This window comes from Bubalus kerabau, chromosome 6 (assembly GCF_029407905.1).
Source record: "Bubalus kerabau isolate K-KA32 ecotype Philippines breed swamp buffalo chromosome 6, PCC_UOA_SB_1v2, whole genome shotgun sequence".
NCBI classification, from domain to species: Eukaryota; Metazoa; Chordata; class Mammalia; order Artiodactyla; family Bovidae; genus Bubalus; species Bubalus kerabau.
In genome coordinates this window covers 13,551,347-13,623,435 of record NC_073629.1, presented here as the reverse complement: position 1 = coordinate 13,623,435, position 72,089 = coordinate 13,551,347, and the positions used below count along the sequence as shown (strand labels likewise).

Sequence of the window (72,089 nt, the reverse complement as noted above, 5' to 3'; positions counted from 1 at the left end):
GCTCCTCTGTCCATGGAATCCTCTAGTCAAGAATACTGGAGTGGGTAGCCATTCCCTTCTTTTGGGTACTTTCCTGACCCAGGGAGAGAAACTGGGTTTCCTTCATGGCAGGCAGATTCTTTACCCTCTGAACCACCATGGAAGCCAGAGAGTTGGGAAGGAAGACGCTTTGAGGGATGTTTGAATGTTGGTTGCAACTGGTTCTGGTGGGTCGTGAAGTCATTCCCTTTTCTCTCCAAGACTTACTGCTTGGTCTTCTGAGAAGACTATTTCAAAATCCCATAGACTGGATGGCGTAAACTACAGAAATTACTTTTCTTATAGACCTGGAGGCTATGAATTCCAAAATCAAGCTGCTGTTTGATGCATTTTTTGGCAAGGGCCCTCTTCCAGGATTGCTGTCTTCTTGCTGTATCCTTACATGAGGGGCAGGGAAAACTCTGCTCTCCCCTCCTCTTCTAATGAGGGAACTAATCTCATCCTTGGGGCTATACCCTCATGACTTGATCATAAAGCAACCACCTTCCAAAGGGCCACCTCCTAAAACCACCACATTGTGGGTTATGGCTTCACCATATGAATTGTGTGGGGATACAAATATTCAGCCTTTAACACTGCCTTCAGGGGCTTATGAGATCATGGCATCCAGTCCCACCACTTCATGGGAAATAGATGGGGAAACAGTGGAAACAGTGGCAGACTATTTTTCTGGGCTCCAAAATCACTGCAGATGGTGACTGCAGCCATGAAATTAAAAGACGCTTGCTCCTTGGAAGGAAAGTTATGACCAACCTAGATAGTGTATTCAAAAGCAGAGACATTACTTTGCCAACAAAGATTCGTCTAGTCAAGGCTATGGTTTTTCCTCTGGTCATGTATGGATGTGAGAGTTGGACTGTGAAGAAGGCTGAGCACCAAAGAATTGATGCTTTTGAACTGTGGTGTTGGAGAAGACTCTTGAGAGTCCTTTGGACTGCAAGGAGATCCAACCAGTCCATTCTGAAGGAGATCAGCCCTGGGATTTCTTTGGAAGGACTGATGCTAAAGCTGAAACTCCAGTACTTTGGCCACCTCATGAGAAGAGTTGACTCACTGGAAAAGACTCTGATGCTGGGAGGGATTGGGGGCAGGAGGAGAAGGGGACAACAGAGGATGAGATGGCTGGTTGGCATCACTGACTCGATGGACATGAGTCTGAGTGAACTCCGGAAGTTGGTGATGGACAGGGAGGCCTGGTGTGCTGCGATTCATGGGGTTGCAAAGAGTCGGACACGATGAGTGACTGATCTGATCTGATCTGATCTGATCAGGGGCTTATGAGAAGGCAATGGCACCCCACTCCAGTACTCTTGCCTGGAAAATCCCATGGACAGAGGAGCCTGGTAGGCTGCAGTCCATGGGGTCGCTAAGAGTTGGACACGACTGAGGGACTTCACTTTGACTTTTCACTTTCATGCACTGGAGAAGGAAATGGCAACCCACTCCAGTATTCTTGCCTAGAGAATCCCAGGGATGGGGGAGACTTGTGGGCTGCCATCTATGTGGTGGCACAGAGTCGGACACGACTGAAGCGACTTAGCAGCAGCAGCAGCAGTCAGGGGCTTATAGGTGTGGTTAGAACTAGATGTGTGGGGGATGGGGAGGTGGATTGAAGGTGAAGCATTAATTCAGATGTAAAGACGCAGCCTGGATTCAGGCATTAGGGGTCAGGTCCCTGGGCAATATGAGCCTAGGTGAGAAGTCATAGTGGGATAACCTACATGGAGGGTTCACATTCATGATTATGGTGGTGAGAATTGTTAATACTTTGTGGTGGGATTTAGATTCATGTGGGAGATAGTACAGCTTGGGAATATGGTGGGTATCACTGGGTATGGCAGACTCTTGAGAATCCTATGTCTCAGATCTGAGCTCTTGATCCAGATAAGAGACCTCTGAGGCGGAGCTGCCACAGAGAGGAGGGTGGGGAGACTGGCTTTCCCAACTATATCTCTGTCTCCCTGTAAATCCTCAGTTCATTTCTTCTGTGAGCAGTTTTAGTTTTGTTTTACTTGCCCTGTTTTTCTATAGAAGGTGGACAGGCTCATTCCTGCCTCTCAGGTCAGTTTGGAGACAGCCTGGGCTGATGGATGCACAGCACTCTGGAACTTGTAGGGTACTTCCTGCCTTGTTCTCATCCTGAGTGCTCACAATTGGGCTCCTGCCTTCCCTGTTGTGTGACCCCGAACTTGTGATTTCTCATGAGCCCAATGAGGATCTTAACAGGACAGGGGTCATTAATTATTGTAATGATTAAATAAAATAAGGTATGACTCAGTGGTAAAATTAATATTCATCAAATAGTACCTATTTGAAAGCAATCCAACATTTATTAGGTTAATTTTTTTAATATACATTTATTTATTTTAATTGGAGGCAATTTCTTTATAATATTGTATTGGTTTTGCCATATATCAACATGAATCCACCATGGGTGTGCACATGTTCCCCATCCTGAACCCCCCTCCCACCTCCCTCCCTGTACCATCCCTCTGGGTCATCTCAGTGCACCAGCCCCAAGCATTGTGTATCATGCATCAAACCTGGACTGGCGATTCATTTCATGTATGATATTATACATGTTTCAATGCCATTCTCCCAAAGCATCCCCCCTCTCCCTCTCCCACAGAGTTCAAAAGACTGTTCTGTATATCTGTGTCTCTTTTGCTGTCTCGCATACAGGGTTACCATTACCATCTTTCTAAATTCTGTATATATGCATTAGTATACTGTATTCGCATTTTTCTTTCTGGCTTACTTCACTCTGTACAGTAGGCTCCAGTTTCATCCACCTCATTAGAACTGATTCAAATGTATTCTTTTTAATGGCTGAGTAATACTCCATTGTGTATATGTACCACAGCTTTCTTATCCATTTATCAGCTGATGGACATCTAGCTTGCTTCCATGTCCTGTCTATTATAAACAGTGCTGAAATGCACATTGGGGTACACGTGTCTCTTTCAATTCTGGTTTCCTTGGTGTGTATGCCCAGCAGTGGGATTGCTGGGTCATAAGGCAGTTCTATTTCCAGTTTTTTAAGGAATCTCCACACTGTTCTCCATAGAGGCTGTACTAGTTTGCATTCCCACCAACAGTGTAAGAGGGTTCCCTTTTCTCCACACCCTCTCCAGTTTTTATTGCTTGTAGACTTTTGGATAGCAGCCATTCTGACTGGCGTGAAATGGTACCTCATTGTGGTTTTGATTCGCATTTCTCTGAAAATTAGTGATGTTGAGCATCTTTTCACGTATTTGTTAGCCCTCTGTATGTCTTCTTTGGAGAACTGTCTATTTAGGTCTTTGGCTCATTTTTCTATTGAGTCACTTATTTTTCTGGAATTGAGCTGCAGGTGTTGCTTGTATATTTTTGAGATTAGTTGTTTGTCAGTTGCTTCATTTGCTATTATTTTCCCCCATTCTGAAGGCTGTCTTTTCACCTTGCTTATAGTTTCCTTTGTTGTGCAGAAGCTTTTAATTTTAATTAGGTCCCATTTGCTTATTTTTGCTTTTATTTCCAATATTCTGGAAGGCGGGTCATAGAGGATCCTGCTGTGATGTATGTCAGAGAGTGTTTTGTCTATGTTCTCCTCTAGGAGTTTTATAGTTTCTGGTCTTACATTTAGATCTTTAATCCATTTTGAGTTTATTTTTGTGTATGATGTTAGAAAGTGTTCTAGTTTCATTCTTTTACAAGTGGTTGGCCAGTTTTCCCAGCACCACTTGTGAAAGAGATTGTCTTTTCTCCATTGTATATTCTTGCCTCCTTTGTCAAAGATAAGTTGTCCATAGGTGCATGGATTTATCTCTGGGCTTTCTATTTTGTTCCATTGATCTATATTTCTGTCTTTGTGCCAGTACCATACTGTCTGATGACTATGGCTTTGTAGTAGAGCCTGAAGTCAGGCAGGTTGATTCCTCCAATTCCATTCTTCTCTCTCAAGATTGCTTTGGCTATTCGAGGTTTTTGTATTTCCATACAAACTGTGAAATTATTTGTTCTAGCTCTGTGAAGAATACTGTTGGTAGCTTGATAGGGATTGCATTGAATCTATAGATTGCTTTGGGTAGTATACTGATTTTCACTATATTGATTCTTCTGATCCATGAACATGGTGTATTTCTCCATCTATTAGTGTCCTCTTTGACTTCTTTAACCAGTGTTTTATAGTTTTCTATATATAGGTCTTTGGTTTCTTTAGGTAGATATATGCCTAAGTATTTTATTCTTTTCGTTGCAATGGTGAATGGAATTGTTTCCTTAATTTCTCTATTTTCTCATTATTAGTGTATAGGAATGCAAGGGATTTCTGTGTGTTGATTTTATATCCTGCAAGTTTACTATAATCATTGATTAGCTCTAGTAATTTTCTGGTGGGGTCTTTAGGGTTTTCTATGTAGAGGATCATGTCATCTGCAAACAGTGAGAGTTTTACTTCTTCTTTTCCAATTTGGATTCTTTTTATTTATTTTTCTGCTCTGATTGCTGTGGCCAAAACTTCCAAAACTATGTTGAATAGTAGTGGTGAAAGTGGGCACCCTTGTCTTGTTCCTGACTTTAGGGGAAATGCTTTCAATGTTTCACCATTGAAGGTAATGTTTGCTGTGGGTTTGTCATATATAGCTTTTATTATGTTGAGGAATGTTCCTTCTATTCCTGCTTTCTGGAGGGTTTTTTTTTTGTTTTTTTTTGTTTTTTTTTATCATAAATGGATGTTGAATTTTGTCAAAGGCTTTCTCTGCATCTATTGAGATGATCATAGGGCTTTTATTTTTCAATTTATTAATGTGGTGTGTTACATTGATTGATTTGCAGATATTGAAGAATCCTTGCATCCCTGGGATAAAGTCCACTTGGTCATGGTGTATGATCTTTTTAATGTGTTGTTGGATTCTGATTGCTAGAATTTTGTTTAGGATTTTTGTATCTATGTTCATCAGTAATATTGGCCTGTAGTTTTCTTTTTTGGTGTCATCTTTGTCCGATTTTGGTATTAGGGTGATTGTGGCTTCATAGAATGAGTTTGGAAGTTTACTATCCTCTGCAATTTTCTGGAAGAGTTTGAGTAGGATAGGTGTTAGCTCTTCTTAAATTTTTAGTAGAATTCAGCTATGAAGCTGTCTGGGCCTGGGCTTTTGTTTGCTGGAAGATTTCTGATTACAGTTTCAATTCTGTGCTTGTGACGGGTCTGTTAAGATTTTCTATTTCTTCCTGGCTCAGTTTTGGAAAGTTGTACTTTTCTAAGAATTTGTCCATTTCTTCCAAGTTGTCCATTTTATTGGCATATAATTGCTGATAGTAGTCTCATGATCCTTTGTATTTCTGTGTTGTCTGTTGTGATCTCTCCATTTTCATTTCTAATTTTATTGATTTGATTTTTCTCCCTTTGTTTCTTGATGAGTCTGGCTAATGGTTTGTCAATTTTATTTATCCTCTCAAAGAACCAGCTTTTGGCTTTGTTGATTTTTGCTATGGTCTCTTTTGTTTCTTTTGCATTTATTTCTGCCCTAATTTTTAAGATTTCTTTCCTTCTACTTACCTTGGGGTTCTTCATTTCTCCCTTTCATAGTTGCTTTAGGTGTAGAGTTAGGTTATTTAGTTGACTTTTTTCTTGTTTCTTGAGGTATGCATGTATTGCTATGAACCTTCTCCTTAGTACTGCTTTTACAGTGTCCTACAGGTTTTGGGTTGTTGTGTTTTAATTTTCATTAGTCTATACATTTTTTATTTCTATTTTTTTTCTTCTGTGATTTGTTGGTTATTCAGCAGCGTGTTGTTCAGCCTCAATATGTTGGGATTTTTAATAGGTTTTATCCTGTAATTGAGATCTAATCTTATTGCATTGTGGTCAGAAAAGATACTTGGAATGATTTCAATTTTTTTTTTTTAATTTACCAAGGATAGATTTATGGCCCAGGATGTGATCTATCCTGGAGAAGGTTCCGTGTGCACTTGAGAAAAAGGTGAAATTATCAATTAGGTCTAACTGGTCTATTGTATCATTTAAAGTTTGTGTTTCCTTGTTAATTTTCTGTTTAGTTGATCTATCCATATGTGTGAGTGGGGTATTAAAGTCTCCCAATATTATTGTGTCATTGTTAATTTCCCCTTTCATACTTGTTAGCATTTGTCTTACATATTGCGGTGCTCCTATATTGGGTGCATATATATTTATAATTGTTATATCTTCTTCTTGGATTGATCCTTTGATCATTATGTAGTGTCCTTCTTTGTCTCTTTTCACAGCCTTTGTTTTAAAGTCTATTTTATCTGATATGAGTATTGCTACTCCTGCTTTCTTTTGGTCTCTATTTCCATGGAATATCTTTTTCCAGCCCTTCACTTTCTCTGTATGTGTCCCCTGTTTTGAGGTGGGTCTCTTGTAGACAACATATATAGGGTCTTGTTTTTGTATCCATTAAGCCAGTCTTTGTCTTTTGGTTGGGGCATTCAACTCATTTATGTTTAAAGTAACAATTGATAAGTATGATCCCATTGCCATTTACTTTATTGTTTTGGGTTCAAGCTTATACACCCTTTTTGTGTTTTCTGTCTAGAGAAAATCCTTTAGCATTTGTTGGAGAGCTGGTTTGGTGGTGCTGTATTTTCTCAGCTTTTGCTTGTCTGTAAAGGTTTTCATTTTTCCTTCACATTTGATTGAGATCCTTGCTGGGTACAGTAATCTGGGCTGTAGGCTATTTTCTTTCATCACTTTAAGTATTTCCTGCCATTCCCTCCTGGCCTGAAGAGTTTCTATTGAAAGATCAGCTGTTATCCTTATGGGAATCCCCTTGTGGGTTATTTGTTGTTTTTCTCTTGCTGCTTTTAATATTTGTTCTTTGCGTTTGACCTTTGTTAATTTGATTAATATGTGTCTTGGGGTGTTTCTCCTTGGGTTTATCCTGTTTGGGACTCTCTGGATTTCTTGGACTTGGGTGATTATTTCTTTCCCCATTTTAGGGAAGTTTTCAAGTATAATGTCCTCAAGTATTTTCTCATGGTCTTTCTTTTTGTCTTCTTCTGGGGCTCCTATGGTTCGAATGTTGGGTGTTTAATATTGTCCTGGAGGTCTCTGAGATTGTCCTCATTTCTTTTAATTCATTTTTCTTTTTTTCTCTCTGATTCATTTATTTCTACCATTCTATCTTCTACTTCACGAATCCTATCTTCTTGCCTCCGTTATTCTACTATTTGTTCCCTCCAGAGTGTTTTTTTTAATCTCATTTATTGCATTATTCATTATATATTGACTCTTTTTTATTTCTTATAGGTCCTTGTTAAACCTTTCTTGCATCTTCTCTATCCTTGTCTCAAGGCTATTTATCTGTGATTCCGTTTTGATTTCAAGATTTTGGATCATTTTCACTATCATTATACGGAATTCTTTATCAGGCAGATTCCCTATTTCTTCCTCTTTTGTTTGGTTTGGTGGGCATTTATCCTGTTCCTTTACCTGCTTGGTATTCCTCTGTCTCTTCTTGTTTATATTAGTGTTTGGGTGGCCTTTCTGTATTCTGGCAGTTTGTGGGGTTCTCTTTATTGTGGAGTTTCCTCGCTGTGGGTGGGGATGTACAGGTGGCATGTCAAGGTTTCCTGGTTAGGGAAGCTTGTGTTGGTGTTCTGGTGGGTGGAGCTGTATTTGTTCTCTCTGGAGTGCAATGAAGTATCCAGTAATGAGTTATGAGATGTCAGTGGGTTTGGAGTGACTTTGGGCAGCTTGTATATTGAAGCTCAGGCCTGTGTTCCTGTGTTGCTGGAGAATTTGTGTGGTATGTCTTGCTCTGGAACTTGTTGGCCTTTGGGTGGTGCTTGGTTTCAGTGTAGGTATGGAGGCGTTTGATGAGCTCCTGTCGATTATTGTTCCCTGGATTCAGGAGTTCTCTGGTGTTCTCAGGATTTGGACTTAAGCCTCCTTCTTCTGGTTTTCAGTCTTATTTTTACAGTAGCCTCAAGACTTCTCCATCTATACAGCACCATTGATAAAACATCTAGGTTAAAGATGAAAAGTTTCTCCACAGTGAGAGACACCCAAAGAGGTTCACAGAGTTACATGGAGAAAAGAAGAGGGAGGAGGGAGTTAGAGGTGACCCGAATGAGATGAGGTGGAATCAAAAGAGGAGAGAGCAAGCTAGCCAGTAACCATTTCCTTATGTGTGCTCCACAGTCTGGACCGCTCAGAGATGTTCACGGAGTTATACAGAGAAAAGAAGAGGGAGGAAGGAGACAGAGGTGACCAGGAGGATAAAGGGGGGAATCAAAAGGAGAGAGACAGATCCAACCAGTAATCAGTTCTCTAAGTGTTCTACACCGTCTGGAACACACAAAGAGATTCACAGAGCTGGGTGGAGAAGAGAAGGGGGAGGGAGGAGATAGAGGTGACCTGGTGGAGAAAAAAGAGAGTCCAAAGAGGGAGAGAGCAGTCAAGCCAGTAATCTCTCTCCTAAGTAAAAATGGGTACTGAAGGTTGGGTTCTTAAAGGTACAAAATTGATAACAAATACCAAAAAGCAAAGATTAGAAATCTGGAGTAGAGGTTGGATTTTCAAAAATACAATATTAAAGAAAAGAAAGAAAAAAAAACAAAGTCACAAAATTATTTAAAAACACATATATATATATATATATATATATATATATGAAGTTTGCTTTAAAAAATAGGGTCTCTTTTTTTGCACAATAATAATAGGTTATAAAAATGAAAATTACAGGAGTAATAGAGGACTTAAAATTTAAAAAAAATAAAAAAAAGAATGATAGTAAAAATAGTAAAAATATATCTAGGACTTTCTCTGGTGTTGTTGTGGGCAATGTGGGTCAGTTCATTTTTGGATAGTTTCTTGGTCTGGCTTGTATTTCTCAAGATCTATAGGCCCCTTCCTATGTAGTAGGTACTAACTACAGGGCTTTAATCTATTGCACCTGTCACTTCCAAGGCAGTTCCCTCTGTTTTAGTTTCTTCTGTTTGCTGGTCTCTTCAGTGTCTGATTTTTGCTCTGACACAAAGGGGTGGTGGTGGACACTTTTTTTGGCTCACTTGTTCAATTGCGCTGTGGGGAGGGAGGGACACTGCAAACAAATAACACTGGCATGTGCTTGCAGTGTCTCAGCCACACTAGGGCTTCCCCTGCTCACAGCGCGTGTGCCCTCCTTGTCCACACTGCTCAGGCTCTAGGTTGCTCCACGGGGAACCGTCCAAGGCTGGCCCCGGGCCATATGCACCTCCCAGGTCTAAGCCACTCAAGTTCAGGCATTTGGGTAGTCCTCAGAGGCACAAACTCTGTTGGACCTGCATTTTGTGGCCTTCCCAGGTCCGAGCAGCTCAGGTAACCAGGTGTTTGGCGAGTGTGGTTGCTGTGACTTATTGCCTCCTCCATCCCTGCCGCTTGGTTTTCTGGGTGTACAACTGGTGCACCTTCTCAGGCAGATGTTGACCATCCAGAACACCAAGAAGTATTAGTTAGCAAAGAAGCCTGCTAGCAGTTTGGTAGATAATGCCTCTCTGGGGCTGTGATTGTCCCCTGGGGCTGTGATTGTCCCCTTCCGGTTCTGGCTGCCCGTCACCAGAGGGGGATGGTCTGCAGTTGGCTAGCTCTGTTCAGCCCTTTGTTCTGTGAGCAGGCCTGGCGGTGTCTTAGGTTAGGGCTTTTCGTGTGGTAGCTATCCCACAGTCTGGTTTGCTATCCCAAGTTAGTTCCCTCAGATTGTCCTCAGGGCATTCAGGCCCAGTTCTTACTCTAAGCAATGCAACGGGCCTCCCTGCCCAGCCCCCAAGTTGCTAGTGGCGGGTGCAGGCATCTGCGCTGCTTCTCCGCTGGCAGAGTTACCATTGGGCATGTGATCTGTGGGTTTTAATTATTTATTTTTCCTCCCAGTTATGTTGCCCTTTGTAGTTACAAAGCTTGCCACAGACTCAGCAGTGAGAGTGTTTCCTGGTGTTTGGAAACTTCTCTCTTTTTAAGACTCCCTTCCTGAGATGGATCTCTGTCCCTACTGCTTTTGTCTCTCTTTTTGTCTTTTATATTTTTTCCTACCTCCTTTCGAAGACACTGGGCTGCTTTTCTGGGTGCCTGATGTCCTCTGCTGGCATTCAAAGTTGTTTTGTGGAATTTACTCAGCGTTTAAATGTTCTTTTGATGAATTTGTTGGGGAGAAAGTGGTCTCCCCATCCTATTCCTCGCCATCTTAGGACTGCCTCTCACCTGTCTTCTTAGTGGTGGTTTTGTAGGACAGGAAGAAAGAGGACTGTATCTTCCAGTTCTGAGAGCTCCTCATCCTAGACACTTTTGCAGAGCTTTTACAGTGGGGCCCCAACAAGGGTCCTCCTGCCTGGGGTCCTTGGAGCTAATAGAAGGAATGTGTTCACTTCAAAAGCAAAGGAAGGTTTTCTTCTTTGATTAAACAAGATGTAGGAGCACCCACTCCAGAGCGCACTGCTCCCAACACGCTGCTTTATGGAGATCTCATCAGTGGGGAGGGAAGCGGGCAGAGTTCTCGCAGGGCTCTGGTTTACTTTTTAAGACAATAGGGACACAAAGAGAACAATTTATTATGTTCTCTGTGGAAGAGACCCTTGATGGCAAAGATCTCATACATATTTAAAAATTAAAGTAAATATTTAAAGAAAAAGACAATATCCTTTCCAACTTTGTTTTCCACAGCCACTTTCTTCAAGGGTAACCTCTCTTGTTTTCTTACAATTAATAGTAATAGTTTCAAATCTAAATTTGTTGGATGTTTAGAAACATCAATATTTTTTGAGCCACTAAGTAATATTGACTCAAAAGATGTGTGCCAGATTCAACAGTGTTACATGTGAAAAACATGGGTGCAAGGATTTGACACACAAAATACCATCACTCCTCTCCCCTGAACCCCGCACAGCAGCAGACTTGACTACAGCCTCCTTTGTAGTCTTATCCCTGCATCTTAGTTCAAGCTGCTTCCTCCCCCTGGAGTGGCCTTTCCTCCCACTCCTAAGTCAGCTGAGTGAAATCCTGGCCCTGGGCTGAGGTGTAGCTCAAGGCATCACTTTTCCTTGAGGTTTTACAGACTGTTTCCTTGACCACCAGTGCTTTTGTGTTTAATAGTGTTGGCCCCCACTGAAGTGTGCTCTGTCCCCATGTCCTCCCTGCTGGAAGATAACATTCCTACAGGAAGGCTTGCATGTCCCTCACCTGTTACCACCATGAGGCCTCAGTCAGTGTTCAGTAAATATTTTTTTTTAATTTTAATGCCACCATATTTAATTACATATTTTGAAATGGAATAAAACTGAGGAAGGGATATCTTGAGTGTTAAGAATGCAGACATAGCTATGCTCTAATAAACCCATGAGCTCACAATATTCCCAACAATTTCACAAGGTGTATCTTTAATGATACAGTTGTGCATTTTCCTAATTTAATGGAATTACCTAAAAAGGAAAGGAGAATCATTTTTTACAGACTTATCACAGATTTGATAGACTTACAATTGAGTCAAAGTTGTAGGACACAAGCAGAGCATTTGGTCCACATTTAATTAAAGGTGTGTGTGTGTGTGTGTGTGTGTGTGTGTGTGTGTGTGCATAAAAGCAAATACTTACTTCAAGTGCATTTTATGTCATATGTCACCCATGAGCATCCTGCACCCTAAAACTGAAAGAAGGCATTGAAGAAACCTTGGAAGAGTTATGTCTTGGGACTCACAATTAACCTGAGGACTTAGAACCTTAACTAGGTTGGAAAGCGTTTCCCAAAGTTTTGGCATAGATTTTCTCCCTTGTTCTGTAGGCATTTAAAAACATACCATACAATTAAGAGATTATTGTCATGTTAAGACACACCTATTTTTTTTCAATTTTATTTTATTTTTTAAACTTTACATAATTGTATTAGTTTTGCCAAATATCAAAATGAATCCGCCACAGGTATACATGTGTTCCCCATCCTGCACTCTCCTCCCTCCTCCCTCCCCATACCATCCCTCTGGGTCATCCCAGTGCACTAGTCCCAAGCATACAGTATCGTGCATTGAACCTGGACTGGCAACTTGTTTCATACATGATATTTTACATGTTTCAATGCCATTCTCCCGAATCATCTCACCCTCTCCCTCTCCCACAAAGTCCATAAGACTATTCTATACATCAGTGTCTCTTTTGCTGTCTTGTACACAGGGTTATTGTTACCATCTTTCTAAATTCCATATATATGCATTAGTATACTGTATTGGTGTTTTTCTTTCTGGCTTACTTCACTCTGTATAATAGGTTCCAGTTTCATCCACCTCATTAGAACTGATTCAAATGTATTCTTTTTAATGGCTGAGTAATACTCCATTGTGTATATGTACCATAGCTTTCTTATCCATTCATCTGCTGATGGATATCTAGGTTGCTTCCATGTCCTGACTATTATAAACAGTGCTGCGATGAACATTGGGGTACACGTGTCTCTTTCCCTTCTGGTTTCCTCAGTGTGTATGCCCAGCAGTGGGATTGCTGTGTCATAAGGCAGTTCTATTTCCAGTTTTTTAAGGAATCTCCACACTGTTCTCCATAGAGGCTGTACTAGTTTGCATTCCCACCAACAGTGTAAGAGGGTTCCCTTTTCTCCACACCCTCTCCAGCATTTATTATTTGTAGACTTTTGGATCGCAGCCATTCTGACTGGTGTGAAATGGTACCTCATAGTGGTTTTGATTTTCATTTCTCTGATAATGAGTGATGTTGAACATCTTTTCATGTGTTTGTTAGCCATCTGTATGTCTTCTTTGGAGAAATGTCTATTTAGTTCTTTGGCCCATTTTTTGATTGGGTCATTTATTTTTCTGGAGTTGAGCTGTAGGAGTTGCTTGTATATTTTTGAGATTAGTTGTTTGTCAGTTGCTTCATTTGCTATTATTTTCTCCCATTCTGAAGGCTGTCTTTTCACCTTGCTAATAGTTTCCTTTGATGTGCAGAAGCTTTTAAGGTTAATTAGGTCCCATTTGTTTATTTTTGCTTTTATTTCCAATATTCTTGGAGGTGGGTCATAGAGGATCCTGCTGTGATGTATGTCAGAGAGTGTTTTGCCTATGTTCTCCTCAAGGAGTTTTATAGTTTCTGGTCTTACATTTAGATCTTTAATCCATTTTGAGTTTATTTTTGTGTATGGTGTTAGAAAGTGTTCTAGTTTCATTCTTTAACAAGTGGTTAACCAGATTTCCCAGCACCACTTGTTAAAGAGATTGTCTTTAATCCATTGTATATTCTTGCCTCCTTTGTCAAAGATAAGGAAGACACACATATTTTAAAACTTTAATTTTGAACCCTTAATACACAAATTGACCTGTGCAAAATTACTTTCTAGTGATTTAACTTTCATCATTCTGGATGCATAACGTCTCCAAAGGGAGACCTCTGCCATGTATCTCATAGCTCTTACCTGCATATTTGACTATTTCTGACAACACTGAAGACTTCTGTCACAGAGAGAACAGCATACTAAAGCCAGCATCTGCCCCTGGGTAAATTAAAATTCTGACTGTCAATGAGCATGTTCAAAGTCATGATGTACAAAAGCAGGGAATGGCTATACAGAAGTAGCAAGCTGCTATGCATTCTGTGCACAACCCCTTTGTTCTGGAGAAACCTAAATTATTTGCCTCAGATTTCTAGAGAAAAATGACATAATGCTACAGGAGAGAAACCAGGACATAAAATAAAGGAGAAACTAGAATAGAGTTAAAGCCAATTTTTTCCTCTTCATTGAAATTTTGTTGAATTACAACATTATGTGAGTTTCAAAACTACAGCATGATGAGTTGATAGTTTTATAGATTACACTCCATGGTTATTATAGATACTGACCATATTTGCTGTGCTGTACATCTCATCCTTGTAGCTTATAAAATAATATGCCTAGTAGTTTGTGCCTTTAATCCTCTTCCCCATTTTGTTCTTATCTTACCTGCTTCCCTCTCATAATTACTAGTCTGTTCTCTGTATCTGTGAGTCAGCTTCCGTTTTGTCATATTTGATTTAAGACTGAGCAGATGGCATTGCAGATAGCCACACTGTTCCAGATGTATCAATTTCCTTAAAAATCTAATCAATATATGTTCATATGCTGTGCTGGTAGGAAGACACACTGAAATGGCCGAAACCCAAAGGCTAATATTCTTTTGGCCAGAATAATGGAATTATTATTGTCCTAGCTATCAAAGAAGCAAACAGAGCCATCTGTCAGGCAAAGCAAACACACACCTAAATTACAGAAAGTTCAGTTGCCATGAGAGAATTTGGATTGAACTACTAACTAGGACTGTGAAATATGGTGTGATCTTGTATATAATGGATGCTTCTGAGGCATTCCCTAATTAGCATTAATCTTCTTAAACTATATACTCACATTTCTTCTTCAGTAGCTCATTAAGCTACATTCTGCACAAACCAGATGAATGTGGGCACTGGGGAAGAACAGTGTTTTTTCCAATTTGATACAGTATTGACATGGTGACACATCAGTTTCAAAAATGGATATTCTTGATACTAGGCCCCAAACATCTCAAAACTAAGCTTAAACTCTATTAAGGGCTATTATAAAATCAGAAATTTAAACAAGATACAAGAATACTAGTATTGAGGTGACAATAGCCTAGTTTCTATCATTTGATTAGCTAAAGTGCACATGAAATAGAATTACTCTATATACTACAGATAAAAGCTTTCATGTTCTTCTAAGAGGAGTTAGTGGAAGCTTATTCGGATTCTCTAGAGTAAATAGTCATATTGGTCAATGTTTCTTCTCTTCTTGCAACCTTCCCAAATGCAAAATATCTACTATTTACCAACTCTTTTCTTCATTTAACTATTAACCAGCAAATTCGCTAACAGGCAAAAAATTCAAACTGCTGTGGATAAACCTTTCAGTTCAGTTCAGTCGCTCAGTTGTGTCTGACACTTTGTGACTCCATGGACTATAGCATGCCAAACTTCCCTGTCCATCACCAATTCCCAGAGCTTGCTCAAACTCATGTCCATCAAGTTGGTGATGCCTTCCAATCATCTCATCCTCAGTCGTCCCCTTCTCCTTCTGCCTTCAATTTTTCCCAACATCAGGGTCTCTTCCAATGAGTCAGTTCTTTGTATCAGGAGGCCAAAGTTTTGGAGTTTCAGCTTCAGCATCAGTCCTTCCAATGAATATTCAGGACTGATTTCCTTTAGGATGGACTGGTTGGATTTCCTTGCTGTCCAAGGGACTCTCAAGCGTCTTCCCCAACACCACAGTTCAAAAATTCTTTGGCTTTTGAAGACTTCAGCTTTCCTGAAGTCTTTCTGAAATCAAAACTCAGCTTTTTTTATAGTCGAATTCTCACATGCATTCATGACTACTGAAAAAAACCATAGCTTTGACTAGACGGACCTTTGTTGGCAAAGTAATGTCTCTGCTTTTAATAAGCTGTCTAGATTGGGCATAGCTTTTCTTCTAAGAAGCAAGCGTCTTTTAATTTCATGGCTGCAGTCACCATCTGCAGTGATTTTGGAGCCCAGAAAAGTAAACTCTCTTATTGTTTCCCCATCTATTCGCCATGAAGTTGAAAGGTTGTTGTTGAATCACGCGAATACACCGGGATTCTTGGCCCCCAGAGGAGAAGAATTCAATCCGGAGCCAGAGACGAGGCTTGATCACTCAGAGCTTTTGTGAAATAAAGTTTTATTAAAGTATAAAGGAGATAGAAAAAGCTTCTGACATAGGCATCAGAAGGGGGTAGAAAGAGTACCCACTTGCTAGTGTTAACAATGAGGTTATATAATCCAAAGAATGTCTGGAGGTTGCAAAGACCTCATCAGACCTACTCCCATAATTTACATTTTAAGATAACAGAATTAGCCAGAAGGTTTAATCCAAAGACTGTCCTCAGGCAGGATGCATTATTGTTATATAATCCTAAGGAATGTAGAGAAAGACAAAAAAGTTTGTCCTTTCTTCCTCCTTGAGAATTCCAGACCCCTCTCTCCTTGGGGACCCCTAGACTCCCTATCAACTTGCCTAGGAACTGACTCTCTCAAAGTGATGGGATTGGATGCCATGATCTTAGTTAGTTTTTTGAATGTTGAGTTTTAAGCCAGCTGTTTTACTCTCCTCTTTCACTTTCATCAAGAGGCTCTTTAGTTTTTCTTTGCTTTCTGCCATAAGGGTGGTGTCATCTGCATATCTGAGGCTATTGATATTTCTCTCAGAAAACTTGACTCCAGCTTGTGGTTCATCCAGCCCAGAATTTCACATGATATACTCTGCATATAAGTTAAATAAGCAGGGTGACAATATACAGCCTTGACATACTCCTTTCTCAATTAGGAACCAGTCTGTTGTTTCATGTCCAGTTATAACTGTTGTTTCTTAACCTGCACACAGATTTCTCAGGAGGCAGGTCAGGTGGTCTGGTATTCCAGTCTCTTTGAGAATTTTGTACTGTTTGTTCTGATCCACACAGTCAAAAGCTTTGGCATAGTCTATATAGCAAAAGTAGATGTTTTTCTGGAACTCTTTTGCCTTTTTGATGACCTAACGGATATTGGCAGCCTCTGGTTCCTCTGCCTTTTCTAAATCCAGCTTGAACATCTGGAAGTTCATGGTTCATGTGCTGTTGAAGCCTGGCTTGGAGAATTTTGAGCATTACTTTGCTAGTGTGTGAGATGTGTGCAATTGTGTGGTAATTTGAACATTCTTTGGCATTGCTTTTCTTTGGGATTGGAATAAAAATTGACCTTTTCCAATCCTGTGGCCACTGCTGAGTTTTTCAAATTTACTGGCATATTGAGTGCAGCACTTTCACAGCAACATCTTTTATGATTTGAAATAGCTCAACTGGTGTTGCCTGGAGAATCCCAGGGACAGGGGAGCCTCGTGGGCTGCCGTCTATGGGGTCTCACAGAGTCAGACATGACCGAAGTGACTTAGCAGCAACAGCAGCAACTGGAATTCCATCACTTCTACTGGTTTTGTTTGTAGTGATGGTTCCTAAGGCCCACTTGACTTCATATTTCAGGATGTCTGGCTCTAGGTGGATGATCACACCATCATGGTTATCTGGGTTATGAAGATATTTTTTGTATAGTTCTTCTGTGTATCCTTGCCACCTCTTCTTAATGTCTTCTGCTTCTGTTAGGTCCATACCATTTCTGTCTTTTATTGTGCCCATTTTTGCCTGAAATGTACCCTTAGTATCTCTAATTTTGTTGAAGAGATCTCTAGTTTTTCTCATTCTGTTGTTTCCCTCTATATCTTTGCGTTGATCACTGAGGAAGTCTTTCTTTTCTCTCCTTGCTATTCTTTGGAACTCTGCATTCAAAAGGGTATATCTTTCCTTTTCTCCTTTGCCTTTCATTTCTCTGCTTTTCTCAGCTATTTGTAAGGCCTCCTCAGACAACCTTTTGCCTTTTTGCATTTCTTTTTCTTGGGGATTGTCTTGATCACTGCCTCCCGTACAATGTCACCAACCTCCATCCATAGTTCTTCAGGCACTCTGCCTATCAGATCCAATGAGCCTGTTAAGTTAACTGTGTGAGAGTGGTGGTAGAGAAGCCTACTGGTAGGTTGTATGTGACCATCAGTCTAGTAGAAGTGGCCCTCAATAGCAGTAGAGAGGCACAGAGGGCATCTTGCTGATATTTCTCTGAAATGATGGTGTTACTTCAAAGCTGAGGTTAGAGACAAGTGCTGGGTAAGTCACAGGTTAACCATACCTTTGTAAATAGGGTGGCATTGTCAGGGATTAAGAAGAGTTGGTGGTAAAATATATTATATATTATATACATATTTTATATATTTTATATGTATACATATAACATATTTTATATATTTATATGTATGCTTACATATTTTATATGTGTGTATAAAACAATATGTATATATATGTATAAAATGCATATTTTTTACATATATATATATATATAGAGAGAGAGATGTCAACACTTTTCTGTTTGCACTTAATGTTATAGTCTACACATCTTTTCAATCAGTATCTATAGTGCTTTCTGATATCTTCCTGATATTCTTACAGGCGTGCAGTATCCAACCATGGGAACATTTTATAGTACAATTAAAGTGTCCCTACTGATAAATCTTTTTTTTTTTTTTTTTTTAATGGAGAAGGCAATGGCACCCCACTCCAGTACTCTTGCCTGGAAAATCCCATGGACGGAGGAGCCTGGTAGGCTGCAGTCCATGGGGTTGCTAACAGTCAGACACAACTGAGCGACTTCACTTTCACTTTCACTGATAAATCTTTAGATCATGTTCTATCATATGATTTCAGAAACAATTCAACAAAATAATCTTGCATGAATGCCAACCATGGAAAACGATTTTAGAGATAGGATTGAAGAGCAGATGCAGCCAGAGTTTTTACTCTTTGCTGCTACTGCTAAGTTGTTTCAGTCGTGTCCGACTCTGTGCAACCCTATAGATGGCAGCCCACCAGGCTCCCCCATCCCTGGGATTCTCCAGGCAAGAACACTGGAGTGGGTTGCCATTTCCTTCTCCAATGCATGAAAATGAAAAGTGAAAGTGAAGTCGCTCAGTCGTGTCTGACTCTTAGCGATCCCATGGACTGAAGCCTACCAGGCTCCTCTGTCCATGGAATTTTCCAGGGAAGAGTACTGGAGTGGGTTGCCATTGCCTTCTCCATTTGACTCTTTAGTTGTGGCCAAAATTGTGTCCCATATGGGTTCTACCATTTTGCATCACTACCAGCAATGTACAAGTGCGTGTCTTTCTACACCTTTTTTTTTTTTTTTTTTTAAACTTTTGGAAATTTGAACTTTTGGCATTTGGTCTGAGTCAAATGGTATGAGTCCAGAAGCCACACTTTTAACCATTAGGCTATTCCACCTCTGAAGAATATTTATGAGATGTCTACTATTTTTCTCAGTGCTAGGGATACAGAAGAGAGTAAAACGAATAAATTCCTGGTTCGCAAGAATTCACGTCCTAAGGCGGATAGTGGTAATCAACAAATGACAAAATAGATATGCAGGGTCAGGTGGTGGCAAGTGTGTGAGGACAGAACAAGCAGAGAAAGGCAGGAGGGTTTCTATTTTAGATGGAAGTCCAAGGGAAGACCTCTTTGGGAAAGTGGCATTTTGACAGAGCACTGAGTGAGTGTGAATGAGAGCCATTTTAGTAGGTGGAAGGACATTCTGGGCAGAGAATATGACATGTGCCAATGCCCTGAGCTGGGAGCCTACCAAAAGCACTGGAGGAAAGTTCAAGTTCACAAGGCTTATGATGCTGGAGAATGATTGACAGACCCTGAAGAACTGAGGTGGGAAAGGTGGCCTGGGGAACAATGGCATGGAGCCTGGAAGGGCAAGATCAGGGCTTGAATTTCTTTCTAAGTGGAATGAGTAATAACAGAGTGTTTGGAGCAGTAGAAGGACAGGATGTGACAATGGTTCGAAGGTTCACTTTGGCTGTGCATGCGATAGAGCAAGGGTAGGGTCTGGGCATGAGTTGGAAGGCACCAGCAAGAGTCCAGCTTACAGTGGAAGTGCACGAAGTGGTGAGAAGGGAGTTCAGTTCAGGTCAGTTGCTCAGTCGTGTCCGACTTTTTGCAGCCCCATGAACTGCAGCACGCCAGACCTCCCTGTCCATCACCAACTCCCGGAGTCTACCCAAACTCATGTCCATCGAGTTGGTGATGCCATCCAACCATCTCATCCTCTGTCATCCCCTTCTCCTCCTGCCCCCAATCCCTCCCAGCATCAGGGTCTTTTCCAATGAGTCAGCTGTTCACATCAGGTGGCCAAAGTATTGGAGTTTCAGCTTCAGCATCAGTCCTTCCACTGAACACCCAGCACTGATCTCCTTTAGGATGGAGAAGGAGGTGGATCCATGAAATATTATGGAGAGGTAGCAGGATTTTCTGATGGGTCAGATGTGGAGTCTGAGTGAAAACCAGGAATTTGGCACGAGCACTATGGTGATTGACAGTGTCATTTCCTGAGATAAGGACCACCAGGGAAGAATCAGTTTGGGGACTCAGGCATGCAATTGGAGTTTGTGATGTACAGGACCTTCACATTGGGTTTTCAAGTTGGCAATTGTACACATGGGTCTGGAGTTCAGGTGAAAGATTTGTGTAGACAGGGAAGTGGTCCAGGGAACAAGTTTTGGACCTCAGAAGGTCATAGTCAGAGAGGGGAGGCTGAGAAGGAGTGGCCAGTGAGGTGGGTGAAAATCAGGAGACTCTGGTGTCCAAGAAGCCATGTAAAGAAGGTTTCTTGAAAAAAGCAGTGATGAACTGTGCCAAAAGTCAGTAAGGTGAAGACAGGGATCAGCCCACTGGGATTGCCCACGTGGAGCTCATGGCCACCAGAATCTATAGGCCTTGGCTTAGTCACCCTTCCTCAGGGGGGGCCTCCCTGCCCCTTAAGTGCCCTCCTCCCCTCCAAGCACCTTGTACTTTCTCTTCTCTGTAACTGCCATGATACCTGTGTAAGGCATTTCCTTGTTCAACATCTGTTCCCCACTGTGGTGTGGCCTCTGTCCGGACAAGGAATAGGGATGTTGTGTGTACTGTGCCTTATGAGCATCTAGCACATGACAGGCATCTAGGAAGGGCTCAGTAAACATCTACTGAATAAATGTTGTATAAGCATCTGTGAGCCAGGCCTGACAGAAACCAAATGGGGTTTCAATTCTGCTTTCATGGGGTCAGCAGTAGGAACAGGGTTTATTTGAAACAAGTATTCCTGTATAAATAGAGGAAGAGAGTCACGCATAGATCTTGCTGGCCTTTGTGAAAATGGTGAGGAACATGTCTTTCTTGAGCAGTTGTAACTAGAAGGGATATGAGCTCAGGAAGGTAGCAGTTTTTGTTTTAGTAAAATTTATTTTTTTAGAAATCTGTTAGATTAACAGAAAAATTCGGGAAATTGTACTGAGAGTTCCCACATACCCTATATACAGTTTTCCCTATTATTGGTAGATGAAACTCTGAAACTGCCAGCCCTGACCAGGCACCACAGTAACCATTTGCATGAGTTACTTTATAACAGGAGATAAGGAACAGGGAACTAACATGCCACCACCAACTTGAAGAAGTTGGGAAAGGTCAAAAGGAGAGAGGGTACATTAGCTCGTTTGTCCTAACAACCTCCCAGAGTCCTCCTCATTGGAATCCATCTTGACTGAGTTATGTAGGTGCCCCCAGAATGCACCCAGAGTCAGAATGATTAGCCAGAAACAACCTCATCACCATAAAACTGCAAGCAACATGGCAGAGAAGTTCTCTGGGTTCTCCTACCCTGCTGCTCTCTGCTCAGGTGCCCCTTCCTAAATAAAGTCTCTTGTCTTGTCAGCATATGTGTCTCCTTGGACAATTCTTTTCTGAGTGTTAGACGAGAGCCACCCTCAGACTCTGGGGTCCCCCTTCCTACAACATTATCAGCACCTTATACTCCTAACATTTGTTTCTATTAATAAACTAAAATTGATATGTTTTAAAGAAAAGTTCATACTTTACTCAGATGTTCTCCATTTTATCCAATTATCTCTTTTGTTTCAGGATCTCATTCAGGACATCATCTTGTATTTAATCACCGGGTCTCCTTGGGCTCCTCTGGGCTGTGACTGTTTCTCAGCTGTTCTTTTGTCTCATGACAGTTTTGAGGAGCCCTGGTTGGGTGTTTGATGGAGTATCCCTCAATTAGGAAGTTTCCAGTGTTTCTCTCATAATCAGACTAGGGGGTTTGGGATTTGGGGAGGACGACCACAGAAGAAATTGCTATTTTCATTGCATTATATCAAGGGTACATGCAATCACCACGATATACCACAGCATATACTGACCTTCATCACCTGGCTGAATTCAGGGAGTGTTCTTCAGGCTTATCCACTGTGAAATTACTCTTTCCCTTTTCCCATACTGTTCTTATTAAAAGGATTGGGGTCACAGAAATCTGCCCACAGAAAAGTGTTTTTAGTTGGGTCAGGAAGTTTCAAAATGAGGGAGAAAGAAGCCCCTACCATGAACACTGTGGGGTCTGTGCCCAGCAAACCTCCTTATTGCTGGGGAGAGAGCCTGTTCATGGGAAGGGAACCTAGCCCCAGATTTTTATTACAATAACTTGGCATTCCACTTTATAGGTCACCATTGTTTTAATTTTGTCAACATGAGTGTGTCTCCAAGAGTTTGGTGGTTCTTGAATACTGTAAGAATTTAGTTTTCAGACTTGAATTTCTGAGGCTAGCACTGTGGAATTACAGATTATCCTCATGAAGGGTGGATGTTCTTGGGATGCATTTTCAGCACTACTAGAACAGGTCTATGAAAATATGGCCATGGAGGAGCTTGCCTTCATTTTTCTCACAGAACACAGCACCCAGAGTCCTCAGGGGCCCAGTGTCTGTCAGAAGAAAGGTGCTGGGTGAGGTCATGCTGCCTGTAAAGCCATCTCAGGTCCCAGGGACTGCAGCAGATGGTGACGTGGACAGAAAGAAGACTGTGGCAGTGCCGAGAGACACAGGTGTGCTTAGTAAATATTTGCTTACTGGAAACCTGTCACAGGGGCCATGGGCTGCTTAGCTGAAAGCTGCCTGTCTTGTTCAAGAGCACATGTGACCACCAGGGTCCTATCAGGAGGGCTGGGATCAGGGTGAGTCAATAAATAGGGCACCCACTCTCAGCTGCTGATTCATCATTGGCACCAGACTGAGAGTGGGATCTCCTTGCCACCTCTGTTCACAGGAACTGCATTCTGTATCACAAGGGAAGGGCAAGAACAAGTGTTGCCTGGTTATATCACAAGTACCAATGTCCTGCTGAACTGCTGTGGGAGCCCAGTGGCAAGAAGACCTAATTTCACCTTGGGCAGGATGGGAAGACTCCTGGGACACCATCCAAGCTGCATCCGGAATGATCAGGAGACATTTGACAATAAGTGGGAGGGAAGGGTCTTATTCCATGGAGTGGGCAGGTGTGCAGGCAGGAGGCTGATGGAGTTCTTAGGCCGGTAAAGGATGAGGTTTGACCCCTAAAATGGAAAGGTTTTCCCCAGTTATCTGCATCTGCTGGGACTCTCCTTCCCTCTGTGGGTTTCAAAATCCTGTGGGCATGTTCTCATGGGCACTGAGTAGGGATCTGAGGAGCCCACTTCTTCCCTGTGAGGTAGATTAATGTGGTCCAAATGCCTGTTGTGGGAAGATGGTTGTGCTGGGTACCGTGGTCTGTCCTCTCCTCCTGGACAGAAGAGAGATGCTGGCAACAGTCCAGCCAAGAATCACTAGGGAATCTTAGAGGTAAAGGAAGCCCAGCAAAAAGAAGCTGAATGTTGTGGCTGGGGTGAGAGTCATGGACAAACAGGTTGGATGGCAGCCCTCCCAGGAGCTGGGCACAAGCACAGGGTGAGAGTAACCTCTCCACTGGGTGGGCGGGGCTTCTTCAGGTTTAAAAGGTAATGTACTTGGTGTGACTGATAGAAAGGATGTTGAGACTGTCTCTCTGTATCTCACTGTTCGCTGAACCCAGGGTAGGCAAGGCATGAGTGGGGAAGCTGGAAGAAAACTCAAAGAGTCATAGGAACTGTAGACACATTTATTCTCTCTTGACTGGCATAGCAGCCATAGCAGCAGACACACTATAGTCTTTCCTCTCGTGGTTGACCCAGTGGACATAGCATAAGCTTATGAAACAAAAGTGGGCTGTGGCCAAGCAGGTACATTGTGATGTGCATGCACAGCTCTATAAGTGATCTCAACTGTTACATAATCATGTATTTACAAAATATGGGGCAAAAGGCTGTGTGGCAAGAGAGCCTGATCACTGCCATCTTGGCCTGTTTGCTCTTTCCCTACAGAGATGAAAAGACCTTGTGAAATCTGGACCCTGAAGCACCCTAGGAGGACAGCGTTCACTGCCCAGGGAAGAAGGGCAGGGTCCACTAGCCTGCTGGTCACAGACAATAAGGGCCAGACCTGGGAGACTGACCAACTGCGGTTTCTCAGACCAGCCTTTGCCGGTTTGGGTTGGGCTGTTTGTGACACACTGAGTGCAGGCGGAGGTAACAGTGATTGGTCAAGGGCTGCCTTGATCTCAGAGGCTGCTGAGATGCAGCCATACATCTTAGTTTTCCTGCCTGGAATGATGTAAGGAAGATGAGGTCTGCCCTGGGCCAGGCTAGGTCTCCCTCCCCCATCATGTGACTTCTCAAGGGCTGAAACCATCTTGTGTATGAGATTCATTGCACTGAGAAGGACTTGGGTTTCTAAAGGCCAGTGGACTGAAAGTGCAGGGACCTGGTCCCAGGCCGCGCTATACTATGTGTTGACTTTCCAGTCTTCGGTTTATTCACTAAATTCGTTGGATCCTGTTTCCACATGTGTCAACCAGGAGGATAATTGTAATGATATCTGTCTTTCATAAATCTATAAATTTGAAATTTGTAATAAGACCTAGACAAGTTGGGGGTGTTGATAAAGATTTAGCTTTCCAGCTACACAGGATAGCTGGCTGACATGTTGAACTGACCTTAGCTATCTGGATTTTGAAAAAGTCCCTGGTGTTCTGCCAGCATGGAATGTTGGAATATTTGTTGTCTGGCTGTCTCCCAGTGACCCTGGCCTGTAGTTGCATTGCTGTTTCTCTAGGCTCCTCCTCTCTCCTCAGCCCTGGAGCAGACCCACACAGTCCTCACAGCACTTCCAAGAGTAGAGGAAAAATATGAGCCTTGCTTTCCTCATCACCCCGAAAGTGACCAGAGGCGAGTTGCCTGGATTTTGACTCCTTACAGAAGTTTCTGACCAAAGGATTCATTCCCCCCTAACTAGATGGGGTTGGAGGGAATAGAGCAGTATTGGATATTCTCTTGTCTAAGATGCAGCAGAGCAGTTTCCGAAAGCACAGAGTGGACTCAGGTGACTTGCTTGAGGCCACATAGTGGAATGGGACAGTGGCTGATATGTTGGGAAATTTTTTTCCAGAATTTATCAGACTGATGTGACCACGGGGTTGGGGTATCTGCAATATAGTGGAGTTGTTTATACATTTACTCTGCAATTGTTTGCTGAGGTCTTAATGTAGGTGCTGGTGAAATTAATAGGAAACCTCCGAATGGTTTAGTACAGGCTGGTGGGCTATGCATTTAGAACATGTTCAGTTCAGTTCAGTTCAGTCGCTCAGTCGTGTCCGACTCTTTGCAACCCCATGAATTAAACATGTTAGCCCCGCCCTAAGGGTGGAGAAAACACGAGTGCCCTTTGAATGACGCTCCCTCCTCTCTGCTCCTCCTAGATGCTTCCTCTGCAGCCTCACAGGTTGGCAGGCAGCCTGTGATGGGGCCCTGCTCAGAAGACCCCCACCTCTGCGGGGCCTCCAGGCTCCTAGGATTCACCAGCTTCCTCCTCAGTGAGTGATCTGGGCTCCTGGGTGGGAGGGCCTTTGGGTGGAGCAGGGAGGCAGGGTGCCCTTTCCATGTCCTATGTCCTTGGTGAGCAAAAAGACAAAACAGCTCTGCAATTATTTAGCAAATGCAGAGCCTTTGGTTTAGAGACCTGGGGTGAAAAGAACAAAATAATCTTCTTGTTGTGGTGAGTCTGAGACATCTGAGCTCAGGAAGCCTTCCCTACATTAAGGAAAACATTTCTAGGAAGGTAAGTCTGTCTGCAGCAGAAATGTGAAGCTGGGTGAACTGGGAGCTGCCTGCAGAGAGAGGGAGAGACTAAGAAGCTGGCTCCTTGCCTTGGACGGGCTGGGGAACAATTCAGAGGGAAACTGACAGTCTGTGCAGCTGCCCTGTGGAGGAGGAGGTTGACTAGAACCCTGTGTCTGAGATGGAGGAAGCAACTGTAGTCTTGATTTCTTAGGCAAGATGCAGGATGTTAAATACAATGAAATGAAATTCTGCTTGTGTAAAAGGAACAGCAGCCTCTGAAATTTAAGGGTTTCTGTATACCACCTGTTGTAAGAATATGATGAAACTAAGGGAAGAGTAGACTAGTAATGTGGGCTCTTAAGTGGGTGAACTAGAGGAGGAAAGAAGGGAAAGAGACATAGAAAACTATGCAGAGTTAAGTGAAAAGTGAGCTACAGACTGGACAAAACCCAAATTATATACGTGACTTCCTGGAGACTATCTGATTATGTGTGAGAAAATTAAAAATTAATGAGTAAACACTAATGCCCAAGGAATTATGAATTCTGGAGAAAGTTGGAAAGCTTTTATTGCTTAAGCTTTTATTTCTAATTAAAGTTTAAAAAAATTTAATTATTTTTTTCAGTATTCCAGCCACTAAATGAACTTTCAGGAACTATATGAAATTTAATGAATTATAGACTTTATAAACAGATGTCTTGAATTAAGAATGAGCTTTGTAAAACCTTACCTTCTTTTCAGTAATGTAACTTTATAAGGTAACAGTAAAATATAGAGCTTCTCTTCTCTTCAATTTTATTTAACTTGAAAATAAGTTATGTTATTTAGAGTTTTCTCCATAGGCTCTGCAGTTGGAAGATTACATAAAAGAAAGAGAGGGAAAATGGACAAAATTGTAAACTGATTCACAACTACTAAATTTTATATTATTTAAATAAACTCTATCTTGTTTGTAACCACACTCTCCCTGGCTTTATTTTCTTCTTCAGGATTAGATCTTTTGGAGATCACATCTCTCACTCCCTTCCTTCTCTTTCCAAGTCTTCTTCTACCTTCCTCATAGCTCAGCTCACCATCCCCCCAGGGTGGATTCTCCCTGCCTTTCAGGGCTGAAATTCCTCTCTCTCTGGTTCCTGTTTTTCCAGCATGTATGGAGTTTGGACAGGCTGCTGGTTAACCCTCAGCTGGCCAGAAGTCCCTGCCCTGCTAAACCCCTCTAAGTACTTGCTTCCCCTTTCTCAGGACAGGAAAGTTGGAGGATGAGCCTTCAGGAGCTTCTCAGATCCTGATGATGAGACAGTGGTGCTGGAAGGGGAGCTCCTGGGGAGGTCAGGGACAGGTGGGGAGCTGGTGGGAGCTCCTGCAGGGGAGAAGCCCTGGGCTGGGAGCGGGCAGCCCCAGTGCCAGGTGTGGCTCTGCCCTGTGTGACCCAGGACGGGTTCACCCCCTGGGGAGTCTCCTGCTCTGTGCCGGGGTGGGGGAGCCCTGGTTAGATGTCCCCTAAGGCCTGACCTGGAGAAGATGACTGAGTAAATGAATACAAAGAAATATCTGAAATCCTTAGGCATATGAACACTGTCATGAGTTATTCTCTGCTTCCAGTGAGAGCCAGGAATGAGAATAAGTATAGCCGGAGGGAGACACGTCTGAAATGGTGAGAATTTATTGAATTGGAAAGAGGATTGGGACTGTGGAAGGCTGACAAGAAACTGAGGGAGCCTCTGGCCAACATCTAGAGAGGAACTGAGACCAGCAGGTGCATCCTGACATGATGGAAGAAGCAGATTGATCATCTTTTCAGGATGAGGGACTTTCCCTCAGCCTGTTCTGTCCTACTTCATCCCCAGAAAGGGTAGAGGATATCAGGTCCCTTGGGCCTATGTCTGAAAAGGGAAGGTGGGCTCAGGAGGTGGTGGCCCTGCAGCAAATGTGCCCACTGGTCACAGCTTTCCGGCAAAGTGTCTGAGGAAGGCCCACTGTGGCCTGGCAGGGACTGACTGGGAAGTGTTGTCTTGGTGGCAGGGACAGTAGAGCTCATTAAATGACCACTTGCTCTCCCCCTCATATTCTAGTCCTTGGCAGGTAGCCAGGGCCTTGTCACGAGTGCTGGTCAAAAAACACGAGCAGAGAGCACACTACTTGTGGACAGTTGCAGTGAAACCCTGTATGATTCTCCTCTCTCCCCTCCTGCTGTGGGGCTGGGAGCCTATGAAGATGCTGTGAGTTCCATGGGTACAGCTACAAGGAGGTGGAGTTTCCTCCATGAATGACAGGGCCTCTCCCTCACTCTCTCATGGGACCTGTGGTGGGGACTATGGACTCCCCTTATTTTAAGACCCTGAGGTATTGTAACTGTTTGTTACACAGCACAGCCTGTAGTTTCCTGACTACTGCACTGCCTAGAAAGAGCAGGAAGGATAGCAGTCTTCATATTTGTGTTAGGTATCTATTGCTGTATAGTGAATCGCCACAAAACGTAGTACCTTAAACACCACTGGATATAATCTCAGTCTCACAGTTTCTGTGGGTCAGGGCTTAGGGTTGGATCAGCTAGGTCCTCTGACTCAAGGTCTCCCAGACTGAAGTTATAGTCTTAGCTGGGGCTGGGGCTGCATCAGCCCATGGTCTACTGGGCAAGCTATGATTCCAAGATCTCTCAAGAGATTGCTGCTGGGAAGCAGTTCCTGTGGCTGTTGGGCTGAGGGTCCCAGTTCCTCTCTAGATATTGGCCAGAGGCTCCCTCAGTTTCTTGTCATGTGGGCCCCTCCTTAGGCAGCTGACAACATGGCAGCTGGATTCCTCAGAGTGAGCAAGAGAGAGAGTGTGAAAGACAGGATGTGTGTGCAGGCAAGAGGAAAGTCACAGTCTTGTATAACCTAGTATCACTGAGTGACATCCATCATGTCTGCTCTAGTCTATTCCTTGGAAGCCAATCACTAGATGTATCCCACTCACCAGGGGAGGGCATTACAAAAGGATGTGAACACAAGGGGACAACAATTAAGAAGTTAATCCTACAGTTATGCATTTGGTATTGACAGAAAATCTGCTAGGTGCTTTTGATACATGAAGGTGAAAGTGGAAATCACTCAGTTGTGTCTGACTCTTTGTGACCCCATGGACTATATAGTCTATGGAATTCTCCAGACCAGAATACTGGAATGAGGAGCCTTTCCCTTCTCCAGGGGATCTTCCCAGCCCAGGGATCGAACCCAGGTCTCCTGAATTGCAGGCAAATTCTTTACCAACTGAGCTATCAGGGAAGCCCCATGATCCCATTCAATTTATGAGGTAGGTGGGGAAACTCCAAATTAGAAAATTTAAGTTACCTCCTCAAGGTAACAATTCCCTAGAACCAGGATTTAATTCCAAAATTGCTTAAATTCACTTTACTAGGCTGCCTCCTAAGAATCAAGGGAGTATATTGGATGAATTTCATTTACAATATAGGTTATGGAGTTTTCTCCTTTATTCTTACTGAAAAAAAAATTATGGTTCCTGTGTCCTACCTGTGCCCTAGGTGTCTGCTGCACTGGGATCAAGAGTTCTGCAGCACCTGGTCCTGGAGTTCAGGATTCTGGACTTGTTCCCCTGCAGGGGATCCGAGGAGGTTCTGTGTTGTTTCATGTGACCAAGAATCGAGGAGCTGACCCAGAGGAGGTCTCATGGGGCTTTGGCCCTGAGTTAAACTACAGCGTCATGCTGCAAGTCCACCGTGGGGCAGACACCCCAACCTGGGTCAGCCTCCAGGACAAGTACCAGCACAGGGTCCATGTGCCCAACATCCTGTCCCTGAGGATTGATAACCTGATCCCAGAGGACAGTGGGCAGTACCGGGCTCGAGCCAGCTTCACTAGAGGAATCGAATTAAACCAGGTGTTCCTCCTCACTGTCTATGGTAAGTGACACCTCCTCATCATGGCTTCCCTCCTTCTTTTGAGCGAGGAGTGTCAGGTAGGCCCCATTTTTCAGGATCCCTTCCAGACACCAGCGTTCAGACTATTTTCTCCCTTGAATTAGGGTAAGTGGGTTTACTGCAAATGGTGAGAGGAGTTGAGATTCACTCCAGGGATAAAACCACTTTAGAATTTTGGGAGAGGAGAACGGAAATTTGGGGAAATGATATTGCCATAGGAATTGTTCTTTATATGTCTAGGTTTATTTAATGTGTGTATTGCTTATCTGTTGCTGCTATAATGCTGCTTTCATTTGGAGGCTGAGCACAGCACAAATCTTTTATCTTACTAGGCTCTAGGTCAGAAGTCAGACATAGGTCTTACTGGGCCGAAGTTGAGTTGTTGGCAGGACTGTGTTCCTCTATAGAGGTCCCAGAAGGAAACTCATTTACTTGTATTTCCCACTTCTAGTGGTTGCTTACGTCACTTGGCTATGACCACCTTCCTCTACCTTCAAAGCTGGCAATAGTGGGACCAATTCTTCTCACATTCTAACACCTCTGACCCCCTTACTCTTCTTTCTTCCATTTCTAAGGACCCCTGTGATTGCATTGGTCCCAACCAGGTAATCAGAACAATTTCCTTATTTTGAAGCCAGCTGATTAGCACCTTAATTCTTTTACCTTAATTCCACCTTGCCCTGTAACCTATCATAGTCATAGGTTCTGAGGATTGGACATGGAAGTATTGGGGCCCATTATTCACCTACCAGCAGAGATATTACTTTGCCAACAAAGGTCCATCTAGTCAAGGCTATGGTTTTTACAGTGGTCATGTATGGATGTGAGAGTTGGACTGTGAAGAAAGCTGAGCACCGAAGAATTGATGCTTTTGAACTGTGGTGTTGGAGAAGACTCTTGAGAGTCCCTTGGACTGCAAGGAGATCCAACCAGTCCATTCTAAAGGAGATCAGTCCTGGGTGTTATTTGGAAGGACTGATGCTGAAGCTGAAACTCCAATACTTTGGCCACCTCATGTGAAGAGTTGACTCTTTGGAAAAGACTCTGATGCTGGGAGGGATTGGGGGCAGGAGGAGAAGGGGACGACAGAGGATGAGATGGCTGGATGGCATCACCAACTTGATGGACATGAATCTGAGTGAACTCCGGGAGTTGGTGATGGACAGGGAGGCCTGGCGTGCTTTGATTAATGGGGTCGCAAAGAGTCGGACACGACTGAGCGACTGAACTGAACTGATTCACCTACCATAATCCAGAAATTCATGTGTAGTCAGTGCCTCTTCCCCTTTAACTCAGTGCCAGTCCAAGGCCAGCCTCACTCGCAAGACTGCAGCAATCCAGCTCTAGAAGCCTGGGGTAGATGTAGGAGAATGGTTACACGGGAACACTTCCAGAGAGCCTCACTTAGCCAACACTTTCTTTCCCGAAAGTCCCTGCCTTCATAAGAAAATATCTGCTGTGAGAGAGTGACTGTTGCTGCTTTAGGTCCCCATGTGACACTTATCAGTGTCACACTTATCAGTGTCACACTTATCAGTGTGTCACTTCTCAAGTTCAGTGGCATGTTCTAACCAGACTCAGACTTATGATTCCTAGTTGCTGCTGCTGCTGCTAAGTCGCTTCAGTTGTGTCCAACTCTGCAACCCCAGAGATGGCAACCCATGAGACTCCCCTGTCCCTGGGATTCTCCTAGTTGCTACTATTGACTTAAAAAAATGCACAACGTTTGAGCTCTGAATTAAGTTTTTATTTGGAGCAAAATGAGGATGGCAGCGTAGGAGACAGCACTCCAGATAGCTCTGAGAAACTGCTCCAGTGAGAGGGAAATGTCAGTGTATATGTGACCCTGGTGAAGGAGGAATATAAGCAATACGAACATTTTTTTTTCAGAAGTCTTATACTAGTCTCCAGAAGCTTTTTCTAGTCACCAGGAGTAGTCACCACCAAGAAGGATTTTAGTGATTTTCTAGATATGATGAGATACCAGAATTTGGCTCATAAAATAGGCTCCTGAAAATATCGAGCTATCTGAAGACCTGTCCTGCTAGTCCCTGCTCTCCCACACCAGCACAGAGTGCCTCATCTCTTCTTTCCACCCTGAACTCCTTCAGGGGGGTGTGAAGGTCAGCAGCTACAGCAACACATGATTTGACCCTTGTAGAGGGAGACAGCAAGTGCCAATTTGTAGTTGACACTGCCACTGCGTCTCCCATACATGTCTCCACTATTGGGAGCACAGAACCTTTCTCTGGGCTCCCAGCTCTGACCAGGTATCTTCTTCTCTACAGGCTATAAAATGCCAGGCATTATCTGAGCAGAAGAGGCCAAGTTCCTGATCTGTGATTAGCCCTTCTGTCTGAGACTTCCTCCACGTCTAGAAGGAGCCCCATTTTCTTAGAAATAATTGGTCTTGGGAAGGTGGGATCAGGCTTTATTTTCTTGTTGGAGATGTTTAACACTTCCTCAACATGCACACAATCTAGTGAAATCACATGTGGCTTAATTCAGTGGCTCCCCTCTTTATTGTCATTTGCTATGTATTAAGTACTGGGCAAATTCTGTTTATCTATATAATGCATTCACTATCATTAAAGGGAGAATGCCAGGGTTTCAGTGAGATAATGGATGAGAATGCACAGACTGGAATGTTCTCCAGTCATGTGAGCTCCTTTCTTTTGTCCCTCCTTTCCCAGAAACTGTACCCCTTCCTAAGATCCTTGTCAAGTCAGCATCCTTCACACCAGGCTGGTGCAATGCCACTCTGGAGTGCACAGCCCCAGGGGACACAAAGGACCTGAAGGTGACCTGGGAGATCAAGGGCCTTCCCAGGGAGCTGGAGCAGACAGTGACATCAGAACTACCCTCCAAGTCCTGGAACCTGACTCTGTACCTGCCCATGAGCCAGCCTAGTGGCAACTTGACCTGTATGGTCAGCAACCAGGTGGACCAGAAAACTACCACCTTAGACCTTGGAGAAGTCTGTGTCTCTGGTGAGTGCACCTGTCAGAAGGGAAGGGCACTCTGAGAACTAGGGGCTTTGGGCTTTTTCTCCCCACCATGCTATTAGCACCACCTTCCTACCAGGTCACCCCTTTCAGGAGCCTGGGAGGTATAGTCAGTTCATGTCTGCATTAACTGTCTCTCAAGTCCATGCCTGCCTCTCCTCCCCCCTTTTTTTTCCCCAAGAAAAAAGGAATTTGTTTTTGATCCAAATCAAGTGGGTTCACTTCCAGATGAGCAACTCTCAGTTCCAGCTGGCCCTGGAGGTAGAGCAGGTGTGGTGTGGGGGAGGCCAAGAGACCTGGGGCTGCAGCAGCAAAAGCATTCCCTAGAGATGTATGTCCCTGAGGGCTCACCCCTCCCCTGACCCATGCTCCCTGCTGCCTGCACCTGCCTGCCTGTTGCCCTCTGGGCACTCCTTCCCTCCCAGCTGCTGCAGGGCAGTGTCAGGTCTGGTCCACGGCAATAGCTTTCTAACCCTTCTCCTACCTCATCCATTATCCATAGTGTGTCATCCACTGTAGTCTTTTGAAAAACAACTGGATTTTGTGATTGGTCTATATCATCTGTAGGAGTCTGACCCAGGGACTCCCTTCAGGATTCAGGGCTGCAAAGCTCCTCTGCCCATGTTCCTTACCTAACACACTTCACACTGAACTGTTTGCTTGGCTTCCCCGAATGTGTCCTGAAGTTGCAAGCTTCTGAGCCTCTGGAAATGCTGTTTCCACATCAAATCTCCCAAATCAAGAGTTCCTTGCTTATTCCTATTGAAGGATTTCCCTCAGGTCACAGGCATATAACCAATGTCCTGCACTTGGTTATAGTTCTGTTAGGAATCAAGTTTGAACAAAAGATGCCTCAATCTCATGTGGCACAAGCACTGCAGCTGCTGTAACCATCCTGCCTCAGGCATCATCTGCTTTAAGGCACAGTCCATGGCCACCCCACACTGAATAGCAATGCTATTGATGGATTTGTCTTTTCCATAGCCTGGAACACCTTGAGGGCAAAGGACATGTCTTGTTCTCCTTTGAATTCTTATACCAAACAAAGTTTCTGGTGCTATTCACACTCAGTATTTCACTGAGTGAATAAATGACCTGGTATCCTGTGTGCAGTCTAGCCCCTCTAACCCATCCCCCATGAGCTGCTGGTGGGAGCTGATATGTCAGCATCACTTAAAATCTCATGATACCTTTCCCTTTGTCCCATTCTAGAGTCTCAGATAAAGTTCAACACTCAGCATGACCCATAAAACCCTCCGGAAAGAGCCTCTTCCTCCCTCTGATCCTCCTTGCCCAGCTCGCCCTTGCTCTATCCTCTCCTTCCTGCTGGTCTAGGGCGACTGCAACCCCTAGGGCTGGAGATTTGTCGTGGAACAAACAAATGGAAGTGGAAACAGCCATTTCCACTCCTTTTTGGAAAGCTGTGCCCAGCCTGAATGTCTGGTAAACTCATATTCCTCCCTCAGAGGTGAAGTCTATGCATCACTTCCTCCGGGAGGCCCTCCATGAAGGCCAGTGTACAAGGTGCTAACTTACACTGCACTGCTGTCTCTCTAGCTGGAAGACTTTGGTATTTTCTCCATCTCTCCGAGGGTGACTTGTATTGTTTATCTCAGTGTCCCTGGCATCAAGCAGAAGCTCAGGACCTTGAGTTAATGATACTGCCTTTCCCCTTCCTCTTTAGCTTCAGACCTCTCCACTTGCTCTTCTGCATCTTTCCTCAGCAATGGGTGTCTCAAGTTCTGTTTGCATTAACTTTCTTTATTGTTTCTGTGTGAGAAAAACAGATTCACCTGGAAACAATGGTGCTAAGACCCTGTCAGGCATCATAGGGACTGTCGTGATTATCCTGTTGATCTTCATAACTGGACTATTCCTTTGGAAGAGCTATGTGAAGAAGAGGAAGATGAAGACTGGAAGAGGCAGGTTGCATTTCTGCTTCTTGCCCCAGGTCCCCGCCCACACCACCGCCGCCCACCCCCCCCCCCGCCCCGAACCCTTGGTTGCCTTCCTCCTGCATTTTGCTGCTCAAGGAATATCAATGCAGAAGGGGAAGGTGGGTGTGGGCTTGGCCTTGGGTTCATTGCCATGGGGCAAATTATATGCTTTCAAGGCTGAGGTTCAAGCTCCACTCTGTGTATGACACAGGTGTAGAAGTTCAGGAGGATCAGAGGGACAATGATGGTGGCCTCCACTATGCAGAGCTGAGCCAGCAGGAGTCTGCTGCACACAAGGTGAGAATGGGAGCTGAGACCAGTCTGGGATCTAGTGGGTCTATCTCCTGGGTCTGTCAACCCAGTCATCTGCTGTTCCTGGCCCATCTGTCTCTGACTCTTTCAAGGTCGTCAGTGGTATTTACTAAGAAAATTTAAAACTTGGGGCCAGTGTAGTGCTGGCCACTTTGGGGGAATTCAAATACATTTCTTGTCAACAGCACAGCTTCCTTCTGGGTCACTCTAGGACCTCTCTCATCTTTTTTAGAAACTCTCTGACTTCAATTCCTAGGGTGTTGATAAACAACATTTAGAAGAAAAGGAGTCTAGTACTGTCTACAGTGAGGTCTGCAAGCCAGAAAGGGAGGCCATGAAGATACTTTAATTGGAGAAAGCAGAAGAATTGGAACTACTAGGACACCTCCACTCGGCGCTTGATTCCTGAAGACACCTGCGTCTCCCAGCTCTGGTCCAGCTCCAGCTGCCCCGTGACCCTCCCGCCCTTAAGTCCCTGTGCGCATGTGGCCTTCTCACAACCTGTGTCGACTTCCCCAGCTGTCTTCTCACTCAAGATCCTCACCCTGCAGGACGAGAGCTCTTCTTCCATCACTGACCCAGCGCCTAGCCCCTCTTCTCCTGAAACTTCCCAAAGAGGACCTTCCTGCACATGATAATCCCCACAGCCTCTGCTGTGTGGTTGATATGTATCTTTCTGAGCACTCAAGCCCAGGCGTGGAGACTGTTGACCAGACTACAGAGGACAAGGTTAGGCTTTGGTGCTGGGTGCTGAGTTGGGCGTCTGTGGAGGCAGCATGGGTAGGTGGGAGCTTATAAAAGACTGGCCTGAGGTTTCCTTTGCCCCTTATGTAGGGCAAAAGTTGTATGTCGGGCAGTGTGTTTGTGTGTGTATATCTATTTGTTGGTATGTGTGCTGGGGGGATAGCCAGTGCACATTGTACAGTGGTCCAGCCCTTGTCCTGATCACTAGTACTAACTAACCTCAGCTTCAGCCCATGGACCTCAAATCCACCTCCTGTGGAGTGGGTAGAATTTGTACTGTTTTTGGCCCTTCAAGCACCCAGGTTGGGATTTGAGTCCTTAGAAAAGCAACTTCAGGGCATTTCTGTCTAGGGTGGCGGTCATTAGAATGGAAGTGCAGTGTGCTACCCTACCCCCCGACACACACACACACTCTCTAATGAAGCTGCTGTGAGAAGTGAAGCTTGTGGGAAGGTGTGAACCAGCCCTCTCCTGCCTCTTCTGCTGACCCTCATCCCCCACAACCTGCTGGCCTCAGATCCTAGTCAGCTTCCTGTTTGGTCACTCACATACTTCTGCCTGAAATAATGGCTCCCTCCCTGCCCCTTACTCCTGTCCCTGCCTGTTGGAATCCTAGCATTCCACCCAATCCTAGACCCCCTTCCAGGTCACATGGTCTACATGTACCCAAAGATTTGGAAATGGTCTCTCCCACATCTAACTTTTTTGGACACAACTGACATACCCAATTTGGCTGCCATAGTTTGACTTGGGTTGGTCATCAGTTTTCCCTGCCTGCATCACCTAGAGCTCCCTCAGGAGGGTGTCATGGCTTTAGGAGGCCAGTGCCAAAGAGACAAGCATCTCTCTTTGTGAATTGTCTGAGCTATTCTTCCTCTCAACTACCACAGGAACTCAGCAGATTGATCTCAGAGCACAGCATCTACCGAAGGTGTTTCTGGTAGTAAGTCCACAAGGAAACAAAGATGGACGTGATGAACCCCAACAATCCTGCCTAATCAGGATTGCTTGAGGATCTGATGTCACCTTCACTGTATTGTGTGGGATCTTCTAGTCTTCCTGGGGGTCTTCCTCTCCTCAAAGCCTCTGTCTCCTGCCTTCTGTTTCAGCTCTTGAGTTGGAGATGAACTCACTCTGGTACTATGATCCTTTTGTCTGCTGGCCTGTATTCTTGAATCTCTTGGTTTCCCACCCAGCTTAGCAATCTCAGCTTCTTCATTTCTGACCTCAGAAAGAAAAGTTCTGAACTAAAATCTTGAGGAATAAGAAGCAATGCTAGGATCCTGCTGGATGAGGAAGAAGCAGAGTTTCCTTAATAAGGCCGTTTCTAGCCTGTTTATTGTCAGGCTGAACAGCAGGCTGAGAGGGAAAAAGATGACTTCTCTCACTGGAATCCTAGGTGACTGGTCATGGCTGGTATCAGTGCCATCAGTCCAGAAGCAGTGTGAGATGTGACCATCCATTGACCCCCTCCCACCCACCTCGATTCCCAAAGCATAAGACAAAAAAGAAAAAAGAAGGGAACTCAACATTCCAAGCCTATATTGAACCAGCTTTTGTCCCATGAATTTTATAAATATTATTTCTTCTTAATAAGAACTCTCTTATTTTTAAATTTTTATTTATTTATTATTTTTTGGAGGCTAATTACTTTACAATATTGTATTGGTTTTGCCATACATTGACATGACTCTTTTAGAGTAGATATTACTATTTATTCCTGGACTTCCCTAGTGGCTCAGATGGTAAAGTGTCTGCCTACAATGTGGGAGATCTGGGTTCAATCTCTGTGTCAGGAAGATCCTCTGGAGAAGGAAATGGCAACCCACTCCCGTATTCTTGCCTGGAAAATCCCATGGATGGAGGAGCCTGGTAGGCTACAGTCCATGGGGTTGCAATTACTATTCCTATTTTGTAGGACAAGCAACTAATATCCCAAAATAGTTGATAGCAGAGCAAATTGTTAAATTCAAAGCTAGGTAACTCCAGCATTCATATCTTTCCTTTGCCACATGGTCAATGAAGTTCTTGGAATCCTGGAGTATTCAGAAAAGAGTATCTTCCATTTGTTCCTCTTCCAAGGTTCCTGGTTCTGACTCAAGTGCCTCAACTTGAACAAGTTCATCCTGATGATGAATGGAGCAGTTGGTGGGTAAAGGGGAATTGTTCCTTAAGAGGACAATGGAGTGGGAGATGTGGTTGGGAGACATGCAATGACAGGCCCTGTGCTCTGGTTCAGAGGAGACATTTGAAGCAGAGTTGCTTCTTCTTGGGTCTTATGGGAGTTCCTTCCTCTTATACAAGGTGTGTTGTGGATTTCAGCATCTCTGTTCTCAAGTCAGCTTCCCTTTCCATTATTATTCATAATTTCATTCAAGAACTGTGTGATGCTGAAATCTCCAATGTACAAATGAAAAATTAAAATCCAGAGATACTAAGTATTCTACAAAAGTTCTCATGAGTGTAAGTTATATAGGCATGATCACTTATAGGCACGATCAGTTATATAGGTGATAATAATTTCACTCATTTTGATTCCTTTCTCTGTCATTCTGGACACCCAATCAGTTACCAACTTCCACTGTGCTATCCTTCATAAATCTTCCTGTACTCCATTCTCCACTTCTTTCATCCCCATCTTCCACCACCATTTTTGCAGTTCCACTAGCAGTGTGTGAGAATTTCTCTGCTTTATGACCAACTCTTGTTATTTTTAGATTGTATCCATCCCAGTGCTGATGAAGTGGTATCTCATTGTGGTTCTGAATTACATTTCTCAAATGATTCATGCTGAACATGTTTTCATGAGCATATTGACCTTATTTGAAGAAATTTCTTTCTCTCTTGAATTCTTTCTTTTTTTTTAAATTTTATTTTATTTTTAAATTTTACATAATTGTATTAGTTCTTTCTTGTTATGCAATCACCCTATGTCTCCACTGAGTCTGCTTTTTTTCCAGTCACCAGGGAACTCCACATTGTTAAATTTAGTGGTCAATTCTCAATCCTCATTTCTCATAAGTTCTCAGCCACAGTGGATATATATTTCCTGGAAATATTGTTTTCACTTTGCTATTTTCTACCTACTGGGTGGTTGCTCTGTAGTTTTCTTTATCAGTATCTTTCCAACCTCTAAATTTTGGAATAACCAAGGTTCATACCCAGACCACCTCACTTCACTGTCTACACTCATTTCTGTTTGATGCTCTGGCCATGCAGTAATCTTGTGACTATAGGACCTTATCTGGTAAAAGGGACTTAGAGGTGTGATCTGTCCCCTGAACTCCACACTGTGAATATCCAACTGTTTACTTGACATTTCCGCTTGCGTGTATAACAGGCATCTCCATCTTGACATGTTTAAACTCAGACTCCCCAAACATGCTTCCTACAGTTTCCTATCCCTCCAAATGTCACCTCAGTCCTTCCCTTTGTTCTGGCCATAAAACTTGGGTGTCATCCTTGACTTCCTTCTTTTTTCTTCATTTTCATTTCTTTTTCACTCTCTATTAGAAAATACTGATAGCTCAACATTCTATATATAGTTGAATACTTATTTTTGTATATCTATATGAAAAAATATGTTTATAACAAAATGCCTCTTATCACCTCCCTGGTCCAATTTCGTCATCATTTCTCACTTGGATTATTATAGTGGCCTCAGAGTCTCCCACTTTTATCCTTAATCCTTTAATGTCTATTTTCATAATATCCAGATGAATCTTTTCAAAACCTAAGTTGCATCACATTCTTTGTTGCTCAAAACTTCCACTTTATCTGGAAGATTTTGTATCAGCTGGCCTCCTCTCCCACACACCCCTCCTTCCTTAATCCACTAAAGGACACTGGGCTTCCTGCCAGTCCTTCAATACTCCATGCATGCTCCTTCTTCTCTAGAATTCTCTCCTTCTAGGTACCGATGCCTCATTCCCTGACCTCCTTCAAGTCTTTTTATAGATGCAAACTTCTCAGTAAGACCTACAATGACCTCCCTATATAAAACTGCGAACTCTTTCTGGTGACCTCCTCCCTTCTCCATGTGCTATTTTTCTCCATAGCTAGTGTAACAGGGTACAGTTAGTTATTCTGGGCTGTAGATAGTACGTATTGAGGCCTCAAAATATAAACTGCCATCCTGTAATGCAAATACCATTATTATTCCCAGGAAATGGCTACACTGGTAAATCAATGAATTTACTCATGTCACATAACTAATAGATGGCAGAGCTGGAATTGGAATCTTGGAGTTGGATTCTGAAGCTCTTGACCACTAAATACTGGTGAAATAAACTATATTTTCGCCATATGATGGAATACTATTTGTGTACTAAGAAGAGTTAATTATATCCTTATATATTTGAATGGAAAGTTTCCCATGAAATAGTCAATTAGTTATGGAAAATGCATGGTATTAGCCTACATTATAAATATATAAAAATATGTTTATGTGGGGATGAAGTGTTCCAACAGTTAGTATGTCAAGAATTTAACAGTAGCTAACTTCTGTGGTCTGTCTCCTTTTCTATATCATTAGTTTCTTTACAACACTAACTAAAAAAATTATCTATTAAAATTTTTGAACAGTGAAGTGACATGATAAGAAACGCTTCAGATAGATAAAGCCACATATATGCCAATAAGAACTTTATCATCTAAACCAGCTAACGAACTTATGCTTATTTCCACTTCTATTTTATTGATTTATGGCTTCAGGATCTTTACTGAAATAACCCCTAACAGGTCTATATCAGTCTATATAGTTCAGGCAAAGCAAAAATTTTGGTCTGATTTTTTTTATCCAAATGGACACTCCCCATGTATTGCTCACAATCCAGGATGTTCATTAAATCAACTAGAGAACTTTAATGAACAGATGCTTGGACTGTATCCTGAAACTGGGCACCACTTATATTTTATTTTTTTATTTTTTCCCCCATCCTGAACCTCCCCTCCTTCCTCCCTCCCCAACACTCTCCCACCTCCCTCCCCATCCCATCCCTCTGGGTCATCCCAGTGCACTTATATTTTGAAATACTCATTAGATGTTTGATCAGGCTTGAGAACTGAAACCTTGGGCCTACATGAAGTATTCATGAAATTCAAATGGGAATGTGCATGGCAAAGAAAGTCTGTGAATGTGTTTTCCAAGTTGTTTCTCAAATGTGTCTTTTGTTTCTAATAGATTGAGCTAAGGAATGAATGAATGACAAAACCCTACAGTTTGTCATTACAGTTGACTCTTGAGCAACATAGGGGGCTCCCACTCCCCGAACAGTCAAAAATTCACCATAGAACTTTATAGTCACCCCTCTGTATTCACAGTTCCACATACACTGGTTCAAGCAACCACAGATCATGTGTACTGTTGTACACATTTATTGAAGAAAATCACCGTGTACCTATGGACCTAGCAGTTCAAACCCATACGATTCAAAGATCAGCTGTACTTCAATGTGTTCACCAAGGTTCAGAGTCTGACATGTAGGTCCTGAGCCAAAACCCAGAATCTCCATTTCACCCTTTTGTCTTGTGGGTGCAAACTCTTGATAATAGATGTGAAATGACACTGGTTAAACAAAACAAGAAAGTTTATTTATTAATTTACAGTGGGAAGTATACTTGCTAACTCAGATGGGTATTCCTGTTAGCCTGACCAAGTCATCCTCTTCCCAAAGATAGGCCACACTGGAAGCCGAGGTACCACTGGACTACTTGGGGAGCACTGAGTTGGGGCAGGTGAGCAGATGCTGCTGGTGTGGATTCCAAAGGCCTTCTCATCTGAGCTCTTCATCTTCATGGTAGGACCTAAGCACCCAGGACATGGAATTCTCCTGCCAGCCTGATGGAACATTTTGTTTGCTTCTGTCATCCATCTCTCTTTATGCCCCATTTCTTATTAACCATCCTTCTGATTGACATTTTTTGGTTATGGGCATATGTAAGAATAAGACTTTCCTTGATATCAATGGGAATTGCTATATCTGTCCTGTGATCCAGATATATAGTGTTTTATTTAATCTCTAAAAGTAAAATATAATCCCTCTAAAATACCCATCCTATTTCTCTCATTTCCAAATTGTAGTTGAGGATGTGGAGGGTGAAGATACTCCCTCAATACACCATTTGTCACTAGCTGAGCCACCAAATTGCTTTTGCTTTTTGCCCAGAAAGAAAAGCTACAAACTGGTTAGTGGAATCCCGTGGCTCTCAAGGCTAGAAGCGTCACCTAATTTATCACTTACCCTTTCAGCAAGATCTCACATTTAAAACAGCAAAGCAACAATAATAACTAGAGAAACTCTTAAGAGAATGTAGTTTTTAATTAATGTCTATTTAATTTTAAATCTTCATTAAATGGATAATTTCTAGAAAAATATGAATTGATAAAATTAATCTAAGTGTGGGCACACTCATTTTGCTTGGCATGCTTTTGATCCCAAACAGAGCTCCCCAAGGTCTATGGTGGCAGTTTTCTGGTCCACATGGTCATTGACCACACAGGTGAGACTGGAGTTGGGCTGGCTCAGGGGCAGACTCAGAGCTTGGTCCCAGGTTCTTCTGCTCCAGCTCCCCGGGGGGCCCTTGATTATCCAAGTCATCTTCAGGTCCTTTGTGGCCCTGTGGTGCAGGGTGACCATTGCACCAGCCTGGTGTGATGGACTGTTACTCAGCCAGGATCTGGGAAAGGGGCGAGAGGGAACAAAAGCTTATTATTGTATTTGGAGAGACTGTTATTCACCCAATATCATGCCATTCTGAGCAGTCAACTGGGAAGACAGGGCTTTTCACAGCTAAAGAAACTGAGGCCTTAGAGACGTGAAATAGTTTTCAAAATTATATAATGAGAAAGCAGTACCAAATCTCAGTTTAGAGAAGTGCGGACAGCCAGTCTGTCAGCTCTTTTTCATCTGTGGTACCCCCCCAACTGTCACCACACACAGCTGAAATCACATCTGTTTGCCCTCCACATGCATTTTCAGAAACTTTATGGGACTTTCCTGGTGCTCTAGTTGCTTAGACTCTGCACTCCCAATGTAAAGGGTCCAGGTTTGACCCTGCTCAGGGAACTAGATCCCACATGCCACAACTAAAGAGCCCGCATGCTGCAACCAGGACCTGGCATAGCCAAATACATAAATATTAAAAAAAATTAATAAAATAACATATGGGGAAATTTGTTGTTGTTGTTCAGTCACCAAGTCATGTCTGACTCATCACGACCCCATGGACTAACTGCAGCATGCCAGGCTTCCCTGTCCCCCACCATCTCCTGGAGTTTGCCCAAGTTCATGTCCATTGAATCAGTGATACCATCCAACCAATGGGGAAAATACATTTATATTAACAAATAAAAGAACCTTCACAATCTCTCTAGCACTTGGACAGTGTGATGAAACTTCTTAGGCGTATACTTTTTTCATCTGTAGAATTTTTAAAGAAGTTTCTGAAAACTCATTTGAGATTCTTAACCCTCTCTCACCCAAACTGAAGACATAAGGTTAGGGTTTGGAGATAAAGGGGAAGAGAATGGCTTTGGAGAGAGCTGTGCTGCATAAGTCCCCTTTTAATCTGAGGGGTACCTGCCTCTCACCTCAACATGGTGAAGAGGCTTCAGTGAGACCATTCTAAGAGCTGGATGTGTGTTCCCTGCAGTTTGGGGATGCACTGGACAGGTGTCTGATTGATACCTGAGAAAATGAAGGGATGAGATGCTGTAGAAACAGCCTGCAGTATTTAGGTGTTGGTTTCTAATTGAAAACAAACTGCAAACACATTGATGAGCTAAATGAACATGCTTTTAATTGACTAGAAGTAGGGTCTTAAAAGAACTGTAACAAGAAGGGCATCTGGAGAGGCAATAGGTTTCCAACAAAGAGAGCCTATGGAAACAGACCAGCCAACACAAGAACCAAAGAGAATGATATAGGTGGCTGTCCTGAGAGTGTCACCTATGACAGGGTAGGTGAGATCCCCAGCATGGTAGAGGAGAGGCATCCAAGGGACTTATGAAAATGCCCTGTGGGAGGAACAACCAGCATCCTAAATGCTCTCACACCCAGAGAACCCAAGAGCTTGATCGCCACAATAGGAAGAGTCAACCACCACCCTCCTTACTGTTCCTCACTGCTTCCCTGTGCCTGCGGAGTTGGGGAGAGAGCTCAGTTTATTTGGCTGTTCTCTCTGATCCTTGTGGGCTTTTGCCAGGGAACTTTGCCCTGGTCTGGGTCTCATTCTACTGCTGCATTTTCTGTGGATGTGGCTACTCCTGCTTGTCTGGGGCCAGTGTGGGTAACACTGGTGATGACCTTAGTTCCTGCCACAGTCTCCTCTGGAGTGAGGTCCCTGTACTCTGACCTTTCTTATTCTGAACTCAGGCACTTTCTGGCCTATGGCCCCTCTCAGCACCTCATCTCCCTTATAAGAAACCTTGAGAGCATCTGAACCTCCCCAACATGGAACACAAGCTAAAGGGACGTTGTAGTGCTTCTAGAGAAGCCCTTTATTGCCCAAACACACGAGGCTCAATTTACTAAACATGACTCCCTAGGAGGAAGTACTATCCTATCAAAGAAGTGGACCCATGCTGCTTCTGATTTGCATTCCTGCTCATCTTATCTGGAATTCCTATCACCTGACTTGCTCCTCACCCCTGCCACAGAGACCTTTTCTGTTGAGCCCCTAGGGAATGACATACCACATTCCTTTTAATTTTTAATTACAGGTTCATCCTTAATGCATTTTTAACGTTTACTTACTTCCAGATATATGTATAAAACCACTCTGAAGTCTTACCTGGCATCTTTTAAGTTTGTGACTTGCCAAATGAACTCTCTTTTCTTAGTCTACTGTCTGATTTTGGAGCACACAAGTCTCTTTTGTTCTATCAATAAAATATGGCTCTTGCCTATTTTGGAAGTCAAAGGATGAACACAGATTTGCATCCTCAGTGGGGTTCTGGCCTCTGCCTGAAGCAATGACTGTCTCAGCCCTCTGTTGGAGGGTGTGAGGAACAATGATTAAACTTTGGAATTCTCCAGAGAATAAGATACATTAACTCAGGAGCTTCTCCTTAAACTCTAACCACACAGCCAAACTTGATTGAAAAGTGAAAGTAGCTCAGTCGTGTCCAACAGTTTGCGACCCTATGGACTATATAGTCCATGGAATTCTCTAGGCCAGAATACTGGAGTGGATAGCCTTTCCCTTCTCCAAGGGATTTTCCCAACCCAGGGGTCGAACCCAGGTCTCCCACATTGCAAACGGATTCTTTACCAGCTGAACCACAAGGGAAGCCCCAGACTTGATTAAATGTAATTAAAATGTTTAAATTATGTTACTTAAATTCAGAGACAAGAGGGAATTCAGTGTTGAAGAGCTGAGTGGAATTAGAAATTCTTGTGTCCCAAGGGGTTATCAGACTCAGAAATATACCTTAGAGGCCAAAGTTATACATCTGTAAATGGGGATGAAATATTAGTGTGGCCTTGAACTTGTAGGGATGCTGTGAAAAGTTACATGAGAGGTTGGGAGAATTAGTGTAAGAGAGTGTCTGTCTTTTGTTCTGGGAGACCAGTATGTGGGCTGAAACTTGCCCTGTTCTATGAGAGTAATGTGAAAATTTGGAATCCAGGCCTGCATTATGCATGGGGATGGATGTAAATTCTTACAACCAGAGACAACGTCGCCAGTCCAGGTTTGATGCACGACACTGGATGCTTGGGGCTGGTGCACTGGGACGACCCAGAGGGATGGTACGGGGAGGGAGGAGGGTTCAGGATGGGGAACATGTGTATACCTGTGGCAGATTCATGTTGATGTATGGCAAAACCAATACAATATTGTAAAGTTTAAAAAATTAAATTAAATTAAATTTTTTAAAAAATAGGCAAAACTTACAAAGACTCAAGCTGGGGAAAATACTAAACTGTTTTATGGGGAGATTTCCTCATCAGGGTATATGTGTGAACTAGATTCCCTGGAGGAGGAAATGGCAACCCACTCTGGTACTCTTGCCTAGAAAATTCCATGGATGGAGAAGCCTGGTGGGCTACAGTCCTTGGGATCACAAAGAGTCGGACACGACTGAGTGACTTCACTTCACCTGTTCAAAGAGATTAAGAAAGGAATCAAGCCTATAGTACAAAATAAACATTTTGAAGAATTAACAGACATAAGGGAGAGAGAAGAAGTGGAAATATTGTGGAAAAAAACAGATAAAGGACATAAGTAAAATTAATGTATTTAACAGATATTTAGAAAGTAAAATTGAGAAGACTCACTGATCAGTTGGCTATGGAGTTGAGGTAGAAAAAGATGTCAAGGGTGATAGTAAGGATGCATCATTTGCTAGGGTAGGAGACACTCAAGGAAGATCAGGCTTAGATGCTCAATTTTGAACTGATTGAGTGTGTGATGACTTTGAGACATACAAAGGGAGCCGTCAGTACAGATGGGCTTAAAAATTTAGATCTTAAAGGTCTCTAGACCTAAGGCTCAAAAATCCCTGGGGAACCATACCCTAGAGAATCACATTCACACTGATGGGTAGAGATCTAATATGGAGCTATGTCATTATAAAGCTAAAATGCCTGAAACTTTTATGTAAGAAAAAATATACAAAGAAGTTCAGAAGAGGGAGAGGTCACTTCTGGCTGGTGCAATCAGCAAAGACTTCATGAGGAAGGTGTTTTGTGGCCTGCTTCTTCAGGTTGAAGCATTTTAGTCCCTTCAGCTCCTCTTGATATGGCCCAAAGGGGTCACCTTCAAGACCTACATCAGTGGGGTCAACATAGCGCCCTTTTCTACCTGGACTATCCAGGTCAGCCTCATTCCGAATTTAAGGCTTTTCCTTAATGTCTGTTCTTGTCCACATCCCACATCTTCCTGCTGTTTGTCTAGCCCAGGAGGCAGTTTTATCTGCGCTTTCATCATACTCCCCACAGAGCATGCCCTCAATATGAGGTGAACAGCCTGACATAGGTCCTTGAGGGGTAGACTGAGAAGAGATGCATGAGATTTGCTGCATGGGAAGGGCCCTTCCAAACTAGTCATGACACAACCGGATCAACTGGTCTCAGGACGCAGTGCTCACATATCAGTAACAGGAGGGGACAGAAGTCCACACTAACCCCCTCTGAGCTTCAATTCCCTCTCTTATGTATCCACAGGATTCTGAGTATATTAGGATCTCCAATGTCTTGAGGAAAAGAAATCCAAGTCAGCCTGTCCCAGTTCCATGCGTTGACATTCCAGGTGAAGCATTCTGTCTGCTGAGGGACTCCTTCCCGTGTGCAGAAAGAGGTTCAAGTTCTGTTGCAGCCATGAGTGACTCTGAGTCATGAGAAGCGGCTGCCCTTCTCAAGACACTTGTGCACCCTCCTCCTCTTACAAATCGGACCAGGGCCCTCCAAGTGAAAGCTCTTCCTGCCCGCACTGCTCCCAGCCCTTGTCCCAACATGGCAGATGTGGGAAAGCAGCAGGCCTGAAGCAGAGGAGGTTCTGGCTGTGGTAGGCAGTGCCACAGCAACCCCAGTCAGTGATCACAGAGTCACCTGGGTTAGAAGTCTAGCTCTCACTGTCAAGGACAGGAGTAGGAAGGTGAAGCGGCGAAGGTGGTCTGAAGGTGCTAATGATTTCCTCACAGCCTGTGGGGGAGGGGAGGATGGCAAGACTGTCCCTAAATGCCAAGGATGAGGCATAGGGGTGGAAGCAGAGGTTCCTGGGTAGCTGCTCCAGAGCGCTTCACGACAGTGGGGAGAAAAACCAATCCCATGGACACACTCACTTGCAACTCCCTAAGAAATCATTGCTATAGCCATTCCCAGATGCCTGAGAAACCACCATCCACACAAGGCCACTCCCCAGAGTGTGGCGCAGCCAGGAGGCTAAGCAGGCCCACTCGTGCATCTGCCACTGTAGACCCTGGTTTTGTCCCACCTCTCAGCAACTGACTTTTGCCTTTTTTCAAGCAGGGGAAAAGCATCTTTCTGATTAATCTAGGTCCTGAAGGACCCTGTTGACGCTGCATTTACATGACTGAGGAAGGGTACATACATGACTTCTAGCTGGAAATTTTCTGTCAGAGCCTACATTGAGGAGCAGCCAGAGCCTTCTTTGGGTTAAGAAGGGACAGGGGTGTTCAAGCTTCCATATGATAAAGAGTATGATTCCATTTTTGATGTTTGACTCCTCATTCTAGCTTTACTGAGGTATAATTGATATAAGAAACTATATGTAATCAATAAATACAAATAGGTGAGTTTGAACACATGTATACACTTTTGGTATCTTCACCACAGCCCAGGCAATAAACATTTTCATCACTTCTGCAAGTTTCTTGTGTCCTTTTAGGGTGTGCATATATGTATGTATGTGCATAATAATGTTTAACATGAGATATTTACCCTCTTAACAAAAGTTACTTTATTGTTAATTATAGGCACTCCATTTTACAACAGGTCACTGGAACATATTCATCTTGTGCAACTCTATGTGAAAGTAAAAAAGTGTTACTTGCTCAGTTGTGTCTGACTCTTTGCGGACTATAGCCCACTAGGCTCATTTGTCCATGGAATTCTTCAGGCAAGAATATTGGAGTGGGTAGCCATTCCCTTCTCCAGGGGATCTTTCCAACCCAGAAACAGAACTGAGTCTCCTGCATTGCAGGTGGATTCTTTACCGTCTGAAGCCACCAGGGAAGCCCAGAACATGCAGTATATGTCATTCTGTGCCTGGCTTATTTCATTGAGCATAATGCCTTACAGGTGCATCCATGTTATTCCAAGTAGTAGGATTTCATCCTTTTTTAAGGCTTAATAATACTCCAGCCTTAAAAATAAGTATTCACATTTCCTTTATTTATTTACCTATTGATGGATATTTGACTTGTCTCCATATTTTGGTTATTGAGAATAATGCTACAACAATTATGGGAGTTCAGATATCTCTTCAAGATCTTGATTCCAAAGCTTTTAGATATATGCCCAGAAGGGAGAATACTAACTCATTTGACACACTCATTCAGGACCTACAGATCCTCACAAAGGAACTCACAAAGAGTTGGACCATTGCTCCACACACAGTGTAAGATCCTTCCACTTTGTTTAAGTTTCTCAAAATTATTTAGGAAGCCAAGGGTTGATCCACCCCTGACACAATCAAGAAACAATTGACCCTTTCAGCACTCATGACATTAAAAAAAGCCCAACGTCTTTTAGGCATTTTTGGTTCTGAAAGCAATGTATAACATGTTTACAAATTTTACTGAAGCCCATTTCTGCTCTTACTCACAAAGCAGCCCACTCTGTATGTGCCCCTTACAAGAAATGGCTCTAGAGTCTGTCCAAATCACAATACGACAGGCACTCCTATTAGTGTCCCCAGACTCTCCTTCACTGTAGAGACTATCAAACTTCCTGCAGGTCTCTAAGAGTCTCTGGAGCCCCATGGCCAAAAGTTGCCCACTGCTGACCTCATGCTATATGCCATTAGAGCAACATATGGCAACTGCTGCTTGCATCCCAAGGCTTCCTGGAAAAACAGACTCTCACAGGTTCCAGGCCTATCCTTCACACCTAGCAGTTCATCATTCCTTATGTCATGCAAACACCACCTGCATGTTTGGCATGGCTGCTGAGGCCTCCTTTCTAAAATAAAGGCCTTTATAAAGCTTTGAGCACAGAATCTGGTCCAAACAATACTCAATAAAGCTATTACTGTTATTATTACTTGACCAAGGCCATAGGCATAACCAATATTCCCCAGCCAGTGCCCTTTTCTCCACCAAGCACCCCTACCAAGGACTCCTCCCCAGAGAGCATTGGACAACTTCAGATACAGGGTTCAAATCCAGAGAGTCATGCATCTGTATATTCCGTTGCACAGGAGGAAGCTGTGGTCCCATCAGAACCTTTATGTTCAACACATTGACTTTACTGGGACATTCATTGCATCGTGTTGAGAGCAGCTGGATTCCTCAGTCACTGTCAGGTACCAAGTACATCTGTGCTGAGCACATCTGTGCAACTGGGAGAAGAGTGGCAGAGGGAAGACCGGAAGGACAGTCTATATATTTTGTAGTTCTGTGTAGAAAAAAGTTGAATATTTAACATAACCTAAAACACACATATAAATCATATATATACATAGCTATCTATCTCTTAATTGGCTCCCACGATTTCTCTTCTCACTCTAATTTCCAGAGCTGTGAACATGATGGATTACACTTCTTGATTAGATTATGTAGTTTTAAGGAAGGAAGATAATTGAGAAGGCCTAATATATTCACATGGAGAAGGCAATGGCAGCTCACTCCAGTACTCTTGCCTGGAAAATCCCATGGACGGAGAAGCCTGGTGCGCTGCAGTCCATGGGGTCGCTAAGAGTTGGACACAACTGAGCAACTTCACTTTCACTTTTACTTTCATGCATTGGAGAAGAAAATGGCAACCCACTCCAGTTTTCTTGCCTGGAGAATCCCAGGGATGGTGCAGCCTGGTGGGCTGCCGTCTATGGGGTCACATAGAGTCGGACACGACTGAAGCGACTTAGCAGCAGCAATATATTCACAAGAGTTTCTCAAAAACAGTTTTCTCCAGATGGAAAAAGAGGAACAGAGAGATTAAAGCGTGAGAGGTTCTACACTGCTGTGATGGAGGGGGCCCTGGGAGAAGTACGTGGATGTGGCCTCCAGGAGTTGGAGGTCGTCTCCAGTTAACATGTAGCAAGACCTGTAACCACAAGAAACTGATTTCTTCCAACAATAAGAATGAGCTTAGAGAAGGACCCCAAGCTCCAGATAAAATGCTATCAGCTGAAACACTTATATCAGCTTTGTGAGACCCAGATCAGAAAACTCACCCAAATGTGTCAAACTTCTCACCTACAGAACTGAGAGATATTAAATGGGTGCTACTTTAAGAGTTTGTGGTATTCTGTTATGAATCCACTACATGTTTAAGTAAACAACATTTTTTATGAAAAACTATTTTCCAAAACAAAAATGTGGGTGCAATAGACATACTTTATGAGATATATAAGTATATCTCCAATTTTGTGGCAGCCTCATTGCAGATTCTTTTCTAAGGTGGAAGCTCATTTCTCCCTTAAATTTTAGACCTGAAGCGGGACAAGGACCCCACCATGGGTTTTCGGGGAGTTTTTTCAGAAAGGCTGAATAACAGAGTGGATTCAGAGCTTTGTTTACAGAGCAATAGCTATTCCCCAAGGGCAGGAAAAAAAGGAACACTCCCTTCATTTGCCAGCTTTCCAAGACTGATGCTAGGAAGTGAGTGAGTCTTTTGGAACACAGGATGAGAATGAGAGTAACTGAGCTGAAGCTCAGTGGGTGCAATAGTGAGGATTCCAGTGGCTCATACTGTCTCAGCTGCCCCCAGTGGCTCAGCTTCCCAGGCCCTGGCAGCTTAAACAGCCCTCCAGATGGTCAGGATCCATCTATATCCTGGCACCACTCTGTTGCCATGCAAGTCCCAGGAAACTTGAACCATAATCCTAACCCTGCAGGAGGCAAATGCAGCCCAGAAGCTGGGAGGCCCAGCAGGGACCCATGTCAGGCTACCTGCTCAGCTGCAGATGACAGAGAAGAACAACGCTATCCAGCCACAGAAACTGTGACTAGATTTGCTTACCACTGGCTAAGAAATGGGGACTTCCCTGGTGGCTCAGAGGTTAAAGCATCTGCCTGCAATGCTGGAGACCTGGGTTCAATTCCTGGGTCAGAAGATCCCCTAGAGAAGGAAATGGGGCTAAGAAATTAGTTCTCGGAAGATGACCCTGAGAGAAAACCAGGCTGATAGGCTAAAATGAAGCCAAAACTCCTTCCAAAGGATGTTAGCTTCTAGTAACAGAGAATTCCTCTGCCATCTTAAACATTCTGAACTCTTTGCCCTTCTGTGTCACCATGTGCTATTTTCTTCCCAAGCACACATTCTTTAAACCGGTTCTCAATTGGCAAACTTGCAGTGACCTGCCAACTGCCTTCACCTTCTTTACTTCTGGGAACATCATGGAGCATTCAGGCCAGTGGAGGGTGTTTCTAGGCTCACAACTGTGTTGTGGGTATAACAACAGCATAGTGATTTTCTTTTTCTATTATGGGTGTTTGAGTTTCTCCCTGGACTGTCAGCCCCTTGAAGGTTGGGATTGAACTTGATCATCTCTGCACTCCCAATATCTTCTTTGCTGAATCAGAATAAGCATTGAAACCCCAGCAACACAGCAGGCAGTGAACAAATAACGCTAGACTATATGAATCACTTTAGGACCTGCCTGCAATCATGCTGGGGAGTCCCCACACGCATCATCCACCCACACTTTGCTGCTGTCCTGGGTCAATAGCTCTACCCCAGCAGCCTTGATCATCAATGACTACCTATGGTGAGACACAGAAGTCATGCTTTTATAGCAAGATTGGGCTAGGCTTTCCTGGATATGGTAGTTGTCTTCGGTTCTTACCCTCTTCAGTGTGAGTCAAATTTCCTTTCTCATTTTCAATAAATGTCAACTGTCAGTTGCCCAGCTACAAAGCTCTGAAAGGAAAGTGTCAACTCCCCATATCCCCAATGCAAATATTGGTATTTATCTTGTGCTGGGAACCAGTATTCAAGGCTTTATAGTCTTTAGGTTTGATTTCACTCCCACACACTCAAGAAAGTCAGGTCACTGCATATAAAACCATATTACAGATGTGAAACATGGGTCCTAAAGGCGTTATGTGACCCATAAAAGGTCACGCAGCTAATCAACAGATAGAGATAGGGACTTATAAAATAAATTCAGGAATTACTCTCCAACATCACAGCCCCTCTCCCATCCCACTGTGTGGCCTCTAGCAAGTCACCTACAGTCTAGCCTCTCCCCTCCCCCAAACTGCTCTGAAGCATCCCAGACAAGAAACTTTTCAGCAAAGGCTTTATTTCCCATCTATTCTGCATAGTAATATGAAAATATCTAACAAAGGCTATCTGTGCAGCCTGTGGTCAGAAGCTTCTTATTTTGGAGTCAAAATAGAAACAGTTCATCCCCTGGTCACCTGAATAATAATGCAGAGCCAGTCTCATCTGCCACTACTCTCTCTTATGTCCTCTATTTCTCTCCTGAAAAGGCCCTTTCTTTGGTAACTGTTTGATTATGAAATTATTTTTGTGGAAGAGGGTGGAGAAGACGGGTCTGGAGACGGGAGCCAGTCACGTGGCTGGAGGCCTGTGACATTGGAAAGAAGTCAGCCAAAACACACTCCATGCTGATAAAATGCCAAGGACTTTTTAAGGGAGTCTAATCTTAATGTTCTATCCATCCTGTCAAGGCATAAACAAGCACACGCATACCAACCACAGAGCATTTTGGTAAGTTAAGAGTTTACGCAATGGCCTTGTGACAGCAATGTTTGTGAAATAAAAGGAAAGCTGTTGGGGGCCGGCGTGAGGCACTCCGCCCATGGCAAAGGTCCTGAGGAAGGAGGCTCGACATACGCAAAGGCGGGATCGAGCCTCAGGAGTCCCCCTGGAAATCCTCGAGCATCTACCCCCATAACCAGAGTCTGCCTACTTTACTACTTTGTGCTCTCACCTACACCTCTGACTTTATGGGGGGCTGTCCGCCACCACCTCTTTTGGAGAAGAAGTTAACTTAGAGCTCCAGTTAATAATAATTCCTGGGCTTGATAGGAGTGTTTCAACCTACAAACTCCTCTGAAGGTTCTCTAGCCTGCCTGACAGGCTTGTCCGGCCACATGTGATTGCTCACAGCCTCCCAACCGTGAGAGGCACAAGATGCTTTAAACCTTCTAAAAACAGGTTCCTTAGAAAAGTTAGAAAACCATTAGTATAAGTATAGTGGGCTGATTAGAAATTGTATTGGTGAAGGGTTTTTCATTTGTTGAGCCAATGTTTACTGCTAAGACTCCACATCCCCTGCCCTTACACACATTAATGAATATATAAAAGAAATAAGTATTAACCTTTGATATAAATCACGTTAGACCTTATGCCAAGTAAATTCTTTCCTTAACTAAAACCCACTACACCCTCACCCTATAGGAATGTAACTTTATTTGAGTGACGTCTGTTTTAAGAATAATCACCCTTGGAGAAAAAAGTGTTCTGGTTGACTGACCACTGTCACAAGGAGAGGGTCATAAATTGTCAGCAGGCCCCCTGGCCAGAAGATGATGTAACACCCCTAAGACCTCTGTATACATTTGTGTGAAGCACCTGACTTTAATAAAAGTCAGGACTGCTGTCCCCGCGTGACTTTTGTATAACATCTCAGTGTATAAAAACAGACTCTGGAAAATAAAGAAATCAGTTCCTCGAAAGACTGGTCTCCCCATGTCTCTCTCTCTCTCAAATTCTGGCTGAGTCTCCATCTGGAGCGTGGAACCTGCCATGCTTACTAATTATGCCTGGGCTTCTAAGATCCAACTGGGGAGGCCTCAGTATCTTATCCTTCAGGAGAACGGAAGGATGCCTGCGGCCTACATAAGTGGTGCAAGCTTCTTGTCTTGAAGTTTTATTGGTCTCCAGCTTAAACCAAGCTACTCAGCCTCTTTTCTCCACTGAATTTTCCTACTGAGCTATCCTCATTCTATTATTCTTTATATCTTTGATGAATAAATAAATAAATAGGTCGCCGACGCCGTCCCCGCTTCGAATACCCTGGATCAGCCGGGGCTGGACCCCGGCAGAAAGCGGACTTTGATCTGCAGCAACAGATCATGCATGTGTGTGGGGGATGGGGGGAGTGGGGGCAGGTGCCATATGGGAGAGAAATACGGAGTCTAGTGAGATGAGGAGTCCAGGAAGAACAAAAGATCTGAGATGCAAGCCCCGCAGAAATTGTAGGGCAGTCTCTGGACCACTACAGGACTTTTCCTGTCTCCCCTACCCCCAACTCTGGCCACCACCAATCTTTTTTTCTGTTTCTATGAAGTTTTTTTTTTTTTTTTTTAAGGTTCCACATATGAGTAAAGTCATAGTGTTTGTCTTTCTTCATGTGACTTATTTCACTTAACACAAGCCCTCAACTTTCATCCATGTTGTTTCAAATGACAGGATTTCCTCCTTTTATATGGCTGCATATATTTCATTGGAATATACATCATATCTTCTTTATCCACTCATCTGTCAATAGACACAGGTTGTTTTCATGTCTTGGCTACTGTAAATCAGTTCAGTTCAGTTCAGTCACTCAGTCATGTCCAACTCTTTGTGATCTCATCAACTGCAGCATGCCAGGCCTCCCTGTCCATCACCAACTCCTGGAGTCCACCCAAACCCATGTCCATTGAGTCAGTGATGCCATCCAACCATCTTATCCTCTGTTGTCCCCTTCTCCTCCTGCCCTCAGTCTTTCCCAGCATAATGCTACAATAAAAATGAGGGTGCAGACATCTCTTTGAAATGATGATTTCATTTCCTTAGGATACCCAGAAGTGCAATTGATGAATATATGGTAGTTTTCTTTTTAATTTTTGGGGAAACATCTGTGCTCTTTTCCATTGTGACTGCACCAATTTACAAATTCATCAACAGTGCACAAATGTTCTCTTTTCTCCACCTCTTTAGCAGCACTTTCTATCACTTGTCTTTTTGGTAATAGTCATTTTAACAGATGTGAGGTGATATCTCACTCTGGTTCTGATTTGAATTTCCCTGATGACTAGTAATTGAGCAACTTTTCACATACCAATAGTCATTTGAATATCTTCTTTGGAAAAATGTCTATTAAGTTCCTTTGTACTTTTGAAAAATGTATCATTTGTGTATTTTTGCTACTGGATTGTGCCTTGTTTGTATTTCAGATATTAACCCTTTATCTGATATATGATTTGCAAATATTTTTTCCCATTCCCTATGTTGCCTATTCATTTTGTTGATCATTTATTTTGCTGTGCAGAAGTTTTTTAGTTTAATGTCATAGTTAGTAATATCTTATATTACACAATAAGGGGATAAGAGATGGAATAAAAAAAGATATTTAAGACGTTATATATAATATAAATATATACACTGCACACACAAATGTCCTCATAACAAAATGAGAAAAAATATATGACAATTACAGCCCTTGCTTCTGATTTCTGTAACTTGATTATGGTAGCTGGTATTTATAACTACATAACCCATTTTGTATTTCCTTTGCTTTCAGCATGATAGTTTGGTGGTCTGTGGTTAAACGTCAATCTTTACTAAGGCCCAGCAGTAGGCCAAATGCTGTTTCTTAGAAAGAGAATAATTATCCACAATGACAGGGCTGTGCTTCAAAATCCTGAGGGCCTTCACTGTGACTCACTTATAGAGAGCTGCTAAGTCTCCAATCAGAAACCCCTTCAAGCACCAGTGGATCTGTTGGATCACATGACTTGAGCACAAAGAAGCTAGCTCAGCAGCCTGGATCTATCACACAGCCTTCTCTTGTTCTGGGCCCTACTCGAAACTCATAGCTTTTCAGGTCATCTGATAATGGGCTGGAGTAGCACATACAAATGAGGAGCAAGTTATTTACAAAATCCAAACAGACTTCCAGGCATTGTGCCTAGGTTGTTTTTTGTTTTGGTTTGGGTCTTTTGGTTGTAGGAGGGACCAGATGTACAGCAATGTATCCTCTACCTTAGAAAGGATATTTCAACTTGCCCTGTACCATCAAACCCCTAGAGGTTTCACTAAAGTAGAAAGTCCCTGAGTTTTTGTTAAGTTTATTTCCCACCCTCTAATACACATATGTTTTAACCAATATGTCTAGAGTTAGTTGCAACTACTCACTCATTAGGTCCAATCAGCACATCAATGTAAAGAACCAATGTGATATATTGTGTAAAGGAGAGGTGACCAAGATTCCTGCAAGTTATGTTGCATTGGAAAAGACCCTGAAGCTGAGAAAGATTAAGGACAGAAGAAGAAGGGGATGACAGAGGATGAGATGGTTGGATGGCATCATTGACTCAATGGACATGAGTTTGAGCAAACTCTGGGAGCTAGTGATGGACCTAGAAGCATGGCAGGCTGCAGTTCATGCAGTCACAAAGCACTGGACATGACTTAATGACTGAACAGCAACAATTCAGGTGAGAGTTGATATAACCTTCAAATAGAACAATGAAAGTTTAATTATTGCTCTCATCAGCAGAAAGAAAACTGCTTCCAGTAATTTTTTTTAACAGGGATGGAGAAATAAGGATTTGCCAGATCATTAGCTATATACCAGGTACCAGTGGATGAGTTAATCTGGTCAAGCAGTGAAACCACATCTGTTACAGCAGCTGTAGTTCAAGTCACCCCCTCAGTCCTCTGTAAGCAAGCCTAACTCTTATAACCCACTGTCATTTTCTAAGACCCATCTGTCTTCTGCAGAGTTAAAATAGGCAAGTTGGTTGGGAATGGGAATCAATGCCCCTGCATCTTTTAATTTCTTGGCACTAATCTGTGAGGTTCCTCTGTAAACACAGAGTTACCCATGGTTTACTTTTTTAGGTAGAGTTGGTTCTAGTGGCTTTCACTTTACCTTTCATACCAGAATAGCTCTCACTTCACGTCAGGGAACCAGTGTGAGGATTCTGCCAGTTGCTGAGTATGTCTATTCCAAACATACATTCCAATTATAAGTTTGTATATTTGTTTACTGACTTAAAAAATATATATATTTCTTTATAGTAAATATATATATATATATATTTCTTTATAGTAAATATATATATATTTCTTTATAGTAAATATATATATATTTCTTTATAGTAAATATATATATATTTCTTTATAGTAAATATATATATATATTTACTTTAAGGAATTGGCTCATGTGACTGTGGAAGATTGGTGCTTCCAAAAGCTCATGGGGTAGGCCAGAAGGCTGAAGCTTCAGAAAACATTTGCAGCTTAAGGCCAAAAGCAGTCTGCTGGAAGAATTTCTTTGTGCTCAGAGGAGATCAGTCCTTGTTGTATTAAGGCTTTCAGCTGATTAGAAGAGGCCCACCCACATTAAAGGGGAGCCCATGAAGGGTAATAAGCTTTACTCAACTTTATACATTTAAATGTTAATCTCATCCTAAAAACACCTTCATGATATCAAGAATAATTTTTCTCCAAATAAGTGGGTGCCATGGCCCAGCCAATTTGACATTTAAAAAATGGCAATGCACTCTTATATTCTTGCCTGGGAAATCTCATGGAGGGAGGAGCCTGGCGGGCTATACAGTTCATGAGGTCGCAAGGAGTCGGACATGACTGAGCACGCATATACATATGAGTATGGAAATAGAAAGTGTGAGCAATACTCTCTAAAACAAACTCACCCTAACAGAAACACATAGACGACTTCACCGAACAACAATAGGATATATTTGTTCTCAGGTGTGCATGAACCATGCTTCAGAGCCTTATATTAGGCCACAGAATAAAGCTCAGTAAAGTTAAGTAGAATCAAATCATACAAAGTATTTTCTCTGATCATGCTTGAATGAAGCTAGAACTCAGTAATAGAAGGGAGACTAGAAACATCACCAATACATGGAATTTAAATGACACACAATAAAACAACCTGTGGATCAAAGGCAAACACACAAGGGAAATAAAAAAAAAAGAAAGAAAGAAAGAAACAGTGGGAGGCTTTTAGTCTAAGATGGCAGTGTAGGAAGACCCTGCAGCACCTCCTCTCATGCAGATAACTGAATCTACACATCTGTAGGGAGCGATTCCTCCTATAGAAGAACTAAAGGCTGATTGAACAGCTTCTGTACAACAAATGATAGAGTGACCACCTAGAGGTGGGTAGGAAAAATGAAGATGTGGTATGAACAGGAAACCAATTTCTGATGTGGAAAAATGCAGTAGAGGAGCCCATGCACAGATTAGCCCACCCTGGGGGGCACAATAATAAAACAGTGGTTTAAAAAATCACCTGGGCTATACATAAAGGAAATCCATTTACTAACTGTTGAACATCTGCCAAATGGGAAAATGGAATTTTCTCCAGGGTTGGAGGCATGAGAGAGTACTATTTTTGTTCTCCTTCCCCTTGATAGCATGGGTGGGAATATGTCTAGACACTCTAGCTGGGCTGCCAAGGTCACCCCAGCACATCCCAGGCACTTGACCCCAACCAACTACAGCTTCCCCTAAGTTGGCCCAGAACCATATACCTTGGTTTCCCCAACTTGTGCCTGCTTTAGCATCACCCGTCTTTCCAAAATGGCCCCAGTGTGGTGTGCCCCAGAACCACCCTTCCCCTCAGGCCTGCACTTACTCCAGCTCTGGTGACGCTAGTGGTAAGAACTCAGCTGCCAATGCAGGTGACGTAAGAGATGCAGGTTCAAACCCTGGGTCAGGAAAATCCCCTGGAAAAGGGAATGGCAACCCACTCCAGTATTCTTGCCTGGAGAATCCTATGGACAGAGGGGCCTGGCGGGCTACAGTCCCTGGGGTCACAAAGAGTTGGACATGAATGAGGCAACTCAGCATGCATGCATGCATGTAGCAGCTCCACTGGAATGGCCCTAGCTCAGTGCATGCTGAGAACCTTGGCCTGTGCTTACTCCTGTTTCAGCCCTCTGGTATATTCTGGGACCCCACCCCTCAATCCATGTCTGCTCCAACTCCAGTCATCCTGAAGAGCAATACTGGCATGGCGCACTACAGGAACCACCTACCCTGTGCCCCCTCCAGCCCCAGCCATCCTGCGAAGACAGCCCCAGTATGGTGCAACCCAGGATATTCCACACTGGCATCTACTTCAGCTCCAGACAACCTGCCAAAGCTTTCTAACACAGTCTACAAATGGGACATACCTCCAAGACCAGGAGAGGTAGTGGTTTGGCCTAATTCATAGACATAAACCCAGAAAGTCAAACTAAATGAAGAGACAGAGATACATGTTTCAAATAAAAGAACAAGATAAAATTCCAGCAATAAAGACTCTAATAAAATGGAGATAAGTGATTTACCCGATGAAGACTTCAAAATAATGGTCATAAGGAGACTAACTGAACTTGGTAAAAGAATGTAGGAACACAGTAAGAAGTTCACAAAGATTTAGGAAAAGTAAGAAAGAACCAGTCAGAGCTAAAGAATGCAACAACTGAAATTAACAATACACTAGAGGGAATCAATTGTAGATTAAATGATACAGAAATGGATGAGTGATCTGGAAGATAATCAAGCAGCAAAAACAAAAAAATAATTTTTAAAAATGAAGATAGTTTGGCATCTGGGAAAATATCAAGTGTACCAACATTTGTATTACAGGGTTTCAGAAGGAGAAAAGAGACAGAGAAAGGGGTAAAAAAAAAAATATTTAAAGAAATAATGACTAAAAACTTCCCTAACCTGGGGAAGGAGACACATATCCAGGTCTAGGAATGACAGAGAGTTTCAAACAAGATGAACTGAAAGAGGTTCATAACAAGACATGATCATAATTAAAATGACAAATGTGAAAGATAAAGAGAGAATTTTAAAGGCTGCAAGAGAAAAATGACTAGTCACATACAAGAGGACCCCCACAAGACTATCAGATGATTTTCAGCAAAAATTCGGTAGGCCAGAGGGGAGTGGAATGATGTATTTAAAGTCCTGAATTAAAAAAAAGAAAAGAAAAGAAAAGAAAAAAGATGACTTACAACCAGAATACTTTACTTGACAAGGTTATCAACCAGGATTGAAGGAGAGGACTTCCCTGGTGACTCAGTGGATAAGAATCCACCTGCCAGTGTGGGGGACATGGGTTTGATCCCTGGATTGGGGAGTTCCCACATTCCATGGAGCAACAAAGCCCATGTACCACAACTACTGAGCCCACTTTTTAGATTCTGAAAGCCACAACTACTGAGTCCACATGCTGCGACTGCGGAAGCCCACACACCTAGAGCCTGTGCTCCACAACAAAAGATGCCACCACAATGAGAAGTCTGCACACCGCAGCAAAGAGTGGCCCCCACTCACCACACCTAGACAAAGCCTGTGCACTGCAAGACCCAGAACAGCCAAAAAATAAATAAATAAAAATTATTTTAAAAAGAATTGAAGGAGAGATAGAGTTTCTTAGGCAAGCAAAACTAAACAAGCTTGACTCAATAAATTGGCTTTAAAGAAATGCTAAAGGGTCTTTAAGCAGAAAAGAAAAGGCCATAACTAGAAATGAGAAAGAAGAATCTCACCAGTAAAGGCAAATATGTAGTAAAAGCAATGGATCAGCCACTTGAAAGCTAGAATGAAAGTTAAAAGACAAAAGTAGTAAAATAAACTGTAACTTCAATAAATATTTAATAAATACACTCAAAGTTAAATGATGTAAAGTATTCCATCAAAGACATTAAATTTGGAGGAAGAGAAGAAAAAATGTAGTACTTTTAGAATGCACCTGAACTTTAAGTGACTGTCAGCTTAACAATTATGTACATATTGTAACAACAAACAATGTGTACAGTAGATATATATATATATAAAAAAGGAATCCAAACATAACACACACACCAAAAAAATAATCAAACTAGAAGGGAAAAGCCAAGGGAAGAAGAAAGGGACAGAAAACCAAATAAACAACCAGACAACAAAATGGCAATAATTACATATTTATCAATAATCACTTTTAATGTAAATAGACTAAATGTACCAATCAAAAGACATAGGGTGGTTGAATGATTTTTTAAAAAAGATCCATCTATACACGTGTTCCCCATCGTGTATAGATGGATCTTTTTTTTTTTTTAATTCATTCAACCACCCTATGTCTTTTGATTGGTACATTTAGTCTATTTACATTCTGGCGGAGTCATGTTGATATATGGCAAAACCAATACAATATTGAAAAGTTAAAAAAAAAAGATCCATCTATATGCTGCCTACAAGAGACAAATGAAAATGAAAAGAAAGCTGGGTTAGCAATACTTGTATCAGACAAAATAGACTATTTAAAAAAGATCATAATAAAAGACAAAGGAGAACATTCCTCTGAGATTAGAATCAAGACAAGGATACTCAATCTAGCCACTTTTATTCAACATAGTATTTGGAGAACTAGCCACAGCCATTGGATAAAGAAATTAAAAAATTGAAACTGGAAGGAAATAAATAAAATGTCATTACTCGTAGATGACATGATACTATATATAGGAAACCATAAAGACTCCACCAAAAAATATTAGAACTAATAAATGAGTTCAGTAAAGTTCCAGGATAAAAAATTTATATACAAGACATTTATTGCATTTCTACACACTACTAACAAACTATCAGAGAGAAAATAGAAATCAATTTTATTTAAAAATGCATCAAAAAGAATAAAAAACCTGAATAAATTTAACCAAGGAAGGAAAAGAACTATACACTGAAAACTATAGGACACTGATGAAATAAATTGATGATGAACAAATAAGTGGAAATAAAATTTTGTTTTCATGGATTTGAAGAAACAATATTGTTAAAATGTCCATACTACTCAAAACAATCTATAGATTTGTTGCAATCTCAACTGAAATTCCAGTGGTAATTTTCAAAGAAATAATCTAAAATTTGTATGGAATCACAAAAGGAAAAAAAAATATGCAAAGCAGTTTTGAGAAAGAAGAACAAAGCTGGAAACATCACACTCCTTGATTTCAAACTATACTAAAATGCTAAAATAATGAAAACAATATGGTACTGGCACAAAAATAGACATATAGATCAACAGAACAGAATAGAGAACCCAGAAATAAACTCATAGTCATAAGATCAATTAGTCTACAACATAAGAGGCAAGAAAATACAATGGGGAAAGACAGTGTCTTCAATAAACGATTCTGAAAATAACTTGACAGCTGCATGCAAAAGAATGAAACTAAACCATTTCCTTTTACTACATATGAAAATAAACTCAGTATAGACTAAATCTAAGACCTGAAACCATAAAATTCCTAGAAGAAAACATAGGTAGTATGCTCTTTATCATCATTCTTAGCAATATTTTTTTGTTTCTGTCTCCTCAGGTGATGGTAGCAGGAAAAACCAAAACAAATGGCACCATTAATATGTTAAACTAAACAGCTTCTGCACAGTGAAGAAAACTGTCAACAAAATGAAAAGGCAACCTCCTGAATGAGAAAAGATATTTGAAAATGATACATTTGATAAGAGATTAATATCCAAAATTTATAAAAGAACTCATATATGTCAATATCAAATGAAAAACTTAAACAGTGCAATTTAAAAATGGGCAGGACTTGAAATTTTTCTGAAGAGGACACAGAGATGGCCAATAGACACATGACAAATGCTCAAATCACTAATCTTTGTTGTCATTTAGTTACTAAGTCGTGTCTGACTCTTTGAGACCCCATGGACTGTAGCTCTCAAGGCTTCTCTGTCCATGGGATTCTCCAGGCAAGAATACTGAAGTGGGTTGCCATTTGCTTCTCCAGGGGATGTTTCTGACCCAGGGATGGAACCTTTGTCTCCTGCTTTGGCAGGCATTGGCAGGCAGATTCTTTACCACCGAGCAACCAGGAAAGCTCCCACTAATCATTAGGGAAGTCCAAATCAAAATAAAAATGAGATATTGCCTCACACCTGTCAGAAAGACAATTATCAGAAGACAAGAAATAGCAAATATTGGCAAGTATGAGGAAAAAGGGAGCACTTTGGGACTGTTGGTGGAAATGTAAATTGGCACAGCCACTATGCAGAACAGAATGGAGTTTCATCAAAAACATAACAGTAGAACTACCATAGGATCCAGCAATTCCATTTCTCTGCATTTATCTGAAGAATATGAAAACATTAATTTGAAAAGATACATGCACTATTTTACAGCATTATTTACAATAGCCAAGATAACGAAGCAACCTGAATGTCCACTGATAGATAAATGGATAAAGAAAATGTAGCTTATGCATATAATGGAATATTACTCGGCATAGAAAAATAAAATCTTGGCATTTGCAATGAGATGAATGGGCCTAGAAGATATCATTTTAAGCTAAATAAATCAAAAAAATAAAGACAAATATGTCTTGATTTCCCTTATATGTAGAATCTAAAAAGCAAAACAAATGAAAAAACATAACTAAACAGATACAGACTCATCGATACCGAGAACAAACTGGTGGTTGCCAGAGGCAGGACTGGTGAGGCAATGGATGAAATAGGCAAAGGGAATTAAAAGATACAAAGTACTAATTATAAATAATTAAGTCATAAGGATGTAATTATACACCATAGGGAATATAGGGAATAATATTGCAATAACATTGTATGGTGACAGATGGTAACTAGAGTTATTGTGGTGATCAAATATATAAAATTTACTATAATGTAATGTATTAAATCACTATGCTGTGCACCTGCAACAAATATGATATTGTAAGTCAATTATAGTTAAATTAAAAAGAGAAAAGCAAACACCTTGAGATGTAGGGAAATGGAAGAAAAACTGCCAAAACATGGGATGCAGCGAGGCAGTAGCCAGAGGGTAATTTATGACAGTAAATGCATATATTTAAAAAGAAGAAAGATCTCAGGTTAATGATCTAACTTTACACCTTAAAGATGTAAATGAAGGGACTTTCTTGGTTGTCCAGTGGTTGTGAACCCACCTGCCAATGTAGATCAGTTGATCCCTGGCAACTGTAGATTGCCAGGCAATGTAGATCAGTTGATCCCTGGCAACTGAGCCCATGAACTGCAATCACTGAGCCCATGTGCAACAAATACTGAAGCCTGTGTACCCTAAAGCCTGTGCTCCACAACGAGAGAAGCCACTGTAAGGAAAAGCCTGCATGCTACACCTAGAGAGTAGCCCCCATTCACCATAACTAGAGAAAGCCCAAGAACAGCAACAAAGAGCCCATGTGCTGCATCAAAAACCCAGCACAGACAAATATAAATAATAAAAAAAAAACTAAAAAGAAGTGTAACAAAACCCAAAATTAACAGATAGAAGGAAACAATACAGATTAGAGCTGAGATAAATGAAATATTCAATAGATAATAGAAAAACAATGAAAAGGATCAACATAACCAAAATTGTTTTTTTTTTAAAAACTCAACAAAATTGGCAAACCATTAATGAGACTGACAAAGGAAAATTAAATAGAAGACAAAAATCACTAATCATAGAAATGAAATTGAATATTCAAACAAAGCAAGTTATATAATGTAGATGAAATGGACAAATTTTTAGAAATACAAATGAGCAAAACTGACTCAAGAAGAAATAGAAAATCACAACAAACCTATAGCAAATAAAAGGATTGAGGGAGTAGCCAAAAGAACATTCCAACAAAGAGAAGTGCAGGACTAGGTCATCACACTGATGATTTTTACTCAAACAGTTAAAGAAGAATTAGCACCAATTCTTCTAAAATTAGAATTAACAGCAGATAAGCAGATTTCTAACTTGTTCTTGAGCATAATACTACACTGATACCAAAAGCAGATAAGGAAACCACAAGAAAATTATAGACCAATATATCTTACGAATGCAGACACAAAAATGATCAGCCAAAAAAAAAAAAAAAATGATCAGCAAAATATCAGCAAACTGAACCTAATAACATATTTAAAAGATTATAAATAACTGAAGAGAATCAAACATTAAAATTATTCTATACCTGTGGCAGATTCATTTTGATATATGGCAAAACCAATACAATATTGTAAAATTAAATAAAATAAAATTAAAAAAAATAAAAAATAAAATTATTCTAATGTTTAAATAAAAAATTCTTAGTATAACAGTGGGCAGTAGCCATAAGTGCCTCATTTAATCTGGGCTCCAGAAACATCTTTTTTTCCAAAAGGGAAAATGGAGCAGTTGGTTTGACTGAGGAACAATATTTTAGGCTCCAATGTTACCTTCCTAAGAGATTTTCACAGGTAATTCTGGCCAAAACAATGTTTGTGTCACTCCCCACAAGCATTAGCAAGAGAATTCACCACCTGTGATCTGCAAGAAAGTAGCTAAATTTTCTGCTAAACCAAGAGGAACTGAGAAAGCTTGGGGAGAATTATTATTTAGCTGCTTCTAAGTTCCTTGGTAGCTCAGATGGTAGCATCTGTCTAGAATGCGGGAGACCCGGGTTCAATCCCTGGGTTGGGAATATCCCCTGGAGAAGGCAATGGCAACCCACTCCAGTACTCTTGCCTGGAAAATCCCATGGACCGAGGAGCCTGGTAGGCTACAGTCCATGGGGTCACAAAGAGTCGGACAAAACTGAGCGACTTCACTTCACTTCTAAGTGGCCCAGCCTGTAGCATATTTTCCTGAGGGTGGTTTGTAGACCAAGTTTTCACACAGTGTGGGGTGAGGTGATGTCCTTCAGCAGGTGGTCTGAGGACACTGGGTCCTGAGATCCCTCTCAGGAGCAGAGGCAGAGAAAATAGAGGGCCAGGCTGAATTCCCAAGGGGATGCTTAAAGAGGAGCACCCCTCTCTCCTTGAAAGCTGAGAAGTGACCACAGGATGGTCAGGGGTCTTCTCTTTGAAGGTGCTCCCCTAAATCGGTTCACCAGTTGTCAGTCCCTGTCAGGATACAAGAATAGAACAGGACAGGGTGAAGAGACAGAGCAGAGGCCTTGAAGTCCCCACAGAAGAGCTGGGTTGGGGAAAGGTGGCTAAATCCCAGGACATGACATGTCCTAAATCCCAGGACATGACAACTCTGAGGGGTCTTAGAGGGGACATTCCCAGCCCCCTCATGTCACAGAGCAGGAGATGCCCCAGGGGGTGAACCTGTCCTGGGTCACACAGGGCAGAGCCACACCTGGCACCGGGGCTCCCCTTTCCCAGCCCAGGGCTTCTCCCCTGCAGGAGCTCCCACCAGCTCCCCACCCTGTTTCTGACCTCCCCGGGGGCTTCTCTTCCAGCACTGCTGTCTCATCACCAGGATCTGAGAAGCTCCTGGAGACTCATCCTCCAACTTGCCTATCCTGGGAAAAGGGAAGGAAAGAACTTAGAGGGGTTTAGCAGAACAGGGGCTTCTGGCCAGCTGAGGGTTAAACAGCAGTCCAGCCAGACTCCCCACTTGCTGAAAAGGAGGGAACCAGGGAGAGAGGTGGCTCGGTCCTCAGACTTCAGGGAGACCCACCCAGGTGCTGACAGTGAGCACCAGCTGCGGTGAAGTTTAAAGAAGACTTAGAGAAGAAAGGCAAAGCGCTCAGATCTACAAAGATGCTAATCTTTAAAGAGGAAAAAAAAAAGGTACTAGAGGAAAGTATGGTAGTAAACAAGATTGAGTTTAACGTGTATTTAAATAATATAAAACTAGAATCGTTCATATGTGTTAACACAAAATTTTATTGACTGTTCTTACCCTCATACCACATTGTGCAACCCACAGGAACCTCTGAACTTATACATCAGATCTGGCCTCCATTTCTTTGTGTGTGGAGCCCATAATGGCAAATGCCTTTCTTACCTCCCTCCTTGCCAACAGACACAGAGACACTCCAGATTCTAGTGACTTCTCTGCTAATGCAACAAAATAGCTTCAACTACCTGGTAAATGGTACTCTCACTGCAGCCTTGTCACCACCATAAGGCCATTTTGCTTTTTCTGTTCATCCCAGAGCTCTAAACAAAATGCACATTCACAAATTACAAGACAGTGCTTTTTTCTCCTTTTGTACACCAAAGACATCAGAATCCAAGGAGCCCTCCTAGAAGTCAGCCACTCCCCTCCATGGCTCTACACAATTCCCTCCCTTCCCAGGAGCCCAGGCCACTCACTAAGGAGGAGGCTGTTATATCCCAGGGTCAAGGAGGCCCAGTAGAGGTGGGGGTCCCCTGAGCCGGGCCTCACTGCAGGCTGCCTGCCACCTGTGCAGCTACCGAGAAATCATCAGAATGGACAGAGGCAAGAGAAAAGTAAAAGCTCGAGCTCTAGGGGCCTTTTACATGATTCTTCCAGGGTGGAGCTAGCAAATCAGTTCTTGTGTGACCTCTGGCCAACAAATTTATTCCAAGCAGACAGCCTCGCCACCGAAGAGAAAAGCCTTTCATCTCATCTCCAGTACCTACAGAGTGAACTCAGTAAATAATTATAGAATAAATGTGGAAATAGCCATGGTCTATGATTTGTCTTGTATTATGTTAGATAGGCCTCATTACCTGCAGTTATGACTACCTTGGTGTTTCCATACATCCCACCCTCATATCCACCTACTTACTATGCTTAGCTGTTTCCTTAGGTTAACAGCTCTGCCTCAGGCAGACCTGACCACCAGGGTCAACCTGTGGTCAGGCACTGAAGTCAAGCTTTACAGAAAGGCTGAACTAGATTTGGGTTCTCTCTCAGCCGCAATCAATGAGCCAGTTTCCTTTCTGACCTTTCATAAACTTCAACTTGTTGATTGCCTACATAAGATGGTATGAGCAAAGCAATTTCTTATTCAGAGTGTGATCTCTCCACATCCCCAGTGCAAATATTGGCATTTAACTTTCCCTGGGAATCAGTATTATGACCCTATAGCCTCCAGGTTTGCCAATATTTACTAATATTATGTGGCTTTACATGCATCATTTCAATTAATCCACAATACATTGACTTGAACCCTCAGAATAACCGTATTATCTAAGAATTATACATAGTTTATGAATAAGCATCCTGGATGTCCAGAGGATTAAATAACTTGTCCACCTTACACGTTCATGCTGCTAAGTCACTTCAGTCATGTCCAACTCTTTTCAACCCCGTGGACTGTAGCCTGCCAGGCTCCCCTGTCCATGGGATTTTCCAGGCAAGAATTCTAGAGGGGTTGCCATGCCCTTCTCCAGGGGCATCTTCCCAACCCAGGGATTGAACTTGCATATCTTTTGTCTCCTGCATTGGCAGGCGGGTTCTTTACCACTAGTGCTACCTGGGAAGCCCTGGCAAGGTGTTCACAAGCTGTCAGCACCAGCTTAAACATGGACATGCCCAGGAAGGGAAGGAGAGTGTTGATTCTGAGAAACTCAAGTCAGGACTGTGAGAAGCCTGAGAAGAAAGAGGATGGATGTTTTCTGGGGAAGATACTGCAACCCTGAAGGATAAGGGATAGGATAAGGGGAAGACTTGGAGTACATGCTCTGAGCTACTGTCTTTTTCATGACCACTGCGCCCAAGATAACCACACCGGGCTAGGTTATAGGAAGGAACAAGCAGCTCTAGGAGCAGGCTCACAGGAGGATGATCTTTGAATATCTGTTCTCTTTCCCTCATCCTCTAGACCTATTTACTATTAAAATATTTTTAATTAAAAAGAACAAAATTTCATAAAATAATAACAGGATAATGGGTGGTTTCAATGGATCATTAAAGGGGGAGTATATAAACAGTGAACAACTTTAGCTTTAAGAAGAGAAAAGAATATAATTCAACACACATGTTAAAGTGTAAAGTATAGAAAATGGTGGGGTAAAAGCCTTCAAAATTCTCTTTTCCATAAAAGCACTGAGAAAATCTGTTATTTTTATTTGTTGGTATTTATATCTTTTAGTATGTAAGGTAAGGAACCTCTGGGATTACAATCAGATAAGAAAAAACAAAAGCATCTCATGAAAGAGATATAATTATAGCTGATACAAAAATAAGAAATGTAGCCTCTTGATACAGCCAAATTATTGTATTAAAAACACAAATTGCAGTTCTAGGGGTGGAGATAGGGAAGACATTTAATAGCTTCCTTTCAATGTACCATGAGGATGAATTTTGAAAAGACAAAAGTGATTTATGAATCTATGGAAATGTCAGTAGGGAAGAAAAACTAGCAGTAAATTTTGTAAGTTTAACTGGAAAAAATCTAACTTGGAAAAAAAATCTTGGTTTCAACTAAGGAAAACCTGTTAACATTAGAGTACTTTTTCAGAACTCTGAAAATTAACCAATGGCTTACAGCAACCCAATGGGAATATATTAAAGAAAAACAGCTTAATCTCAGTAAGAACAGAGAGCTTTGTGGTGTTTTAACTTGCCTCAGTCCCACCCTTTACTCTGTACCTCCCTTGTAGTTTTGAAAAATAACAGTCTGAATTCATGGTGAAACTAACAGTCTAGCAGCCACATGAAAGAGCAGAACAGGGCTGGAGCTCTTTTTAAAGGTTCTTGTGCAAAGAACTGTCCTTATTGGCCTCTTTGGTGGCTCCCTGGAGGAGCCCATTTCCAACGATGCCCGTATTTCACCTAATTCAGTGCTCTCCTTTTACTTGGAAGTGGGTATTTGTTGAAAGTGATACCGAGCAGGGCCCCATGCAGCTTCTGGGCACAAAGCCCTTCTGTGTCTCCTTTTCTTTGATTACAAGAAACAGCCTTCATTCAGCTTCCATGACCTTCCCTGAGATTCCAGCAGTTGTTAATTAGAGAAAGAAAAGGATGTGAGACCAGGAGGAAACAAAACAGTAAGATAAACAATAGTGTAGCCTTGGGACAAGGTCCTAGTTCCCCATCTGCAGATACACACAAAAATATTGTCTGACATTTTACAAATTTATTTTTAATTGAGGGATAATTGCTTTACACTGTTGTATTGGTTTTTGCCATACAACAATGTGAATCAGTCATAAGTACACATATGTCCCCTCCCTCCTAAACCTGCCTCCCACTTCCACCCCATCCCACTCCTCTCGGTTGTCACAAAGCACCCAATTGAGCTCCCTGTGTTATACAGCAAATTCCCACTATCTATTTTACATAATATTTTTTAGCTGTTTTGCAGATACTGAAACCCCCTCCAGATGGGAAAATTTAATGATTAATGATGTTATGCTGCCCACAAGCACGTAGACCCCAGTTGGAACCTGAAGGTTGATAACGGAGACTCCTACTTACCTCACCACCAATTCATCTGAAGAAAGTCCAAGAGCTGATCATATGCTCTTTGAACCATTACTATAAAACTTCTCGCTGTCCTCTCCAAGTTGGGACACATAGTTTTTAGAGGCAAGAGTATGCTATATACCCCTTTTCCTGGCAAAGAAATAAAGCTATCCTCTTCCGTTAAAAGAAGTCCCTTGCATGTATAGGCCTAAGCTCTCGTTTCTTCCTGATGTTGAGAATCTGCACAAGCACGCTTTCCTGGTTGACATGCTGTGTGTATTGTTACACATTGATGCTGGAAACAGTAATGCTATCCTGACTCCATGGTGAGATGCTATGTTTTTCTGAACTTTGCCCTCTGTATTTTTCCTTAATTTTAATCCTTATTTTTCCTTGTAATAAACTGTAATCTTGGGGCTTCCTTGGTGGCTCAGATGGTAAAGAATCTGCCTGCAATGCAGGAGACCTGGGTTTGATCCCTGGGTTGAAAAGATCCCCTGGAGAAGGGAATGGCTACTCACTCCAGTATTCTTGCCTGGAAAATTCCATGGACAGAGGAGGCTGGTGAGCTATAGTCTATGGGGTTGCAAAGAGCCAGACACAACTGAGCAACTAACCCAACACTTGAATATAATAGACTTCAGTGAGTCTATGAGTTCTGAGTCCTGCTGATGAAAAAAAATCAGTCTAAGAAAGAAATAGATTTTTTTTTTTAATTTCATAGAAGTATAGTTGATTCACAATGATATGCCAATTTCTGCTATATAGAAATGTATATATTCTTTTTCATATTCTTTTCCATTATGGTTTATCACAGGCTATTGAATACAGTTCCCTGTGTAGAAAATTTTATTCAAGCCAAATTGAGAGTTATAACCTGGGAACAGCTTCTCATAAAGCTCCAAGAACTGTACTGCCCGTTAGACATCAAAACACAGTTACATGGGCTTCTGAGACAGAGGGCTGTGCATTAAATGATATCAATTGATATCATTGCAGATATCAATCTGCAAAATCCAGATCTTTAAGTACAAAGTGATGGGTCATTGTGACCATTTATAGATCAAGAAGCAATGTTTCTTTTAAGGAGTTTTCTTGTTGGCACTAAGAGAATGTTGTTCTTTAAGACTGAAAAAGTATTTCTGCCCATGGGAAGGTTTGACCAATGCATGATGCAGATACACAATACACTAAAGAGGAGAGACGGCTAAAGGGTAGAGAACATTTTTTAAGTTTACATTTTTTGTCTTGCCATAAAATATGAAATTTTCACAGTCCTTGTAACAAAGGAGTTCTGTGACCACCACAACTAAAAATAAAAATATTTTCTAGAAAGGGAAAAAAGGAGTTCATGAGTCGTTCTAACAAAGCTATCAAAACTTGAGGGTGGCTGGACTTGCAGTTAGTGTCAGATGTGTAAGCGTTCTTGTGTGGACAGTGCCTCCTAACTTAAGAGTGAGCCTGGCTCTCATAGTTGATGCCGGAAGAGGGACTCCATGCAACAGTCTTTGCTCACTGGAAAGACTGAGAAAACTAAGAATGGTTTGAGAAAACTAAGAATGAGAGGCCAAGGACGAGAAATCTTTGATTCCTATATGTCCTCAATGTCACCAGTAGTATGGAATTACAGCTGTGCTGCAATCCAGTTATTAGAGGCTGAAGTTGTCAATTAAATTTAGAAATGATGGATCCAACTCCTGAAGAGCTGGTTTATTCAATGCATGAGAAAATTCAAAGTAGCAA

The 72,089-nt window shown here is 42.3% G+C and overlaps 1 protein-coding gene across 3 annotated transcripts; it reads left to right on the top strand.

The window, feature by feature from the left end:
• The first annotated feature begins 25,294 nt into the window (after positions 1–25,294).
• LOC129654584 (SLAM family member 8-like) lies at positions 25,295–48,087 on the top strand. Of its 3 annotated transcripts, none has more exons than XM_055583898.1 (7): positions 25,295–25,409; positions 29,177–29,554; positions 32,266–32,562; positions 34,365–34,499; positions 34,726–34,811; positions 35,083–35,555; positions 41,246–48,087. In XM_055583898.1, the coding sequence occupies exons 1-6, from the start codon at positions 25,337–25,339 to the stop codon at positions 35,173–35,175; spliced, it is 1,062 nt and encodes a 353-aa protein (XP_055439873.1). In that variant the 5' UTR covers positions 25,295–25,336; the 3' UTR covers positions 35,176–35,555; positions 41,246–48,087. The 3 variants fall into 3 exon arrangements, with proteins under 3 accessions (XP_055439873.1, XP_055439874.1, XP_055439875.1); XM_055583900.1 differs by lacking the exon at positions 25,295–25,409 and adding an exon at positions 25,451–25,654; XM_055583899.1 differs by lacking the exon at positions 41,246–48,087 and having other exon boundaries at positions 35,059–35,152.
• The last annotated feature ends 24,002 nt before the right edge of the window (positions 48,088–72,089 follow it).

What these genes read in the sequence shown, in the direction of transcription:
- LOC129654584 (XM_055583898.1), top strand. Translation starts at nt 25,337, where the DNA reads ATGGGGCCCTGCTCAGAAGACCCCCACCTCTGCGGGGCCTCCAGGCTC. An exon ending in ATTCACCAGCTTCCTCCTCA is followed by an intron (nt 25,410 to 29,176) that starts GTGAGTGATCTG and finishes CCTGTGCCCTAG; the next exon opens with GTGTCTGCTGCACTGGGATC. An exon ending in TGGAGAAGTCTGTGTCTCTG is followed by an intron (nt 32,563 to 34,364) that starts GTGAGTGCACCT and finishes TGAGAAAAACAG; the next exon opens with ATTCACCTGGAAACAATGGT.